The 72,089-nt window shown below is 39.2% G+C and overlaps 1 protein-coding gene and 1 pseudogene across 4 annotated transcripts; one reads left to right on the top strand and one right to left on the bottom strand.

Moving 5' to 3' along the window:
• Positions 1-12,717: 12,717 nt before the first annotated feature.
• On the top strand, positions 12,718-36,285 carry LOC128804521 (centromere protein J-like; annotated as a pseudogene).
• A 4,293-nt stretch (positions 36,286-40,578) lies between these two features.
• Positions 40,579-58,986, bottom strand: UNC93A (unc-93 homolog A). Of its 4 annotated transcripts, none has more exons than XM_053973508.1 (9): positions 58,709-58,986; positions 56,672-56,853; positions 55,651-55,880; positions 52,485-52,610; positions 49,937-50,154; positions 48,670-48,805; positions 46,956-47,087; positions 42,324-42,613; positions 40,579-41,628 (listed from the first exon to the last, which is right to left on the bottom strand). In XM_053973508.1, exons 1-8 carry the CDS (start codon positions 58,793-58,795, stop codon positions 42,348-42,350), a joined length of 1,377 nt encoding a protein of 458 aa, XP_053829483.1. In that variant the 5' UTR covers positions 58,796-58,986; the 3' UTR covers positions 40,579-41,628; positions 42,324-42,347. The 4 variants fall into 4 exon arrangements, with proteins under 4 accessions (XP_053829483.1, XP_053829482.1, XP_053829481.1 ...); XM_053973507.1 differs by lacking the exon at positions 40,579-41,628 and adding an exon at positions 41,635-41,707; XM_053973506.1 differs by lacking the exon at positions 40,579-41,628 and having other exon boundaries at positions 42,096-42,613.
• Positions 58,987-72,089: the final 13,103 nt, after the last annotated feature.

Genomic DNA, 72,089 nt, shown 5'->3' with positions numbered 1-72,089 from the left:
GCAATATTTCAAAGCTTACTATGCATACTGCATTTTATTATGATTTTCTTCTTGTCATAGCTGTGTATGACAAACATATGGTAAGATTTTCTTTTTCATTGCAGGTATTCCATCTGGGATTTTTGGAAATATAAGACTTAGTTTTGCACAGGTCCTTTTTTCCCACCACATTTAAAGAGAGGGAGAAGGACATATGCAGTGTTGCATCATGTCTTGGACAGAGAAGATGTGGCTGATAAGCTTAGAGAAGCTGATTCATATCTTCCTCCAGCTGGGGACTGGGGCTGACTTGTGGTATTGGCTGGACCTACAAGGTCTCTCTTGTTGGCAGGTTCCGTTCTGCTTTAGGTGGGTACACGGTGGCCCTGCTTGATGCTTCCTGTTCTAGCAGTTCAGAAGGACATAGTTCATCAGTGCTCACTGCTAAATAAAGTCAGTGCAGACAGTCTAAAGCTAAATCTCTTTTCTGATATCTATGATCATAACAATTGACCTCATTTATTATTCTTCTCCCCACAATAAATGACAGCTTTCTTCACAAGGTGAAATTTAAAATTCATGTGGTGTCTCTTCTATTTATGTATTACATTTCTTAGAAGAGTGATCACTATACATTGGTGAGCCTGCAAGAGATTCAAAGTGGACAGAATAAGTTCAGAGCCATCTGTGCCTTGCTTCTAGCAAGGAGTGGCAAAAGAAAGAAAATTAAAATTACACACCAAGGTAGATAGCATTTGCTGATGATTAGTGGAAACTGAAGGGAAACTTGAAAAAACAGTCTAGAGAAGAACATCTTGCTATGGAAAGTTATTAACGATGGTTAAGTACATAACAGATATAACTCTGCTTTGGATCTTTGTAGGGCAAACTTGTTATTTATAATTGTGGAAATTCTGGGGAAATTTTCTTACTACAGAGTAGCAAGTGATGGTATTTGAAGCTTTAAAAATTTGGACAAAATTAAAAAAAAAAGTTTCAGATTAAGTGAAAATGATAACAATTTCAAATCATCAAAACAGTTTGTCTCATGAAGCATCTACAATATTTTGACATTTCTGGTTAAATTTCAGAAACTATAACAAATGCCAAGGAAATAATTTCACAAAACCACTGAAAGTGGTTCCTAACCTACTTTTTTATGCTGCTGCCAAGTAATCAGGTTATTCCCTCCAACCACCTCTTAAGGCAGAGGGTACCAAACCTCTGTTACCCCTCATGAGTTAAGGGCTCATAGCATCTTTGAAAAATCTATGCGAAGTACAGCTAAAAAAGGGTGAAAATTTTGCCATCAAATTCTCCTACACCAGTAGATCTTATTTCTCTTCTGCATGTCCTTCAGGCTAAAGAGGAAATTAAATTACACCTCCTCTAGTGTGGATGAATGACACAAGACGTGGTGGTAATGTTGTGACCGCTGAGCAGTGTTGTTCTCTTCACTACTTGGAGCATAGATCAGTTCCTTTTATGATGAGTTCCTTAAAACAATTTCTTCATTTTTGATTGAATGAACTCCATTGCCTAACCTGAGTCAAAAGGCATCTAAGTTTTATTTACTTTAGAAAACAAAATCTAGTAATAAAAAAGCTATTTTGAAGGTAAAAATTCTTACCCACCAAATCAAGGCTGCTTTCCCTACAAACTGAAAAACCCATTGGCTGTGCAAATATCTAGCTGATATTCATAGTCAGTTTTCTTTGATTATATCATGTAACCCTACTGTAAATACTGATGCGCCTTTCATATTTCTAATGAAATCTTCATCTTTCATTTACATTTACTCCCTTTCTGTTGGAAATATGTATTGAATTATTATCAATTATATTATCAATTTGGCCTATATATATAGGCTTAGCTAAACAAGTCAAATTAATATTCTTCTACCAAAAGTCTTTGAAGCTCTTATTTCATTTTACTGTAGCTTCATCATTCCCAGATATTTATTAAAGTTAATACAAATTGTTATAATAATACATATAATATGTATTTAATGTATTTAGTCTATAACAACTGGAATTAATTTATGAATTTGTGATTCACTCAGGATTAGAGGAAGTAGAGAACAACCGCTTCTTCGACAAGAAGCAGTGGCTGAACACAGAAATTAAAGTGTTTTTTTCAAAATAGAAACTATGTGATCTGGATTCATGCCAACCACAGACAGTTGCGATGCTTCAGGACAAAACATGGTGGTATTATTTCTGAAATATTTGTACTTAGTCCTTTCTAGTGGTTAGGAATGATAAAGTAAAAACCTATCTAATTACCAGAAAATTGGTCATTTTTTCTTTTTTTTTTTTCTTATTCAGGATTAGATCATCCAGGTACTGTTTTTATTGTCATTTGTGGTTCCATTTTTGAAAAACTTTTACAAAAATATGGAGCCATTAAAGTAATTACTATTGGAACTCTAATTGCTGTTCTTGATTTTCTTTGCTCATCTTTTTGCTATTCAGATTTAAACCTATGAATTTCTTGCAGGTATCAGACCAAGTTTTGCTTCTAGTCCATGTAACTTTTTTTTTTTTTTGCTAGATCAAGAATATTTTTATAAAAGCAATTTCTAGGTACTGTATTCAATTATAAAAATACAGAATGGAAAAAATAATACTAAGATACAGAAAATGTACTGTTGGGAAGAATGCATGAATTATGTGTATTTATGGTTGATAGTTTGATTTCTAAGAGAAGCTTATTTATGAAAAGTAAAATCATCTTATTAATCTATTTCAGGTGAATTATAATATATTTTAACAATCTTTCTCATAAGATTATAATAGAAAATTATAATAGCTTTGTATTTTTTTTTTCTGATTCAAATTCAAACTGGATTCAGCTCATAACAACAGTGGTAAAAATACTGCTGTGTTCAGAAGCTTTTTGCAATCTATGTTATTTTCAGGCCAGTGGATAGATATGTTTGGTTTACATTTCAAAAACAACTTCTTATAAGAAAGAACAATATCAGCAGACATACTAATAGTGAAAGCAGAGATCGAAGAACCTGATGTGCTTTTTACATTGGAGTTAATTTGGCATGAGCACAGTGTTTGTTATTGAAAGTATTGTGTGCTCTGGGATTTTCATAAAAACAGGGTTTTTTTTTAACAGACTTGTCAATGCAGGAAACATTTTCTACTTTGTTTTCATTAACCTCTTGTTCTTGTCTTGGGCTGCATGAGGCAGCATTCATTAAAAATAATTTCTAATTGCTGTTGTTCTCTAAACAATTTTCATCCCTCTCAAGTTTTCTATAATTATCTGTTGATTTGTAATTTGACTTTAAAACATGATACTGAAGAAAGACATAGAAATCATGGTTTTAAGATGGCTTTATTGCTCAAACTAGAGGATTTAACTCCTGTTCACTTTTTTTGTTCTTTCTTTTTATTTTCATAAAGGTACACCTTTTTTTTTTGTTGTTGTAATGATACAACTCCACAAAAACTCATTAAACTTATGCAGATAAACATAAGCATTGTGTGAAAAGTATGTTAGGGTGAGATTCTAAAATATCTTTACCTAATTAAGAACCAAGGATCTAGCTGTCAAAGTAGTACTGCTCATGGAAATCCATGTTGCAAAGGAAGTAGGGGTTAGTGATAAGTGGCAGAAAGTCAGTTTTGTTGCTGTGAGCTGTACCCACATTATTACTGTTGTTGTCTGCTACGGCCAGTGTAGGTGCAAAGGCAAAGAATTCATCTTGGGAACTTCACTTGAGGTGAGCTTCACTCAAGATGGAAAAGCAGAGGCCATGGTATAAAACAACTGAGTCAATTACGTGGTATCACCTAGATCAGAAACAGAAAAGTGCTCCACTTTAAAAACTGTCTACAAATCTTTGTTGCTGTCTTCTTGACGCAAGTGTGGATGCTTGGATGTATTCGGAAACCATTTGGGTTTTTAGCCCCAAACTCATCCCAAACTCAGGATTCATTTTGAGTTTAGAAGGTAATGTTCCTTGAGTACAAACTCATTGAACTCAATGTTCCTCGAGTACAAACTTTTGAAATTTCACATCTAATATTATAACTTGTTGTGAGACACTGCTACTTTCTTAAGAATCCTTTCAGATTTGTTCAGAGAGTACACCTTTCTTTTAGGCCTAAAATTATTTTAATTGCTTCATTTTAAAAAAGCCTATGTGTGTTTCCAGCTTAATTTATTTGCACACTCAGAGTGGTGCAAGATTTCCCTCTGGTGGTTACAACATGCACAAAGTGTCGTATCTGTACTATCTTAGAGTTTCGTCATTTTACACCAGAAGGATGCACACATCAGACCTTAAATAGATGTTAGTACTTTGTAGATGTAATCGAAGTTTCTGGCAGCTTATATAAGAGAATCATATCACAGAGCACAATGTAGTCATGTATTTTACTTTTGCCCCAAGTCAGATCTTTTTTCATTGTGGGCTGGCGTTGTCTTTGTCTAACAGAGGATCTGAACCCAGTTATATCAGCACACATTAGCAGTTACTTCAGCTTTCTCCATCAGATGTGAGAGTATTGTCCAGTAAGCATAAATAATTTTTCTTCCTCATAGTAGATAGTAGTGTCTCCAGAGAATTAAATCTCTGCCTCTTTGTCACTTTACCTATACATTTCTGTTATTCTAAGACTCAGCAACATATAACAAAAGGGACAAAACATCACAGGTCCATTTCAGGCTCATTTGCTGGCAGGTCTTTGGTGAAGTCCTCTTTTGTTTAGGATTAATTTATAGAAATTAACAATAAGGGAGGAAGTTTGAAATCCATTCTCAAGCTGCTTTTAATTACTATTCTCTTTTGGGGTTAAATTATTACAGAGTCATAGAATGGGTAAAGATGGAAGGGACCACAGTGGGTCAGGGTCCAACCTCCCTGCTTGTACTCAGTTAACAATGCCTATTTGTTTTGTCTTAGAGAGTTACGGGTTTTACTACACTGGCCAACATGTAAATTGATCCTCATTCCACCCAGAAAATTGCACATAAACTTTATTGCCAGGGATTAAGCAGAACCATTGGAAAGAATTGCACTCACCTTGTGGCAATCCACTGCAGAGGCAAGTGTCTCTATACGTAGAGCTTTCTCTCCAGATTTATTTCTACATGGTACTGATGGCTTCTTCATGAACTCTGTGTAACCAAGAAGTGTATTTATGTATATATTTATATATGTATTTATATATTAGGTATATATTTGTAGACTTGTGTATTGCTTCCTTATTTGTGAACTTCCAGGTCTCATTTTCATCCAGCTTTTATCTTCCTTAAATTTCTTTGTCAGAGGTCTTAAGCATCCTGCTGTTTCTGCTTTGCAGATCACTTCAGGATCACTTCCACTGCTAGACAGCCCCTGACTAACTGTACAGCAGGGTAGACTTCATGTGGCTTGTGACTGAGTTTTACTCCCATTATATTAGCACTCATTATATTTTCTTCTTGAATATGAATGTATTTGGATACCAGAGGATTGCTAACATCTCACCATGTTAGTCTCATGGATACTAAGGATGTGACAGCTCAGCCACTGCTCTACTCTGGGGCAAAAAGTTGATATCAGAAGCTTGGATAAGAAATGGGCAGTGAGAGAAATGTAGCACATATATCTGACAGGAGACTATAGGAAAAAAATGTAGGGTGCTTTTTCATTTCCGGAGAAACCTTTACTAAGATATGCTGACTGATCTGCTTTAGCTTCATGCAATCTGGGACATTTTCAGAATGTTGATCATATTTAACTTTAACAGGTAGCTAAACCATCCTACAATTAATGGAGGCATGGTATAGAAATGAGGAAAAAAGAAGTTCCAAACCAAACTGATTTGGAAGTTTGCCACTGTTACAATAACTCTGCTGTGGTGAAACTTGAATGGGCAGCATGCAAAACAACAAAAATCTCTCCATGGGAGCTTTTACAGAGGCCAAGATAAATTACATGTAATTCAAGCACCCTGGAGTATTCTAAATGGTAGACAGTAAATGAGCCATGCTTAAATGAGAGTAGCTCATGTCAACTGAATTATTATACTGCATTGTGGATACTCAGTTGTTAGCAGTGTACATTCAAAACTAGTAAACAAATCACAGTAACAAGTACTAATGCAGGAAGAGCAAGACCTCAAGCTGTGCTGTTGCTGACAGAGGAAGTCGTGAGCTCAGTCTGAAACTGCTTATCCAAAAATCCAGAAGGAAGTACTGGATAAACTACCGAGTACTTTACTCAGGATATAGCTGAGTTTGGAGGTCACACCACTGTTACATGCTTGAGCAGGCTGTTTGGGGCAGACAGCTGTCCATGCTACCAGCACCTGGGTGAAAAAGAGGGATTTAAAAAAAATAAAGAAAAAAAACTAGTCTGTGCTCTACTTTGTGGCTGCTTCTAAAGACTCCAGCTTGCTAGTTAAGCAGCTGGCAGCATCCTGCCACGAGGGGACCTGCCATCCACTTGGAGAAAGAATAAAAAATGTTAGGAACATCAATGTTAAGGTGCTCACACTTTGCAGAAAAATGTTGCAGCAGGCCAAGTCCAGCCAAGCTGCTCTCAGCTCGGAGTGAGGAACAGTGTCACTCCACCACACAGGAAGGGCTCCAGTGCTGCTCCTCTTTACTCCAGTGGCATGATGGATATTCTAGTAGCAAATACTGAGACAAATAACACATGCAGAACTGGGCATACATTAGAAATAATTTGCCACTCTTTGATATCAGTGGTCACAGTATCACAGTAATGAATTTTATCAGTTATCAAAGGCACGAGCCACTGTGGTCACATGAATCAAATAACAACTTTATACAAATAAATGGCTGTTTTCCTCACCTTAAATAAATTTGTAATTTCCTATTATGTAATCAAAAAATTACATATTGTATAATAAAACTGAATCCCAAAGTATAAAAAGTATCTTTAGTATCTTTAGTATCAAAGTATCCCAAAGATGAAAAAATGGCAAATATAAACACATCACAAACCCATTAAAAACTTTAAAAAGCACGATCAATCTATACACTTTCTAAATGCATTTGTCAGTCCATCTCTTATGACAAAAGACTTGAAGATTATAATTAAATCCTAAATTTAATTAATTCTAGGAACCATCTGGAACTCCCTTTTGCTTAGTTGATACCAGTCTTGCTTTTCACTAAAATCACTGTGAGGTGTGAAATGTTAGATATTGCTCCGATATTACTGATAGTTCTGTTTTTCTCTATAAAAGCAGTTGGCTAGCTAAGTATTTTTGGGAATTATTCAGTATTATCAAAAGAAAATATTTAATGGGATTTTTGTGTTTGTGAATGGTATTTTTCATTGTGTCAGTTTAGACACGTTCCACGGCATACATAAGTTAATGCAAATTAATGCCAGATTTCATCCGTTTCATGTTATTGTTGGGATTTATATTGTATGGAATCATAGAATGGGTTGGGCTGGAAGGGACCTTAAAGTTCTAAACATCCTGCCATGGGCTGGGATGCCAGCCACCAGACCAAGTTTTTCAAATTTGCATCCAACCTGGCCCTGAACACTTCCAGGGATGGGGCATCCATAGCTTCTCTGGGCAACCTGTCCCAGTGCCTCACCAAACATAAAAGTAAACTATTTCTTAATAATATATGATCTAAACCTTTCAAACTTTTTTATCTTAAGACAAATTCCCCTTCTCTTATCACTATGTGCCCTTGTCCTTCTCCAGCTCCCATGCAGGCTCCTTTAAGGTACTGGAAGGCTGCTGTAAGGCCTCCCCTGGGAGCCTTCTCCAGGCTGAACAGCCCCATCCCTGTCAGTCTGCCTTCACAGCAGAGGTGCTCCAGCCCTGTAATCATCTTTGTGACCCTTCTCTGGACTTGCTCCAAAAGTCCATGTTTGTCCATGTTTACAGAAGGGCAATATAACACATAAAGCATACTTATTTGCTTAAGTAGATAAAATAAAGTGTAATTTTGTTTTGGGGTTCTCTGATTTTCAACACAGAAGGATCAAGATCTGTACCTGGATTGTTAGGTATCAGAGCAGTGAAGATGAAGAACGATGAATCATTCATCAGATTTTGGAGAATGCAATGAGTGCAGGATAAGTCCAGCACTTCAGTGCTTGTTGAATATTTTATATTCTGTGCTACTTACAAGAAAATTGCCACCACTGATTTATGTCTCTTTTTTTTCTGTTTATCTATATGCCTTAAGTTTACTGCTACTTCACTGTTAATAATATGATTTTAAAAAGCAAAAGAGCAATTTACAAATTATAACTTCTCATTGCTATCTCCAGTAGGGAGAAACTTGTGCAACTGCTTCAGGGTTTAGGAAAATTCTTCTCCCCTAAGTCCTTCAGAGAGTGGGCTGGGGAGGGGATTCCCCTGGGTGCCCCTGTCACTGGCAGTTCTTTTGCAGGGCTACGAGTCTGGCTGTGAGGCTTCTGCTGAGGTCTGCAAGCCTTGGTTCATGGGGTTAACTTCCTAATGCTGTTTTGGGGACCTGATTAAAAATGTTAGGGCATTCAATTCGGTTTATGCTTTTTTTTTTTTTTCCAGGGGAATTTGTGAGGTTTCAGCAGTATTAAAAGATCAGGCATTCATAGACATACTGACTTGGTTAACACTTCCAGTTAACACATCAAATGTTTTAAAATTACCAGGGTGGAAGACCTGTGAAAGTGTAAAGTATTTTTCTTATTTACTTTGTCTAATATTTATTAGGCAACTGCCTGAGATAAAACATGTTGCTCTTTATGATAGTTTTTAAATGAAAAAAAAAGTCTGTTAAAGCAGAGATTCCCCACAAGCACTTCACAAGCCAATCATCAACTTGTACCACCATTCCTTGCTTGTTCCTGCTGGCTGCCAAGGTAGTGGTGCCAAGTACCACTTCAGTGCCATGCAGAAGTGATACTTCTGCCTCACAGGGAGCAGTTGGACTTATTTGGCCATATTTGCTGAAGAACTACTCTGTTGCCAGGAGCACGAGTGGCTTCATGTGGTTTTGACTGAGAGGTGCAGATCAGGAAGAACTGCAGGGGTCAGGGCTTTAGAGAACTTCTGTTTATTCAATAATTCCCTGACAACCAGCAACAATGAGAAAGCAAACATTGAAAAGGTTCATCATAGAGCCAGCTTTCCTGTTCAGTTTCTTATACAGACTGAAGTCAGCTACCAGCCTAGGCAGTTTCCAGCATAAACAATTCCTTAGGTATGAAACCTTGTGTGTTAAGAATATATCCCCTGCTGTCCTGAACTTAAAATACATTAAACGGATGAAGAAGGTAAATTATGATGGACAGTTACTGGAATTTCTTTTATTTTTGCTGGAATAAAAGCTGAGAGTGTCACATTTGCCACTCAGACACCTCCCTATCAATGTCAAGTTTTCCTTGACGATCATGTCAAGAAAGCTGCCTCACAAAATCCAGTTCTTCATAATGCCTTACTTGAGGTACCTAAAGAGAAGTATTTGTTGAGAGAGACACTTGGCAAATGTTCCCTCTTTCCAGATTGCACCATTCCCAGTCTTAAGACTGTATTTCCTTCATTTATACTTTGGAGAAAGCATGACCAGGACATGGAGTCTCCATGCAGCTGGTACAAGATGTGATGTCCGTGTGACAAGCCACGAACATGTTTTTTATTTGTACCTTATTGCAGACCATAACCTTTATGCTGGCAGCTGACAGCTCGCCATTTGAACTTGGAGCCTGTGAACAGTTTAGTGGCTTTTTTTTTTTTTTTTTTTTTTGTGGGCAAGTGTTGTTTTCTATTCTTTAAAAAAAGTAAAAATACCCAAAACAAAACAAACACCAAAAATTCCACAGTATTTGCTACACCAGTATGACACATTTGTTCATGGTGATTTTTGTCACACTTCCCTAGAATGGATTTTGGAAATGAGGGCATGGAAGCAGACACTATTAAGGAGGAAGACCATCCATCACAGCAGACTGCCAGTGATCTGACAAGCAGGGCACCATTTTCCAGTATGAGAAGATTGTATCTTCTTTACACCAAGGTTGGGTTGAAAATATGAGTGAGTCCTCCAGCAAGAGCTTTTTAGAATTGAAAATCTACATTTTTTTCAAACTTTTTTCCCGTGTTCTAATCATAAAGGGTGTGACTAAGTCATCTTGGACAGCCATATCTTTTGTTGTTCCCCCATGCACATATAAAAATACTTCATAGAACATCTAGTTTGACCAGTTTGGATTGAATAATTTATAATCAAAATTCTATTTATTTCAGTTGACATATGAGGAATATCTTCTAACAAAGGTTCACTCAAGACAATAGGCATAACTTTAGGCACAGTTAAAGATAACAATAAAAACTAAGACTGTACGGCCATCCCCTTGTCCCCTATCCTGGAAACTCCTGGAGCTGGCACTGTTTTAGGGAAATATGACCTTACATTATTGCGTTCATAAAGGAAAATTAAATTTTAGCAAGTTTCATCTACATCACTCATGAGTATAATACCTGTTGTTAGCTAGCAAAATAAAAGGGACTTTGCTTCATTCCTTCTGAGCTTCATGGGTTCAGAGAACCTTCTGTAGGAATGACAAAATATTGGGCTGGATAAACAATGGACAAGCAGATCATTGCACCATTGGGGTGCAGCAGGTGCTGTCACTGAACATGTTCCCAGCAGCTGGAAAAGCTGTGTGTCTGTCAGAGCTGTGGAGCACGTGTGCAGGCAGGAGGTGTATGCTGGGGTAGGTGCACCAGGTGGGAAGCAAGGGCCAACTACCACCCCAACAGAGACCACCAAAACCCAGGCTTTCTGCAGCTTGGGTTTTCTGCTTGCATTGTGGGGCCCTTTCTGAGCTTCCTGATGATGCCAGCAGTGCAAAGAAGTATGAGACTGAAGGGAACGAGAAACTTGAGGAAGAACACAGCGTCAGATCTGTTTGGAGGTCTTGTTTTCAAATGAGATGGTGTGTGACAATCAGAGTTTTTGGGGTGGGATAAGCAGGATTTCAGCCATTGACACCACAGGCAGAAGCTAAGCCACAGCAGCAGTGGGACAAACAGGCCTGGCTGTTATTGTACCAGATTTCCTGATGTGATGCCACTGTGAATTAGCTGTCAAGAGCCACTGCTGTCCACTAGGGAGACAGCCTGAGAAAGAGAGAGGATGGAGACTATGGCTGACTAAATGAAACCTTCATCATCCTGTTCTTTTTACCTGAGAGAAAAGTCTGGTTGAAAGGGCAGGCAAAAGCCATTTATTTGTCTGGGGTGACCAGGTGGAACAAGTACACAGTCTGTGGCTTCCAAGTTTTCTATTCAAAGCAGAACCTCCAAGGAGTAATTATGTTGCTCATTAATCTCTGCCCAAATGCCACAATTAGCAAGGTGTTTGTTGTTACTGCCAGCAGTTCATTGGGAGCAGAACTGTTCTGTGGCTGTGCCACTTTTTTTGGGTTCTCAGGAAAGGCTGAAGCATGAGAAGGAAAGTGTCTTAAGTCTGCTATGCTTCAACATACAAATTTCTCTTCCCCTGCCCCAGTGCTGTGAATCCTTTAATGCTTTTCTGAAGAAAGCAAGTACAGTTAGTACTATGAACTCAGGACAAAGCTCATACAGTGAGAAATATATTTATAGGATTCTCTTTGGGTGTATTTACATAGCTTTAGCTAACACATAAGGCCACAGACAGAATGCTGACTTGAATTAAAAGGAGGAAAAGCCTGCACTCAAAGTCCTCTTTTGTTACTGGAGGCCAGTATCCTAAATCAGTGTAGGTTTAGGATAGCAAAGGACATTGCATTAATTTGGTCCCATTAAGCTTTAAAGACATAAAATATGAAGAACTAGTGGGGCTATGATGTATCTTATTATGGTAAAGGTAGTTGCTTTAATATTGCCATACGTTTAAAGAAGTAACACAGCATTCAGGAGTAATGAGCTGGGATCTTCCTGAGGTTTCAAATCCACAGGTCAGCCTTCTTCCAAAAAATGCCTTAACTGAGGGGTGAGGCATTTTCAGTCTCAGCCATTCTCTTTCTACTTGTTGAAGTTAGCTCACAGAGCAGAGAGGATTCATGGCATAAAGAAAGAAAATAAAAAGCCAGCCTAATTTATAAAGGGCTTTTTTTTTTTTTTCCTGGAAGGAGTAAATGTGGACTTTGGTCACCATGCAGAACTGCTTATGTTTTTTCCACTGGTAAGTCTTCTAATAGAATGTGTAACCATCCAGAGGTAAAAGGACAACCTTCCCCACTTCTGCATTAATGTGTGCCTCAGAAATATTTTGAGATACCTAACTTTTACCTACTAGTGGACTTGAGGAGTCCCAGGGTAAATGGGGTTTTTTTGCATGCTCAGGAGTACTTTGTAAATTCTCTTTAATTCAATATCCCTGTATCATATAATAACTTTTGTTACAACTTATGATTGTGGCAAGAAGTTTTTGCAATTTAAATAAAATAACAAAAGCAAATTTTGATTATTTCATTCTGAACACGCAAACCACCAGGAAACATGAAAGCAACATTGTTGTCATGTCTTAACAGTTTAGCAAGAGATTTCCAGTTCAATGCAAAAGTACTTGTCTTAAGCTTCTCTAGTTTTTCTTCCCTGGTGATTTTTTTTAGGCTTTTCTGTTTCTCCTGGGATTCCTTCTCACCTGGCAGCCACGATGCCAACCCTTTCATGCTTTCCAGCTACTTTCATTCCTGTCCAGTTCCCATCACAAACTTGTTCCCAAGTTGGGAGCCTGGAATTCTCACAGACGTCTCCCTTAGCAATGTGCTCTGCTTGGCGAAGCAGATCCCCGGAGTTCACGCCAAAAAAGAGCAGTTCAGAAATCTCAGGACAACACGTGCAGCTTTCAGATTCAGGTGGGCAAAAGGTGCTGGAAAGGAAATCTGAACCTAAGTCTATTGTGCAACTCCTGTGAATTTTTGCCTTGGATAGTGATTCTAACTGATTTTATTGCAGGTCAGGGGAAGGTGCTTGGGTTTTATGGTGGCTTGTAATAAAAGCTTTTAAAGTATTGTAAACTTGATTTTTTTTTTTTTTTTTACTTCTCGAATCATAGTCATCCTGCCTCTCATACTGAGAGAAGTTCCACCTTGTAGATAAAAATGAAGAAGTCATTAAGTTAGGGAAGCTAAGTTATAGGAAGCAAGGGAATATGTTATATTTAGGGGGAAAAACATAAGTAAGATATAACACAAGTGGCTATAGCTTCCCAAGGTGTGAGAACATGTTTCTGTAGCTAAGAAGGCCTGCTCTCTGTCAGCAGTCTTGGTTTTTCTCACACTGATATATAGTTGCATCACTGAGAGTTAAAACAATGTAAGCTGCTACTTGGCATCTTCTCTTGGCTATACTTGGCCAGCCTTGTCTTCTGTGGGAAAACACCAAAGGGTAAGAAAGAATAAAAGAGCAATTTGCAAGAAATCAAAAGTTGATTTCCAAATGGGGGAGAGGAGCAAAAAGAAGTGGGAATAAACAGTTTTAAAGGGAAGAGAATATAAATGTCATCCAGACATGCATCCTGGATTCCTTTGAACTTCTATAGTGAGACCTGACTGTGATACTGTGAGCCACTCCCATAGTACAATTGAAATTCTAATCTCATATTCTTCAAGCTAGGTCAGGGCAGGTACTCTCACTGAAAGAGTGTGGTCTCCTTCTTGTCCCTGGAACTCTTATTTTCTTGCTGGTTTACACTGGAAACTGTACTGCCCAGTGAAGAGTACAGTAGAGCTTCAGAAATACTTCTGACAGTACAAATGAGGGGAATTGTGAGGCAGCCTGTGGGTGGACAAATCACTGAATCACAGAATGACAGATCCACAAAACATTTAGGGTTGAACCCCCTGCCAAGGCAGGGTCATTTTAAGCAGGTGACACAGAAACTCATCCAGGTGTCTTTTGAATGTCTCTAGAGAGGGAGACCTCACGACCTCCCTGGGCAGCCTGTTCCAGTGTTCTGCCATACTTAGTCGAAAGAAGTGTTAAGGTGGAACTTTTTGTGTTTATGTCCATTACTCCCTGTCCTGACTCTGGGCATCATGGAAAAGAGTCTGGCACCTTCCTCTCAGCACTCGCCCCTGAGATACCTGTATGCGTTGGTGAGGCTCCTCCCAGTCTTCTCCAGACTAAACAGGCCCAGCTCCTGCAGTCTCTCCTCGTAAGAGAGATGCTCCAGACCCCTCATCACCTTGGTGACCCCCCTGCTGCACCCTCACCAGTTAATCCTTGTTTTCCTTAAACTGTGGAGACCAGAATTGAACACAATACCCCAGATGGTGCCTCACAAGGGCTAAAGCTGCTGACACTGTTCCCGATGCACTCCAGGATCTCATTGGCTCTCCTGACTGCAAGGGCACTTCTGACTCATGGTCAGCTTGCCATCCACCAATGTCTTGTCATCCACCTGTCCTCCCAGGTCCTCCTCAGCAGAGCTGCTCTCTAGGTCAGTCCCCAGCCTGTGCTGGTTCTTGGAGTCATTCCTCCTGAGGTGCAGGACCCTGCACTTGTCCTTGTTGAACCTCATTAGGTTTTTCTCTGTCCAACTTTCCAGCCTATCCAGGTCCCACTGAATGGTAGCACAGCCTTCAGGTGGATCAGCCATTCCCCCCAGTTTTGGGTCATCAGCAAACTTGCTTAGGGTGATTTCTATCCCTTCATCCAGGTTGCTGACAAACAAGTTGAATGAGACTGGACAGCAGGAATCTGACAGCAAGAGCACACTAGGACAGGGGCAGGTATGACTGCTTTTTATTGAAAGCAGTGCTGACTTCAACCTGCCTCGTGTGTAAAACTAAGGCTTGAAAGTGCAGAGGCACTATAATATCAGGGTAATTTCCAGCTGGATCTGGTCAGTACACTGTCTTTGAAATATACTTCAGTTGAATTTGCACTAGAGGACTGGGCTAGCTGACACATCTCTGACTGTTGTGATGAGTCTGGATTTTTATTGCTGGAAACACAAACATGAACATATCATCAGTTTGCTTAACATTTCACATTCTTATTTAAAGGGATAAACACTGAGCCATTGCTTCAGTATACAGAGAGCCCCACAAAAAACCTTTCCAGACAAGATGCTCAAGAAGAAGAGAAGAGAAGAGAAGAGAAGAGAAGAGAAGAGAAGAGAAGAGAAGAGAAGAGAAGAGAAGAGAAAAGAAAAGAAAAGAAAAGAAAAGAAAAGAAAAGAAAAGAAAAGAAAAGAAAAGAAAAGAAAAGAAAAGAAAAGAAAAGAAAAGAAAAGAAAAGAAAAGAAAAGAAAAGAAAAGAAAAGAAAAGAAAAGAAAAGAGGAAAGGAAGAGGAAAGGGAAAAGGGAAAAGAGAAAAGGGAAAAGGGAAACGGGAAGCTGCCTTCTACTAGCCTGTAAGCTTAAATATGAAGGTACACACATTTCCAATTTTGTGAAATAGAACAGAAAATGCCTTGTTAGAAATTCTCATGTGTACGAATACTGCTTATTAAACTGTTTAATGAACTGGCTCACAAGTCATATAATTATGAACACACAAGTTGTTCAGAGCTGTCTAGCAGTGCCTTCACTGCCACGTTCTGTAGTGAACAAATTAAGCAAGCACTACAAATCTCTATAGGCAGGGAACATGCATCTTACCATTTATCCTTTCCATGATTCCAGCACTAGATTTGAGGAACAAACCCCTATTTTTTCCCACAGATTGCATCCTCCCACCTACTTAATTCAATTGTATGTTGTAAAATGTTTTCAAAAATCAAAACCTTGTGTATATTGTTGAAAACAAACATTTATAATTATTTTAGGTTGTTTGTTTTTCATTTATTCATTCTGTAAAGGCTTTGTTTACATTGCCCTTTTTCCTGCTGCTTAGAGAGCAGTCAATTAAAAGAAAGGGGCTTCTCTGAAACTTTTCTTGCTGCTAAAGAAGAAGAAGAAAAAACCAAAGGAGGAGATGTTGCCATTGAGCAGGACGGGACCAAGGAGATTCCTTCATCTCACTTTGGCATAGAGGGGAAGATGAAGACTGGAAATATAGAAGCCAGGTGAGAAATTATCTTAGTCAGTCAGTCAAACTGCAAATACATGTTTTCCATTGATAGTATACATACTCTTTGTGTTATATATGCAACACAACAGCTCTTTCCTTTGCTTGACAGTGGCAAGTGTGCATGGGCAAAAAATGGGCAGGTCTATGGCCTGGCAGCTGATGTACTTCTGTATAATGGAATGCTGATCTAACCATATGGATGAACTGGTTTTGTTCAAGCATAGAAGTAAGGCAAAAGTTGGCAGGGAGAGGTAAAATCTACTGATATGCCATCACTTCTGCAGTGGCCATCAGTTTATGATGGCAGCTCATTCATCCCTGTCTTTCTTCTTCCTCTTCAGCTGTGCCAAGGCCAATTTTTATATGCCTATATATTGAACAGGGCAGTGAAGTAACCCTTGTTAAAATTATCTGGAGAGAAGTGTAACATTTAACTTGGATCACTTTTCTGATCTGGTTCATCACTATACTGCAAAAGGACACTGTGGGGCTCCTCACAATGGGCAAGAAAGGCTGGGCTGGCACTGGTGATGGAAAAAATGCTCAAAGTTGTTCTCTTTCCTCAACTGATGCAGACAGAAGCAGCAGGTGTTTGGCATGCTGAACCTTTCATCAAGTATAAAAAAGAAGCAGCAAACTTGTAGAAAAGCACAGACTGAGAGCAAATGTCATGAGAATTTTCGTGTGTTAACCATATGGGAGTTGGACAGAGAAGGAAGATAGGGACCTCCAGAGCAGAAGGCTGGGAAGATGTGGCAGGACCATATGCATGTCTGGGCAAGTGGCCCTGTCCATGAATGCATTTTTGGATCAGCAGTGAGCTTCTGAAATCTGTCTCCCAGTCACCCCTACTTGGTGTGCTTTGGTTCACATTGTGATGTTACCATGAGCCAGATGAAACTAAAGAACAGAATGTTCTCCAGCTCTTCATGACATTTTCACTATGGCACCAGGCTATATTTGGTTTGAAGCAATCCTCTCTGAAATGAGTATTGCCTAATGTTGAGTCCTCTTTAGCAAGAGTTTTCCCTACAAATCTAATACTATTAGCTCATGGTGTGGTAACAGACATAGACTGACAAATCAAAAGGTTTCCACGGTAACACAATGCTGCTGGGTTGAGATGGAGTGTAGGAAGGACAGTGCTGCACAACCAGCACTTCTATTAACCCTAGATTTTTTTTAATATTTAGTAGAAATTGTGAATAAGTGACTAAATCAAGGCTCAAGCACATTTCCTTTGAAAAATGTATGCTGTACTATGCTTCATTTTGAGCCAGCTTTCATTTTGGCCCTCTACAACATTATAGGCATTACTTTTTTCTACTCTATCACTCTTCACCATCTAATTCAAGCCACTCTATCAGAAAGATAGTGAATTCTTTGTGATTATTATCAACTGTATTCTGAAGAAAATGACTGAAATGTTTTTCCTTTTGAATATTTTTTACCTATTTCTAAGGACCAACTGATACCAGCCAAAAAATGTTGCTTGCTGAAAGTATAATTAATGCTTGGTCTGGACAGGATGTTTTAAAGTGAGAGTTGGATTCACACAATAGGGACATTTTACTAACAAGCTTCACATTTTAAAAGAATTTCAGGGACCGCTTACAGTTCTAAACTCCGTGTCACCTCCACACAAATTATCAAAAGAAAACTAACTAGAATGTTACAAATAAGTACCTTCTTGTTCCTTGCCTAGGCAAGTCACACCAGCAATTGGTATTAGACAGAAGACTTCTGGAAAATTTGTTGAACTGTTGAAGAGCAACTTAAAACTTTTATCATATAAAAACGACAGAAGGAGCAACAGGTACTGTTGCCATCGGTGTATTCACTTTGTTTTTTAACAAATTCTCATGCACAGAGATATTGTGTGGGCTCTGATTTGGTTCATTACATAGTAGCACATTTTTCCACTGATCTTTGATGTCATAATGGAAGACTTTTCCCCAAAGTAAAAAGAGAAGGGCTATATTATTAACTCATGATCCATTCATCCATGATTTCCCACTGGATTCCTCTGTTTCCACCTGTTTTCTGGGTCATAGTTTGTGCCCAGGTCTTGAGACACTTAGTTAAATGAGACATCAAGGTCGACTCCGTTTGCTCCATAATAACTGGTCTCTCGTGTGCCACTGCTGTGAGAATGGGGGCATTTCCAAATACAGGTCTTGTACAAAGGTCAAGTATAGTGAGAGTGTTCTGCTTTTTGCCATGGGTACAGTTTGAGATGAACTTATGCCTGACACCTCTAGGTGTCAGACTCAGCATTTGGTTCGGTTTGGTGACTCGGAAGTTTCATCACTTGTGTGTTTCATCACTCAGAAATTTTCTCTATATCTCCCTGGCCAAATAACATTTCAAAATGACGTATTTCTGTAAAAACTATTATAAAAAACTACTGGAAAAACTACTGTAAAAATTGTTGTAAAAACTACTGGAACTTCCTCTGAAAACAAAGAAGGACAGAACTTTTCTTATCTTCTATCATAGAGATATTTAGCAACCTTTGACTCTACAGAGTGAATGGAGGCATCACATAGCGACAGCTTCTAAAAAGGTGCTTCTCACACCTTCCCTGGAATGTCAGGGCTGCTTCTTATGTACTCAGTTATCCATACCATACCCAGGGTCTTTCAGACTTCTGGTGTCTCATTTTTTTCAGTTATTGCATCCTAAATCCATTGGCTTTCTCTTTATGTAAGATCAGTCAGAATAAGTTTTCCTGTCTGCAATAATCACCAGGGCAGAAATATTCACTTCTGATGCCTCTCAAATGCTCTGTCACAATCCACTGAGCACACTATCCTCTGTGTCAGACTGCTGTTAAGAAAGGGGTCCTGAGGCCTCTTTGAAAGTTACATTCGTAATAAAGTTGAATCATCATGTGGCATTCACATTCCTAAAAAGGAGTTCAGCTACTGACACTGATATACCCCCAAATCTGTTTCACTTGCTGAATTTGTAGGGCTTGGATTGCACTACTAAGACCTATGGGAATGGAATACTTGCATAAACAGGCAAAATATATTAATTCTTTTTGATAGATTAAGCAATAAAGCTTACTGCACTTATGAAGTCTGTGGTTTTAAAAGCATAGCAAGGGTTCATAAATATTCACAAGGTTCTGTGTATTATCATAGATAGCTGTCCAGAAGAAACCTGGAACATCCTTAGCAGAGGATTAGTGACTGATATATACCACAGAAGAACCCCTTCACTGACCATGGTGAGAGAAAAACATGAGGAAGCAACACATTTTTGCAGGTAAATCTGTATACACAAGAAACTGATTTGTGTGTGCAGTGAGAAAAAGATTTCTTTTAGAATCCTTAAAATCGGGTTGCTAAATTCTTACTTATCAGCTAGCTTCTTTCCAGGGGTATCTGTGTTGTTTTTGAACTGAAACACTTATTTAGCCATCTAGATTAAAAGTAAAGCACCTCACTGAAGGAGGCCAGCTCTCAAAACACTTCTGCAGTTAGGGTCTTAAACTGAGTAATGCCAAATGCTTCCCATAATTTTCTGAATATCTTTGGATTACAGTGAAAGCAGTAAGAACTCATGTTAATTTTTTTTTTTTTTAATAAGGTCAGGCTGCTGATAGAGTAAAGAATATACTCCTCACATTCACATCAGGGTAGCACATATTTCTGAAGTTAACAAAAAGTGTAGAGGACACATCAATGCCAACAGCATTCTTATTTCAGGAATACTAATCTTTAGATCAGACTGAGGATGTGTTTGATGCCATATAAATTTAAGAAGTTGGAAATTCAAGAGAGTAAGAGAGTTGTTTTTGTTATTTGTAATTACTAAATGTTGTAAAAGTTTTAGTTTAGTTTGTTTTTTGTTTATATCTTCACAGAAGAAAAATAATTTCTTAACACAAAATCCCTGCAATTAATAATTTTGGAACAATGGGGTTTGTAATGGAACTAACTAATTGTAGGCTATGCAAATGCCTCTAATAAAAATTGAGCTTGTTTTCAATCAAATCAAATAAGAATCTTTAATGTGATGAAATCTGTTAGAATTAGTAGGTGCCATCTACTATAAACACAGGAGAGATTATTTTCCTCTTTGCATTTCAAAACTAGTTCTTAATTGATACAAAATTAGCATAATTTATTGATTTTTATTTTTTGGTATATTATGCAAAGTAAAAAAATTATTTTTCAGATCTACTTGTCCATTCTTCTTCATTTCAAAGATGATGGTAATAGTGCAAAAAGCTATTTTGTATTTATTAGTTTGTATAATTTTCTCCTACACCTTCCTTTCAGCAAAGCGCTTTCACTGTCTTAAAAATTAATGTTTTCATTAAAGATCCTTCTTTGATCTCTAGTTGACCGTGATACATGTTCCAGATGTGAGTGTTTGTGGGATTTGGCAGTTCATGAAACTACTAATGAAATTAAGTGCTGCTTTTACCTTTACTGCTGTAAATTTTGACTGTGGGGTGACGTGCTGGTGCAGAATTACTGCAGTGCCAAATTCTGCCGGCACTGTATTCTCTGCCTGCTGACCGTGCTGCCTTACCGAGGCAATTACTTTGACTTTTTCATAATAATGCATATTTTTAAAAGAACTTGCATGGATTTGTTAATGTCATTAGCCATAGTAGCCCCTAGCATTTCCACACAGATGTTTATCCAAAAATGCCTGCCCAGTATAATGTGTGCATCTTTTCACTCAGTTTTTCTAATTTATGAGCTAAAACTAATTGCAAAAGGCAGATTGTCCTCCCTGGCTATGTTGGCCCTGTGCTGATTTATGCAATCCAAGAATCTGCTTTGCATTTTAAAATCAGCAACCCTGTTAGGAACACAAGATGACTGCCCACTGATAACAGTTCACTTGTGCTGCGTGACAACTTGCGCTCGCTGGAAGCAATGAAAGTCCTTTTCAGAGCAGCATGACATGCCCAAACCTGCCCAAACCTATCCATTCCTTTGTTTCCAAGCACTTTGTTTTCACACCTTTCCAGGCACAAATCTTATAAGCAAGAGGGTAAAACCAATTGGGATGTAGTGTGCTGTGTGTATCTGGTGCCTAAGAGAGCCTGGACAGTGCTCAAGGCGTCAGCCTGTGGCTCCACCCCCGCAGCACTGAGGTTGTTCTGCTGGCACTTGGTGTCAGCCAGAGGATTCTGTGATGGTTATTTGTTTGTTCCTTCAAAAAGTGCAGCTTGTTTGCCATTTTTAATGCACAATTTCCTTATAGGATAGAATTTGCACACTTTCTGGACCAATGGCAGCAGCCAACGTGTTGGTGGCTGGTTTATTTTTTTCCTACCTGCATCTTGCTGAAAAACCTTGTCTTGGAAAAAAGACTCTTGCTTCATGCATGTTCTTACCTCACAGGCAGCCCTGCCTCAATTTGCCTCATGCAGAGGTGTGGCTGGCACGCAAGCAAGAGTTTCAGTTTGTGCAAAGTGCTTAGCCATTTCTAATGTATTTCCTATCTGTGTTCTGCATCTAACTCCTATTTGTAATTTACAGCTGGGTTATGAACTGTTTGGCAGCAGCTCCAAAGAAGTGTCGCAGGTGCCCCTGGTATCCTTGGATATTGCATTTCCTCAGGGCAGGACCTGTTTTCTAGCCTTGACTTAACACAGTACTGTTCAGTCTGCAGTGGAAAATGCTATACATAGATCTTGCATCTTACTTTTGTTCTAGTGCATTTTATTTCAGAGTAACTGGTCTGGATATGGAGGGGTGGTAGGCTGGACATAACCACACAGGGGCTCTATTTGCTCATTCAATTTGATTATTTTGAGAAGAATTAATACTTATATTGACTGTTGCTGAGCCTTTCTCCATCATGCTTTTAACCAGAATATTAGTCAAGCTTATTTAGAATAGAAAACAGCAACAGCAACAACATTAGGTAATTAATTACAAAGAGCAGCAGGATATAGGGAGTTTGTTTTTCTCTTAGTATTTGTGAGAACTTTCACATTTTAGTCCTGAGGTGCTAAACTCTGTTACTGAGAGGGAAACATGAGGTCACGGCTGCCTCATGGCTGAGGTTATATGCCTGTAATTCATGTTTCTTTTCGAGTAATAGCAAAGGACAGATGGTGGCTGTACGTCATGAAGGGAACTGGAAGCTCAGTTTTTATTTGTTAGGCAGGAAGCTCACAAATAATTTCATGTCAGATTAAAAATTAACCAAAAGTTAGATCACAGTCATATAAATAAGCTCTGCTTGAGGATATGTAAAGTTTTGTATTCTTCCCATATTTCTGAGTGCTAAGTGCATTTCCAGATCAGTCATGTCTTGAGCCATTGAGTTCACAGGCAAAATCTCTTCTGAAAACCCACATTTAACCCTTGGAGCATATTTACCTGTGGAAAGTAAGTACTTTATCCCATTTCTTTCAGGTCCATGGCTAATCTGACTTGTAGTAATGACTGGGCAGATGAAAATACAGCCCAGTCCTCAGCTTTGCATGATTGCAGGGCTTCAAAGATACATTGGCAGGTAACAAGCTGTGCCTTCTACAGGTCTGCCCTAATTTAGCTCTCTAAATACAAAACATGTTTTAAAGCCTCTAAATTAATGGTCATTACATTGTCAAAAATTTCAATTGGAATTCTTTCAAGCTGCTAAATAGAACAAATTTTGCAGGTGAACGGATGCATGAGTGTTCCCAGGGAGGAAGAACCTTAATTTTGACAAGTGCTGATAACTGCTTGCCAATCCCAGCAGTATCAGCATATGAGGGACATGCCCAAGCCCTCCAAAGATCATGCCCAAAGAAGATACATTTGAAGACAGTCCTTCATTGCAGTCTCGTATGCCAATTTCATACTCTTTGTTTATCTTGTGAACAGAACATGAATAGACCAGCCCGAGACTGTCAGGAGCCAAGAGTTGACTCACCCTTTGGAATACAATAGACATCAAGCTCACTTACTGCAGAAAGAAAAAATTGCCCAGAGCAACTTCAAAGGAGCAGCTAGAGTCACTGGAGAACATGTGAAATCAGCAGAAATGCAAGTAAGCTGTCTTCTGTAGAATAAATATGTAGTTCTTATCAATTAATATTCTTCCATAAAAACATCCTGTGTTTTTACCTGTATCTTTCAATTTTCTACACAAGGCAAATTATTCATGCCACTTCTTTAGGATGGTTAGATATACGGTGAAGATTTTAATTTTAATAAGATACTGCTTTGGTTTGTGTTTTAAATGCACATAAAAAAGAAAGTGTTCTTTTGTATAAGAAAAAAAAAATTAGGTTGTGCCTACCATTTTTTAAGGTTGTTAAAATGTTCCCATATTCCTCATACTTCTTTGTACTCATTTGCTCAGCTGAGCTGACTCTAGAAAAATTTCCAACTCCTGTGTAGTGAACTTTCCTGCTTGTAAATATTAGGGCTCATTGTGCCACATACAACACAGTTAATGGCCATCATTCTCATTCCTGTGCTATTTGTTATTATTTTTTCTTTAAACTATCCTGATCTTTGGCTTTGAGGTATTTTTATGATATCTAGCCCTGTGTCTAACAATCTAACCTGCCTAATAACATCCCCAAGTCATTTATTATGGTTTCTTCTAAATTCCTTCTAATTCCTATTATGGTTTCTTCAAAAGGGATTCTATCTTTTCAAAGATTTTATTTCAGACTTCTTTGTGATAAAATCATCTCTGATTATCTGTGGCTATTATCCCTATTAAAAACAGCTGGACATAATATGACTTAAGGGGCAATTTTCTAAAAGAATTGTTGATAATCAGAGAGAAAAATGGTATGCCATGAAAAACCAATAACAGAGATGAGGCAGCTGAAAGATATATTTTTACAAAATAAAAGAACGGGCAATGGTAAAGCTCAGAAATGTCTGGAACAATGTTCTGCTGCAAAAGGATGTCTAAACCAAACTGATATATTTGACAGCAAACTGACAATTTAAATTACTCATGATCAAAGAAGTTTCAGAACCATTAAAACTGGCAACATAGTACTTTTGTTCAAAATTTCTATACTTTATTTTTCATTTGTACATTTTTGAGATACATATTTTTGGACTATACATATAGGGAATGTTTTTTCTCCTTATGTTGCATATTTGTCTACAAGTATCATTTTCAGTAGGAAGTGTTTCAGTGAGGCCATTTTAATATTTTGATTAAAAATATTTTGAATGTGCTCTCTGCACGCTATTTTAAAATATCAGTTTTCATTCCACCTGGGTTTAGAAAAAAAAATTTAGAATTTTTGCCAGGGAATAGTTGTGTTTCTTGACTATGCCTAGATCTAGAGATGGAATTTGATAGAATTGATTTAATTTTATGTTCCCACCTGAAATACCTAATGAGTGCAGATTCAAAAATTCCATTTTCCACAAAACAAAACCAAAATACTTTTGGGGTTATTTATCTCTATAATTCCCAACTTCAGAAGTCTGCTGCTTCTAGAAAATGGTTGGATGTGCCAAATTCAGAGCAGGCAGCTCACAGCTAAGAAAGGAATGTGATCAGGAAACAAATGGGCAGACACACAAATGAAGGGAAAGTGAGAAAGGGTTGCATTTGACAGTTGGTTGACTACAGAGCAAAGTGCACATTTCTAGCTCAACTCCACCAGTATTCTCTTTGCACTATCCAGCATTAGTGCCCTGAAGGAAAAGGACTCAGTGTTTGCATCAGCATGGGTGAAGGAAGAAGGCAAAAATAATGGAGATGGATGCATATGGAAATGTTGTCTCCAAATTTCATTACTTTCATTTTCTTTTCATTTGAAAATTATGTCTTTGCAATCCCCTGCTCTTTGTAAGAAACATCTAACTATTCCTGTGCCCTTTTAGCCACATGAAGATCTGATTACTTGACATTCTTGTAATTAAAATCTACCTTGTATTCTAGCCTTTTCTTAAAGACATTGACATTTAATGCTGATTATTTGCATGATTAGCTGAATTTCATTATTTTCATCAGCATGGACTTGTCTCTGCTCATTTTGTAACAATTGGTTCATTTTAAATATAAGAGTTCGCAAAGTAATATTTTTTATTGTTTAGGGGAGGTTTTTTTCTTTGTTGAAAAAAATTCAAATGTGATTTCTTTTTTTTTTTAATTGCATACCTTAATACTGTAAACCTTTAAGCAGAACAAAAGGCTCCATGCTTGCTTCTGGATATGTAAGGTGGGCTATGCCTAGCTCAGAGCAGGCAATGGCACAGCACACTTCTATTTTTTCACTGATAGATATTAAAACAGCAGATTGCTGGACTGCAGGAGGAGCTCAAAAGAACTGAGCCCTGCTGGCGTGCTGCCTGCAGCAAACTGAGAGACCAGGTTGAGTTGCTGACAAGGCAGAACATGGAGCTTCAAGATGAGCTCAGAGTTTCAGAACATCAGAGACGGGAAGCAGAAAAAACCCTAACTAGGAAGGAAGTCTAGGTAACTAATTTACTTTCAGTGCCTAAATTAAAGCCTCCTAAAAAGCCTGCTAAAAATAATTCTACTCTTCATATATATAATGCCATTTAGCTTTTTGATAAAACATCTCTTCAACATGGAAAAAATATAGTTGGACCTTCTATTAAATCTTAGATCTTATTTTATGCTGTAAACTTTCTGGAAAGAAACACCATCAGTGGCCTGCCTTACAGAGGCACAAGTTGGATTCTTGAATAGGAGTTATACTGGCATGAAGCAGGAGGGATAAACAGGGTGGAAAATATAGCTGGCTAATGTAAATGTCTTTGCTAAGCTCTGGAAATCAAAATGACTTAATCATATGTTTACAGAGTGTCTTGTAATTTTTTAATTCAATATTCCACTTGTTTAATGTACTTGTAGGATTTTACTTGCTTCATTAGTATATAACTGAGTAACTTCTTGTAAGAGAGTTAAAGGAAATTAAAGTTACTCTTTACACAGGAGAGAACAAGTCTTGATGAAATTAAATGATTCAGACTAGAATTCAAAAAAACCCTGAAATGTGGGTTGAGTGGATAATTTCTTTTCCTTGTGTGTATTCAAGGGAGAAAAATACATGCTTTGAGGGATCAGTTTCATCCTATGTTTGTCAAGGAAACTAGAAAAAATAATTATCTCCTAAATGGTATAGGCTGATGAGATGAACCCTACACTTCCCTAGAATGGCTGAACCTAGAAGAAAATGAAATTGAGCCATTTTCTCTTAGGCATTTCTCTAATTTTAAAATCTAATTTCTAGTAAGGTATCTTTTAAAAATGATAGAACCACCAATGAACTTGTCCTTTGCTTTATTGGAGTAAGGAAGTTCTGTGTCTCTTTTTTTATTTGATTGTAATGTACTTGTTAATGAAAATTTTCACCTAACACTTAAATTTCATTGAAAATGTAATTTGAAGTTAAATTTCACTCTATTTTTACCTTTCCCAAATTGAATTGCTCTTATGACTCATCCTTTTATAGATTGTGAAGGTCAGAAAAAAATATCTATATTAGTCACAGGTACAAAATTAAAATACATATAAATTCCAAAACAAGCAAGGATAAGAAAGAGCTAATTGACTTCTGCTGTTGGCCAGATTTCTGTTTGATTTGTACCACTTTGCTGATGTAAAACTACTACTCAAGACACTGAATATTTTTGTTGTGTGAAAGTAATACTAGGATAGTGTATATGGAGATGCTAGGACAGTACCTATAAAGTTTTTGTCTAATACTGGGGACTTTCAGACCCTAGCAGAAAAACATGTGGAATGTCATTCATTGCGTTTAAATATCTTAATCTTTATGAAAAGAAAATGGCTTAAAATTTGTATCAGATGGCTTTGAAGGCTGTTTGATTCTACTAGGTGTGACTTGAACTTAAAATTACATATTTATAACAAATTCTCCACTAGGTTTCAGAAGTTATTCTGCGAGGGACAGCATCTTCATCCAAACCAGAAGAAAGTTCATGGAGAGATAATCACAAGAGCCACAGCATCTCTCATGTGGTGCTGAAGATATCTTTGCTAAAACACTTCCTTAGAGATGTGAATAATAAGGTATGTATCTCTCCTGCCAGTAGTCACTTTTCCAGAGTTTCAAATATGTATTTAAGAGGATGTTCTTTGGAATCAAAATTTCCACAAATGAAAGTGTATATAAGCATGATCATGTTTTCTTGCTTCTGCATAATTCTACATGAATTGTTGATTTTCTTCTGGTTTTGCAGTAGCAGGAGAAAAAACTTCTTTTCCCCCTCTTTTCTAGACCTAACTGAATTGTGTGTTGCTCTCAATGAGTTTTCCAAACTTGTTGCACCTGCTACTCCACAGGCTGACTTTACAGAGAATCTCCTTGCCTTGGCAAACCATAAATCTAGTATTTTGCCATTCTAGGCTTTACTTGCCAATATGTAATAGTGTCCTTCTCCCAGGTCATCTCAGTGGGAAAACCACTCCGATTTTTACAAGTTGTGACAAGTTAGCTCAGTATGTCAAGTGAGATGCTGATTTCTGCCTGGTGTGCTGATGACTGCTCCTCCACAGCCATCTTATCACATTTCTAACACATCTCAATGTTTAGAATTTAGATATCTAACTATCTCTTTATGCTTTTCTTTCTCTTTGCTTTGTATTTCTTGCTTCCTATTACGGACACCTTGGATATTACAAGTCCCTTTTCTCACTTTTGGTCAGATTTGGTTGAAATCTATGCTTTGTACAAGTGTACAATCTCTCTGAAATTCATCTTCTCTACTGGAAACTATCCCTTTGGCTAAAGGAAAACTTAGATTAGCCAACACACTCTGCTCTCTGCCTGTTTAGGGACTGAAATAAAATGTAAAAGATATCAGATGAGAAGGGAGGCAACTGTTCCACTATAGTGAGCGTGACAGCGTGTGTTTGAAAGTCACTAGACAGTAAATTCAGCAAACTCTATACAGTTCCAGATATGAAAAGAGATATTGATAATTTCCTCCTATGGCACACAGCCACGGGCAATAGATATTGTGACTTCAGTGACAGTTTTGAGAAGGGGGAAGTTGAGGACAGCAGACTTTTGGGCTCACTGCTCTCTAGGCTTTCACCATCCAGCCAGGACTGGATCCAGTCCAACTGGAATCCAGCACAAGCATGAGTTAGACTGGTGGGCATAGTGCCCAGATGTCCTGAGTGAACTCTAAAATGCTTGACAGAGACAGATGCTCTTTATCTGATCTGATGGCACAGAAAGGCTTTACAGTGAATAGAGTGGCTGCCAATTATTTGACTCTAGAATTGAATTCTCAGGTAAATGGAACGTTAAACAGAAGCCCAAAATCCATGTCATAGTAGTAGATCTGCATACGGTGACTCACTTGTATTTTCTTTGCATTTGAGCTCTTTTGATAGCAGGTAGATGCTTTCCCTCACAGATCCTGTGAATCTGGATAATTCAGAATTTTGGATACAGATAAAACAAACTATTTCTATCCAAAATTGAGAAACAACACATCAAAGTGAATGGATAAGCAGCTGAAGAGTTGTCAGGCATTGGAATGGGCTGAACAGGGAAGTGGTGGAATCACTTGGCACTGTTCAAAAAATGTGTGGATGTGGCACTTTGGGACATGGTTTAGTGGTGGACTTGACAGCTCTGTGTCAGTGGTTGGAACTGAAGATCTGAGAGCCTTTTGCAATGTAAAATGTTTTATGGTTCTAGGATTGGAAGAAGACATGCATGTCTTCTATAACATATGTAAAACTAGCTTGGACTGATGAGTTTAGTCAGCTGTAACCAAGAACAAATTGCCATCTGACTTTTTTTTGTCAAATCTAATAGAATTTGAGGATATGCACAAAAAGAGTTGGCGAGCAAATCTGAGTAACGATCAACACAAGTTAAAGATACAAATTTTTTGTAGACGTGATTTTATGAAGTAAAAAAAACCCAAAAAAACATAACCAAGACATGATCCACATCTCTGGAAAAGATGTATTCTGGTTGTCTATAATACTTTAATACTTTTAAGGATGATCTCTATTTGTGCTGTAACATGACCTAGTTAGTGAGGAATGGTCCAGTTCAAGTTGTGCTTTAGTGAGACAAGAAAAATGTCCATTTTAACTGCACATCATTAGTGATTCTTTCAGACTATGAAAGAATGAACAGATGAGCCAGAATAGTTATTATTTATTAGTTATTAATATTTACTAACATGGATCCTCTGAAAACAATTTGATTTCTGAATGCAGCTCATTAGCTAGAACACGTTGCCAGTTTCCTGCCCAACGTGCACCTATGAATAGATATTCATTACTTCTATGAATAAAGATGAATTCATTTGCCTGGCAGGGTTGGAAATGGGAGGAGGGGAGGGGAATTCCACTGAAAGGTATACTGATAGCATTTCTTAATGTTTCAGCCAAGGTCAAATATGCTTACTTCCAATCTTGATGACCTTTTGGGCATGTTTTTGGGAAATCCCAAACCTTTTGGGATTTTGATGACCTTTGAGCATGTTATTTCTTTACCTATGAATGTTCTTCCTGACAAATTACTATCTCTGAAGCAGGGAAGGTCTGTGACTATGTGAACAGACTTTCATAGCATTTGAACTTCATTGCTTTATCCATGAGTCCTTGTTGCTTTTTCTCGACTTTTTGATTTGTTAGGGGGAATATGTACCCTACATGACACAAACTGTGGTATTTGAAGGTAATATTTATTATTTATGGGAATTGACAAATGAGAGATTTCTGGGAGAATTTGATGAAGAACTGAAGGTATTAACAACTGGGAGGCAAAAGCTCATTAGAAAATATAGCTGATTCTTGTTGAGCATGACGATCTAGGAGAACGTATTTTTAGAATTCCTGTGGTCTAGGTGGACACTCAGTAACAATATCTCCTCCCGTTCTCCACTGCCTTCCTGATAGCATAGATCTGTAGGACTAGAGGAATTTCAAGAGGTCCCTGCTTTTGCCAAGAGCAGGATCAGTGTCACTGATGGCGATTCAAACTGCATTTCATTAGCTCCCACGACAAAGATACAGAATGAACTGCCTACATGTTCTTTTATGAAGTCGAGTTTCATAACTAAACTACACCTCTTTAGTTGTCACCAGCTGATCTGGTGATTAAATGTTTATGTTTTCAGTGAAGACTGGAAAAAAATTATCTACCTTGTGCATGTTGGGACGCTGCTTCTTCCTCTAATCCTGTAGCCCCTTTGCACCAAGGGTCTGCATTTACTGATCATCCACATATTTCCAATGAAGAAAATTGAGATAATTTGATGGCTTTGTTTATGAAAGTGATAGAATTGAGAGACTCTTTATCAAGAACCCAGTCAGGTGTGATTAGTCCAAATGCTTAGCATTTGAGTGTCTTAAAAAATGTCAGAGTGTCTAAAAAATGCAGAGCAAAGTTGTAGTGGTTGCCTGGGATACACTGATGGCTCTGAATTTTCAAATGATCTCTTAGAATGACATTCCTCTGAATGAAAACAGAGACTGCATGTGATTCATGTAAGCTTGTCTGGTTTCCTTTGACATTATTGCTTTAAAAATAGGCATGCTAGTGTAAGCAATGCGTATAAAATGAAATCTGGCTTTTACAATGGCATGTGTAACAAGCTGGAGTACTAGCACTGCTCTTCATGGATTGAAGCTGAATTGGCTGATACTTCTCATCATGTTCATGGAAACAGAGCTACTTTCTCTGACTCCATCTTGCCATAAAATATCTTCTATTTACAAGTCTTATGTAAAGTTTTTAAAAGCTTGAATTGCAACATTATTTCAGGAAAACAAATGCTGCCACATGCTTGTGTCTCACTGAAGCTGATGAATATTTGAGCTGCTGTGGCCCTATTGGCACTTTCTGAAGATGGTGAGCCAGCTGGCTCAAAACTAACCAGGCAGCAAGAAAATAGTTCATCTCTGCCTGATTCTACTCAGTGAACAAGGTTAATTCCCCTCTGTAGCTGCTGATGGGAGGGACTGGAAACATGTGGCTGCGTTCAGAAGACAAGGAGTGAGAGTCCAGCAGTCTGGGCTGAAATTGGTTTGAGCTGCTGTGAAACTGATCCAATGGCTTTTCAAGTTCTTTTAAATTATTTGGCAGTTTCAGTCTTGAGATATTTAGCAATGAAATTATGGATTGCGTGCTCTTTCCTTCTATCTCTCTGCAATATCTTAGCTAATATCTCTTCATCAGAAATAGTCTTAAAGGTCCTTAGGTCTATACCATTTATCTCAAGCTGAAGTCCCAGGCATGTTTTGACAGTTTGCCCATCCATTTTTATTTGAAAACCTGATTATGTTTGAAGAACTCAGGCATATCCATGGACTCTCCCTGCAGAAAATATCACCAAATGTAAAATATATTCCTTTTAATAATAAATTCTATTAATTTATGTACTTTTTAGCAACCTTGACTGAAAGAGCTAATCAGTTGACTTTCTCCTGCTGAGAACTGTTTTATGCTTGAAGGAAAAATTTAGCCTTTTAAAATCCTGCAGTTTTCTGGTGTTGCAATAGGATTGCTTTCTTAGCTCCTTCCTTGTAAGCATACATTAAATTATAATGTCATTTATTAATATGAATAAGGCATCACCAACCACAGCAGCAGCAGATACCCTAAATTTCACTGATCACATGGAGAAAATTTTACAGCTGTCAAACATTGACCATGGCTATCAGAGAAGGAGCAGTGTAGTCTTCCTGTCTGTGCTTTGCTAGTCCCATGTTCACTGAGCAATAGCTCATGGACTTGAGTAAATTAAGCTGATGGCAAATATATTCTTTTCATTAATAGCTTACACACATCTTCTCAAGCAGCCACTCTTCAGTGTGTGAGGCATTTCAAAATGAGAGTTATTGGTGCCATTTCCAACTTTTTTTGGATTGTTTCTTTGTTTCTTACCATCATGTACCTGGGAGCTGTAAACACCTGAGAGTCTTTGTGTAAATCCTGTAAATCCCAAGTATCTCATGGTGGTCATGCAGGAATATTTTATGTTTTCTCTGTGCTCTGCTCTAAGATCTGCATTAAAAATTGGGGTAGTGTTTTTGAGTTTCCTTGATCTTTCCAGTCTAAATAATTTCTATAGTTTGGTTGAGAATTTTTGCATCTCATTTCCCTTCTGTGGCTCACACATCCCTCAGGGTCCTACAAGTCTTGTGTCAGCCTTGATTGATGGAGATGTATGAGATCAAAACATAGAAAGGCTGGACATCCAGCAAGTAAAAATGAACTGTCATAGAATATATTTTACTGGACTCAGCTCAGTTGTGATAACCTAGAGAGAGCTGGCAAGGTGGTGGGACTGAGGGGTGAGAGCCTTTCAGCAGCTGCTGGCCTCACCTCTGCCTCTTGGATTAGCCTTGGCTTACATTGTTCCAAGCACAGAGAAATGTGGGAAGCAAAATCAGACTCCAAATGTATAAAATGTGTGTGCGTGCTTGAGTGTGTCTTTTGGATATGCCCACACACACAATTAAACATCTTCCTAAAGTTTTATCCACTTAATGATGCACCCGTTGTAGGAGGATTTTTTAACGCTATTTGAAGATATTTATATTAACTTAATACAAATGTATTTACACTTTTTAGGACACAAATAGCTCTGTGCAAAAAGCTGATCCTTTGAGATTAGTGACCAAGGAACATCAAGAAGAAGAAACATCTGACTGTTCCAGAAGCACAACACCAGCTGGCAGGAGGACCCTTCATCAGGGAAGACTGACACCTTTTGAACTAGACAAAGTAAGCCAGCAGCAAGGTCTATTTAAACTGACTTTATTTTATTTTTATGATATTGTTCAGAATCTGTATTGGGATCCTGATCCCCACTGCTTGGCCTTTTTTCCCTGGAACTGCAGATTTTTTTTGTCATTAATTATCTAAGAGGCTGTTCATACATGCTCTGCAACAGTCTGAACCAAGCTTAGACACCTGTACAGTATCCACACAGAGACAGCTAAACTCCTAGGAAGGAGAAGTGTATGGCACACTCTTGCCATATCACTGATAGCTCCCATACTGAAGTGAAGCATGACTGTAAGCCAGGGCCTCTCCATTTTCCTTCAGGTTGTACATCAGCCCTCTCCTACTGGAAGAAGGTATAATGGTAGGAAGTCACCTGGAGCTGTCTCACATCAAGTGGTTGTTTTAAGGAGCCCAGCTCACCCTCCTGTGTAAAAGGTAAGTTCTGTGGAAACCTCCTGCCTGCTTAAAGTGGTCTGCAAATGCCTTGGAGAAACTGGTCCCCACCTCTTGATTAATAAAAAATGCGAGTCACTAAAACACATCTATGATTCTTAGAAGTATTGTCAAGTTCATATTTTACAAGAGAGGGAAAGCATATTGTGCTGCCACCTACTTACTCACTGAGTTTGTTGTCCCAGAGGTTCAGGAGGTGGGAGAATGGATGTGGACTGCATTTCATTTTGGTGCAGGACAAAGCACCTTTGGGAGGATGGACAAGCTGTTAGCAAACATTATCAGTGTAAGAAGCAATGTACTGCAAGACTCTGAGAGCTAGCATCTTCAAAAAGCCTGAGATAGGTATGGAAATGTTATTCAGCAATTTTCATGTGCTTTCAATGATCCCTTTTTCTTTAATTTTTCTTACAGGGACCCTTTTGCCCATTTCATATAGCTCAGAAGACACTTTCCTCTCACATAACTACAGGAAAGACACTTGCAGCTTTGCACCCTGCAAGAACAATGAAGAAGCAGAGGTATTTTGCCATATAACTCTATAAAATATAGTTACAGTGAGTCTGTGGTCTTAGTTTTCATAAACAGCGTGCTAACTCCCATTCATTTGACAACAATACTCTCCTGGCTTTATTATTTTTCCTTTACTCCTTATATAAGTGCAGTCTTTAAAACAATATTGCAATGGCTTCAAATAATAGGCTAGATTCCTTTGTCAATGTAATTCTGCACAGCTGTTGAACATTTATGTTGTTAGTTAGCATTTTAATTTTGTCTCAGGAAGAAGAAGCTCTTAAAAAGACAGGAAAATTGTTAAGAGCTCAGAATAAAGTGGCTTTTGTGACCACACACAAGAGAAATGGCATAACTGCATATGACAACAAAGTACCTACAGACAGTTCTCCTGCTTTTCTGGATGATGAAGTAAAGGTTTGAGCTACTTAAAATTCCAGTTCTTACACGAGCAGCAACTGTGTTCTTTCCATCTGTGAGGAGAAATAAAACACACTAAGAAAAAGAAAGTATTCTGTTCCCACTTCCTATGCTATGCAGTAGACACAGCTTTAGAGATGGATCTAGCAACTTTAAGCATGGTGTTTATAGTTATTTAGTGAAGCATATCATTGCCCTGTGGGGAGCAGTTCTTCCTATTCCTTCAGATCCCATAATTCAAAATTCACCACATCTTCAAACTGTAATTAACATCAGCTCATAACTGCCCTGGACGCTGTGTGCCAGATGTCTCTTGACTTAAGGCTCCTTTACACTCTGCCAGATGGCAAAGAGCATTTATGATAATGGTAAACTGGAATTGTAATGTCAGAATAGCCCTTAGTTACATAGATAGCACCACCTAACAGCTAAGAGCTGTGTAATTTGTTTAGGAAGAGTGACTCTAGCTAATACAAATACCTTTCTTTGTAAATCAGTAACTCGACACTCAGAGATAGTTCTGCTCTCTGTTCCTGTGCTTATTCTCTCCATTTTGCACAGCATAATTTTGCCAGAATGCACTTTTATCACCTCATTTTTGGACTTCCATTTTGCTATCTTTTGCTCTGCAAATGGAAGAAAACTGGAATTAATGTGCAACATTTCTAGTTACAAATAAAATAGGAAAATTCATTGCAAATACAAGGCAATACCAGAAAGAAGGGAATCTTTCCTCTGTGTGTGAAAGTAATTAAATTTTTTGCACCATTGTTTTAAGTTAGGGAATATATTTTAAAAACATTTCTGTTTATATAACACTACTTTGAGGTTTTTATAATATAACCTCCATAATCAATATTATCTAGAAGGTCAAAGTTACATCAAGAAAGGAGAAAGCAAGGGCAAGAGGTGCAGGAGAAAATAGAGTATCATGATGGAAAGGTAAAAGAAAATAGCTTTTTTTTTTTTTTTTTTTTTTTTGGTTGGGAGATATTCCATTTTTGTGAAAATTCTGATAAGATTAGAACAATATGACAAAGATGTAGTGCATCTTCTGGTTAGTGTAGTGCCTTCTTCTTTAATGTTACCAAAAGAATTATACCATGGTATTTGATATATCCTGAGCAGAAACAACTGCTACAGTAACACCAGGCAAAATTATTAACCAGAGGCTGTGCTGGGTATGAAGTCTTCTCTGACTAGTGCCCTTTCTGTAGAAGAGCATATTAATGACATTATTGTCTGCTCTCAATAAGAAGTCTCAAGCAAATTTTTAGGTCTGTGCATGCAGCCAAAATGAATTCTGTAGTACTGAAGGTCCACACAGAGTTACTTGGAAAGAAATGGTTCTTTACCTACCACATCAGCAATCTGTGTTAATACATCAAGTTCAATCATTTGATTCACACAGTCCAGAACCAGGCATCTCTCAATTGGCCTGCACAGAAGATGTGTAAGCATATATGAAATGAATCTGGTCAATAATTCACTAAAGTTGGTCAAGAAGAAACCTGACTGTCTTCCCTACTGCTGCAGGGATGTGCACCTTATTTTGCTTAACATTAAAACAAAGTGGTGGGGTGAGAACTTGGAACATGTGCTACAAGTAAATTCATCTTGTGAAAAGAAAATTTCTTTTGTCCTCTTTTACACACAAATGAGGCAAAAATAATGCCTGTGCTGCAGAGATATCTTTTGAAATAGAAAGATGTAGCATGACTTCCTTCAAGATCCAATTGAATTGGAAGGCAGTGAAGTGCTGCTCATCTCCTTTGACTTCATCTGCATTGGATGCTCTGTGTGTTTGAAGGTAGAAGAGGTGCTTTCTGATGGACTCTAAATCCTCACTTTCCACAATGGTACTAAAAAGGAGATTGGTGCTGATGAAAGGATGACACTGATCAGCTTTTCCAATGGAGATGTAAAGGAGATCATGCCACATCAGAGGGTGGTGGGTAACTTTTCGTTTTGTTTAAGGAAAATAAAATTATTAACTGATTATAGCAGGGTTCTATAATTTATATTTAGGTATCAATTCTGAGAGAAACTGATGAGGAAGGGTGTTGGTTTAACAACCCTGAGCAATGAAAGTTCAGGAGGGGGGAGTACCTGGATAGCACCGTGAAAACTGTGTTCTGGAACGGCAGACAGGAAACCAAGTGCTCCACTGGACAACTCCAAATCAAGGATGAGGAGGGAAATCTCATCCTAGGTAAAAGGTGATTCCTCCCTGCAGAAGGCTGCACTGTACGTATGTAGCTCAAAACATTTTTTTGGCAGGTCAGAATTGTTAGGAATATCTAACTTGTGAAAGTGAATGGAGGGATCTGTAGGGCTGAAATCACTTTGGCGCAGCAACTGGTGCTTAGATTGGAATAACATTACCTGAATGAAATGAAGACTGAAGGAGATGCATTTTCTGTATTCAACATTAAAACAAATACCCACTGTACTTCTCACCAAAGTGTTTCTTTCATGGTACTGATCACACTTTCTCTAGTTTTTCTGCAATTTGTTGTGAAAATGACTACAATTAATAACTATAAGAACCCCAAATATACAGTTCAGTGCTGCCTTATGCTGGCTAAAATAAATGTACATGGGCATTTATTTTCTGAGTTAATCATCAAAAAATTTGTGGAAGTGATTAATGTTTTCACTTTTTTTGGATTTTTTTGGAGCAGAATTTCCCAGCATGTATCAAGACTTATCATGAGCTGGATATTAGACCAAAACCTGAGCAGGAGTGAAAAGAACAGTCACAGCTCTGGATGTTCCTTCTGACCAAAGTTATTCAAAATTTATATGATCATAATTTAAAAACTCTGCCTTATGCATTTGAAAATAAAATGCAATGTTTATTCCATCCTAGTGATTATTCTGGATCACAGATCTGGATCTTCTGAATCTTTCTTCTTCCTCCAACAGTCTTTCCTCTGTGTTGCTTTGTCTTTGAAATAACCTTTCCCACTATTGCTTTTATTGCTCCAGTAGTGCAAAAATATTTATGGTCAGTGAATCTCTCCATCTGTAAGGTTCTTTGGATGACACTTGATACTTAGAGGGATTAATAATTTATCAGATGTTGCTTTCAGCTGTCTTCCCCATAGACTGCCTGTCAGAAAACCATAGAATACTTTGGGTTGGAAAGGACCTTAAAGATCATCCAGTTCCAACTCCCCCTGCCATGGGCAGGGACACTTTCCACTAGACCAGGTTGCTCAAAGCCCCATCCAACCTGGCCTTGAACACTTCCAGTGAATTTTTCCAAATCACTGAAACTCTTCTCTTGTAGAGCTCAGCTCATTACCTGCCCACTGACTGAGATACCCAATTATCTCCTTTTGCCCTTCAAATTCCTGTAGTAACAAATACACTCTCATAGCATGCTGCTTGAGCCTTTTCTCACACCTAAGTCCAAAAATTGCAGCATTTTGGAATTGCTCCCTCTTCTCTTCTGTTTCCAGGGGCTCAGACAAACAGCAAATCACCACTCAAATTGCAGAGCATCCTTCAAAGAAAGGGCAAGATGCACTGCTGGTATTGATCATACACATACTTCAGTTTATCAATTTAATTATGAAGATGTGATCAGTTAGATATCAGCTGTGTAATGATAAAATTGTATTGTTTTCCCTTTACTGCTTCATAACACTCCTGCTTTCAACTACAGAAATGGTTAATATATTTTATTTGTTTTTTAAAAGAAAACTCTAACTAAAATAAAATCAAGATATCATTCTTTTCCATGTGTTTCAGTAGGAATTTCAGTCTGTGCTACCTTATGCTGACCAAAATAGATCTATGTTGATTTTTTTTCCTCAATTAAGCATCATAAATAAAGTGAATGTTGCTAGTGTTTTGAGTTTGGCTGAGAAATTAGATATGATACCAATGTTTTATAAAGAACCATTGTTTTTATTCCCAAGAATTCCTCTAACAAAAGGTCCCTGTTCTCCAGTTAAAATGCTGATATTCTTTTTGTTTCTGTAGTTAATCAGAAAACAGGCTTTGCTCACAGCTTTTAGCCTTAAATCACTGTTTACTATTCAATAACCTGTCACTGAATCACAGAATCCTGTGGATAAGTAATCCCTCCTAATTATAAGCTAAATAAGCAACAATTTTGTTATCATGCTGCTTGCTCCTTGCTTCATTCATTAAGCACTCTTGACTCTAATTTCAGGAAACATTTTGGAATAATTTGGCCCTGCACAATGTGTGGCACATGGGGAATATGTGCAAGGCAGTCCCTAGAGCTGTGCACAAGGGTGACCCTACTGAAGATTTTGTAGCACTTTTGCCAGCCTGTGTCTGACCATTGTTTTACCAAGACTCATTTTTTTCAGGTGATATTTTATAGTATAATAATAAATGCATTTTTGACATAAAGGACACACATTGGATTTGGAAACAAGGAGTCAGGAAATTCACCCACATGAATGACAGTCTCTGTCAGGTGTGCTATAACTGAGAGTCCTTCATAGATGAGCTCTGACACATCCCACTTTGTTTTTCACAGGCTGATTCTCACACCCTCTCCTCCACCTTCCATTTGCCTCAGTTAACCAGAAGCATGGCTCTATCATTTATAGTTCATAGCTGTAGGAACAAAAATAACCCAAAAATAATCCAAATTAAGTGTGACTGCATATTGTGCTTAAACTGTAGCAAGACACATAGCTGCTTTTTGATGTTTTTTGCCCTGGAGGATTTACAATGAAATTTTAATTAATCCTTCAGGGAGATGGAACACATTTGGGAATTACCACTTTTGTATTTTCACAGGTTTTCCTAATATTAGCAAAAACATGCTACAGCCAGGATTTGGCCTCAGTTTTTTTTCACATTTAGGATATGCTGTGACTTGGGAACAGAGCTAGTTCCATTCAGACAGCCAGGGGTGTGGGCCTCTGGTCTTTGTCAGAGGAAATATATGTGTGGTTAGCTCATAGCTGCAGAAGTCAGGTGTAGGTAACCACCAACTGAGTTGGGCAGACTTGTGTGGAGAATACCCAGCCTCCTGGGATTTGTTTATTTTTAGCTTCACCTTTTGCTTGGAAGGGTATTTTGGGCACGCTACGTTTTCCTGCATCTGGGAAGTCAGTGTTTTTCTTGGAAGTGCTCTGGCAGTTTTCTTAGTTAGGACAGCCACCTTAGGAATCGATCCTCTTGCAGCCTGCAGGGCAGGTTGTGGAGAAGAAGCAGAAGTACATTTGGCCACTTTTTCATAAGCAAGTAAGCCAGGCACGCTCACCAGCTTCGCTCCAGGGCACACGTCTTCTGCCAGCCTTCATCCCAGCTACTTGGTTTGGCCTGGAAGTGTCAATCTGCTTGTAGTTCAGCAGTTCAGCAGTACTGTGGAAAAGTTTTCTTCCCACAGTGTCATCCATGGAATAGCCTAAACACAAGGCTGGATTTTGGTTGAGTTCTAAAAGCCAAGCTTTGAATTTGTCATAAACATTCTCATGGAGATGGAGCTCCCACAGCTTCAAGATATCTCTTGTATCATAGTCACCTGCGTTCACTTCCATCTTACTTTAAGAAGTGGCTACACCTGCTCTTGTTAACCTCACGCAGTCAGAGTCAGACTGATAAAAGTTACTGTTTCACTGCAAAATTAACACTGTTTTTGGGGGTGAGGTAAAAGCTTGTCTGGTAGTGAAATGTGGTGAAGCAGGGTGAGTCTGCCTGCACCCTGCAGCACAGACAGACCTGTGCTATTTGCTGCCTGCTAGACTGAAGCAGGGCTCGTGGAGTCTTTCTTGGCCATGAGAGAGCAGATGTCTCATGCCACAGCAACCTCAACTATCATTTATTTTCATGCATTTCAGTGAATATATGTTGCTAGCTGCCTAAATATTTTTTATATATCCTATGCAGCAAAATCCCTACGGCCTTTCCAATAAACAAAACCATATAAGTTTTATAACTGTGTATTGGCCATGCATAACAATGTAAGTAGCAATTTTCGTTTAAGTCATATCCAAGACTGATGGCACCTTTATATTCATCCTGTCCCAGGCAAAAGCACGTTCATTGCATTGCTGCCTGGAGCTGTGGCTTTCATTCCCAAGGTAACAGAGTTTTTCCTCATGGTCCCTGTGCAATGGAAGAGTTGTCATTCAGGAAATGACTACATAAAGTCCTGTGAAAAATCAAGAGTGAAAACCAGCTCTTTAAACCACAGGCCATAATGTCCTATCTCCTGTGCTTATTCAATGTCAGTGATACTGAGGTCCTCAACAAGGTCAGAACACCTTTTCCTGCTCCTTTGCCCCAAACTTTTATTGCTGAGTATGGCTTCATGTGGCATGGGATATCCCTGTCATCACTCTGTCTCAGCTGTCCTGGATTTGCCACCTCCCAATTTCTTGGGCACCTGCAACCTACTCACTGAGGGGGAAGAGTGGAGAAATAAAGAAAACCTGGATGTTATGCAAACACTACTCAGCAATAGCCAAAACACTGGTGTGTTATCAACACTGTTTTAGTTATAAAAATCTGAAACACAGCACCATATGGGCTGCTACAAAGAAAATTAACTCCATCCCAGCCAGACTCAGTACAGAAGTAAAAAGAGAAACTACATTTTAAAAAAGCTATATAGTGTCTAGGTAGGGGTCATCTTTTTGTTCTGAGGTTGTAGAGCATCTCATGTAGCAGGATCCTGACTTCTTTGTTGTTACAAATAAAAAGTTATTAAATTCACACAGATGAGTTTTCCATCATGATGTTGACCTCAGAAATCCTCTTTGCTTCACTTGCCATTGAACATCACTTTGTAACAGAGAATCAGAGGAGGATTCAGAGATGCAATGAAACACGATGCTCTGTTTCTTTACGAGAGGGAAGCAGTGTGGGGTGAAAATCAGCAGCAGCCTAGAATATCCATCTGTGCATGCTGGGCAGAAAGGAGGCTGTCAGGATCCTTCAGCCGCAATAGTTTTGCCATTTGTATTTCCAACAGAGAGATCAACAGCATGTCTTTGAGCTGACAAGGCAAAGGTGTAAGAGAAAGCTACACACGTGAGGCAGCCCACCTGTCACCTTCTTTTCTGTAGGATGTAATGAATTTTACTTTATTGTATGAGACCTGGAAAAAAGCTCATCATGTGAAAAGCCATGAATCAACACCAGTGAAGTCTGAAGGGGAGTCCAGATGGCTGGGAACAGAAATATAAAAAAGACAGCAAAGTAGCATGAAGTTTGTTGCTGTTCAAAAGACATAACAATTTGGGGATTTTTTGTCACACAAATTGTGTTATTGTTGTCACATCGTGTGGTGTCTCATCCTCCTGCTGTGGTGAGTAACTGAGAGGAAGTAGTTTCAAGTTATCTCCATGGCAGGCAACAACTTAGCTAGCTATATGTAGTTTATTTCCAGAGGCAGCACTAGTCTTGGACATGAAGAGCATTTGTCTGCAATTCCTTTGGTGCTGTCTGCCTCACACAGAGAATCTGAATGTGCTATCACCAGTAATGAGGTCTGTACATTGTACCTGCACTCTTCTCATGGTGAGCTTCCCCATGGTCTGGCTGCTCCTCTTGAAAACAGCTCTTTCCCTGGATGGGAAAGTGGGGCAAGGTCATAATCACTGAAGTATTTTGTCTTGTAGAAGGCATCTCTTTTAGGATGAAGTTGCTGTAAGTGGTGACAGAAATTTTTGAGACAGGAAAATCAAAAGAGAAAGAGTTAGAGGAATGACATGGGCAGATTCACAGCTTAGGTCTTAGGTCTGCTGACCTAAGACAGGTTGGTGGACTTGGTGGTTAATTGATTCTGTGGTGTGCAGGTATGAACTGCAGATATAGCCAGTCTATAGGCTGACATAATTTACAGCAGGTGTTAAAGAATGCAGCATAAAAACAACATAAATTTTTATAATTAATAGTTCCACAAAATTATGTGTGTTAATTGCAATCAACTGAGCAACCCCAGTTGCTTCTTTCATTCTGCATGTGATTTGACTGTAAAGCTAGCTGACTACCAGGTCTTATCTACAGAAACAAAAAGGTGAGGACTTAAGGAATCTTGTTTACATTTATTAAAACTTTATTAATTAGTTGGTCATCTGCATGAAAGGGTAAAGTCAGATAATCTTCCCTTATAAAGGTGAGATGTCAAAGGAGGTTTTTACTCTTGAGACATTTGCATTATAATGGCCTTGAAATCTGTTCCTTTACCATCTTTCTGGATACAGTACTCACTGGAACACCCTCGGACACATGCCTGTAAGGAGCTGGCCAATTTGCTTTACCTCCATCACTCTGACCCTGTTGGATCACATGTGTGTTTCCTGGGAGTGGGGTCCTCCGTTTTCCTTCTTTGTAGCAGCAGGTGTCCCAGGGGAGCTCTTAGCCTCGAGGTATTCCACCGCTCCGTAGGTCACCATGGACAGCACAAGCACAGACAGGACAATGTACGTTTTGACGTAGACTCGCAATTTGGTGCTGTAAGCAAAGGCGATGACAAATCCAACTGATTCCCAGAGACGGTAATTTGCAAAGGCAGCCTCCTTGTTTTTCTCAAATAAAATGCCATAAAGTGCTGGAAGGAAGGAAGGAAGAAAGGAAGCAAAAACATGCCTTGTGAAGATTAAATCTGAAACCACATATTTTCTGCAAAGGGAATAAATAGAGCACAATGGGGAAGACAGACACTCCCTCATAAATGTCAGAGAAAGGAAAATACAAGCATTGTCTTGAAAAAATTGTTGTGCTTCTGTGCATTGTAACAAGCGAAATAACAAAACAAACATGACAAAATATCAAACATGGAAGAAAAGGGGAATAAAATGTGAGGAAGAAAGGATGTGATCTATTGAAGTAAGATGGCAGGACTTCTTTTTCAAACTTTCAGCTACAAAAGTCAAGGGTTTTGCACACATGAACAAGTAAGTAAGGAGAAAAAGGAGGCCTTGACATTGTAGAGTCTCTATGTATAACTATTGATAAGCTCATACCAAATCCTTACAGGTTTTCACAACATGGGCCCAGATGAAGTATGCAGGTAAGACATGTCTCTCTTAATCAACCATGTTTTCAAATTTTCAGCTCATGGATGGGTTAGCAAAGAAAATATCTTTGATGCATACAGGCAGCAACTGGAAAACTTATTTGACATAGAGACTCACTTCAGCTGATCATCCTAATGCAGTTGTGTTCACTGGGAAGCTCCCAATGAGCTCAGTCAGTTGCCCACCCACCACTGGGATCCAGGGAGGGGTTCCAGCCTCCAGGTCTGACTAGTGAAGCACACAGGGAAGGGGAGAGAGCTTGCTTTCCTCTGGGTGATGAGCTAGCACCAGCAGTGATAAAGAACAGGGCATTGACTCAGATGTAGTGTGGACAGAGGGAAGCAGAAGAATATAATAAACTTTGACTCTTTTCATCCACTTGTCTAACAACACATCTGTTTGAAATATTTACATTCAGCCAAAAGGCAAAGAGGAATGCAAAGTTCTCTGGAAATCTGAGTAGACTCAACTACCCCTTCAGTTTTGTTAAGCAGGGGGAGACTTCATCTGTATGAAAAAGCTTATGTGTCCTGATGACTGCAAGAGGACATTTACTGAATTGTTTCAATTTAGGCATGATGGAAAATCTGGACAAGTGCAGAACAAGATGTACTTAGTTCATTAAACTGGCTGAGTGGAGTGTAGATATGATAGTCCTTCATAGTTTTACATAATAAATGAAAAAGTAAATGTTGTTCATACTAATTCCCTGATATGCCCAGTGTTATCTTCTGGAAAGATATTAGGAAGGTTTCTGATGCCATGGCAGTTCCGTGTATAAAGGGGTTCTCTGGTTTTCAGCTAACACATGTTTGGTATTTTGAAACAAATTTCCTGGATGAGCTTCAGCAGGATCTGCTGGGCTGAGTGAGTGGAGAGGCTGCTAGTTCTGAAATTTCACAGTTCACTTCCATGGAAATTATCCTGGATTTTGCCAATGCCTGTTTTCCTACTCATTCCCCTGGTACTAGTAGGCATGGGTATATAACAGGACTGCTGGAAATTATTTGAGTCTGGGTTTATTCACTCTTTAGACTCATATACTTTCTAAATACACAAATCAGCCTGGAAAGAACTTGCTTTTACTGTAGTCCACCTGATAGTTCCGTGCTACACAATTGTTAGGTTCCAGGTACAATTTTTGTCAGTGGGTAATATCACCATCTGTGCTCAAGTTAGGTAAGAAAGAGCACCACACGCTCTGAAATGAAGTAGCTTTCATTGGAAATAAGTGACAACATCCACACATGAACACAAACATGTCAGGAAAACTTTATAAGATGAAGTGACTCATCCACCGTGAGCCTACATATCCTCTAGGGGGTACTCGAGTATTAAGTATCCACAGGAGCACAAAAACCAAAGAATGCCTTAAGTATGTGGCACTGTGCCATTTATGTATTCACTGGTTAATCTACTGGAGCCCAAGCAGCACTCGTGGGAGCTTAGCAAAGGAAGGACCACAGACCTTGTAAACCAAGGTTATTTTGGAGGTCTTATCTCACCTCATAGTCTTTGATGCTGGGAATTTCTTATGTGATGTACATCTGTATAAAATTTTTGAAGGAGATAAGACAATTAGTCCTACGTGGGTAGGTCAAACTTAAGATCCTATTCTGGGATGCAGCATTGTGGGGTAATGTCCCTGCACCTCTCTGTTAAGGTTTCATGTCATCACTTGATATTTCACTGTGACAATGTGACAAAGTGAACTTTGTGTAATTTTATAAATGGGAGCTGTGAAACAGCTGAGTAAGGTACAGACCAAAAAAAAGACACTATGCAAGGAAAAAGAACATTTGGGTGTTTTCCTAAAGTGAAAAATTTCACACAAATGTGAAATTTTCACAAGTATCTTGCAGGAATTTGGGAATGGCGATGAACTGAAAGAGTGCTGTAAATAGAGATTAATCCTGTCACATAGTTGCAGAGCTCATTCACCATCAAGCAAGCATGAAGCATTGTCCACTGTCTTTGCCTCATCTGGGGGGTTTGGAAACTACAGTCACTTCTCAGCCACCCTCTCCAACACTTAAGTCCTCTGTACTTAACCCTTTTTTGCCTAATGTGGGCGTCAGGTACATTTTTGTCAGTTGTGCAGGGACCTTACTGAGGAAACATGCTCCTCAAGGATATCTCAAAAGTATGTAAATCCTAGAAGAGAGGGTACAAAGCCCAGCTCTTTTCAGTGGTGTTCAAGAAAAGTGGGCAAGAGGTGATGGGCATAAGTTGAAATACATGTGGTTTCCTCTGAACATCAGGAAAGTTTTTTCTACTATGACAGTGACTGAGTACTGTCCCAGGTTGCCCAGAGAGGGTGTGTAGTGTCCTTCTCTGGAAAATATCAAAGTCTCCCTGGACATGGTCCTGAGTAAGTGGCTGTGCCTGTGCCTTGTTCGAGCAAGGGAGTTGAAGTTCAGAGGTCCTTTCCAGCCCTAACCCCACTGTGATGCTGAAAGAAGCACAGTATCCAGGGACAAGACTTTCTGGATAAGATAGAAGCAGGATGAAGGACAGGTCCTTTATCCCAGTGGAAGCCTAAGACAAGTTCTCAAAAGTGTTAGGAAGAAGCTTGCAGAGCAGTTAGAAAGACTGTGACTGAAGAAGCAGGTAAAGAATGAACAGCTTTACTTAAGAGAGAGCAAATCCTCCCTGATATTGTCCTTCCATGACCTTGAATATTATCAAGAGCACTGATTTAAAAATTTTACCTAAGGCATAAGCCTCTGGTAAGGATGCGAGATGGTGAGAGGGTGTCCCTTGATGTATGTACTAGCTCTCCTCTAGGGGATATGAGCTAGAGCTGCTGGAGGGGCAGAGAAGGATGCTGGCCCTTGTGTGTAGAGGCAGGGACATGTGCTTGCAAGGAGATCACTGTCAGTGCCAGGCAATGGACTGCCATGTTTTCCATCTGGCTCTCCAGGAGAAATATGACACTTTATCTAGTGGGTGAAATCTTCTAAGGCCCTGAAACAACCAAAGGGATCAGAGGAAGGAAGGCCAAGACACATATACTGATGTGTGCCCAGAGGAGCACTTGCCCCTGAAGTGATTTAGTAATGATGTGATGTAATTCCAGCTTAAATTTTTGGCAATGAATTCCATACTTTGCTTATGCATTGTGTGAGAAATGCTATTCATTTTGATTTATATAAAGGCTTCTGCCTGATAACTTTGTCTGGTGCCACTAGTCCTGTAATTATGGAGATACAGTGAATTTCAAGTCACCTTTTCCATACAATCAATTATCTTACTGACTGCTTTCCATACTTGACTCTTGTTCAGGCTAAAGATTTCTAGCTTTTTAGTCTTTCTTAAAGGAGAAGTGCCCCATGGCCTTGCTCCTTTTTATTGCCTACTTATGCATTATCACATTGGATTATGAGTTTTGAAATAGAGTAAATCAGAGCTGTATGAAGTTACTTGGCTGCATAATATTGCTTTCTGTGGTTTTCTCCTAAATTTTTTTTCAATATCTCATAACAGACAATTTTCTTCTTCTTTTGTTGCTGAGCTTTGAGTTAATTTTTATCCAGAGTGCTCTCCTTTATTGCAAAAGACAGACTAAATGTATAATTCTTCTTAGTTTCTAAATTACTTTGAAATACTTATACTCCTCCAGAATATTTATTCTGAATACCCGTTACCATCTTCTGCAGTATTCTTCTCTCTTCATCTTGGAAAAATTGGTTCAATGAGTATTTTGCGTTCATACTCCCACCTTGTTCTATTTCTTCTGGTTTCCAATGAGTTAACATTTTTTTGGATGCTGTCTTAAAGCCACTATCGTTGTTATGCAGCATTATTTCATAGATTCAAATCTGCAGACTCTTATATCTCAAGAGAATACATTTCATTGTCACTGGGACTTACCATTAGTTTGTGTTTGCCAAACAGCATCAGATACGCCCCAAAGACCAGGGATTACAAAAAACACAGCAAGCTGCTTGGGATCAGGTTTCCAGAGCAGTACTGTTATTATACAGCCTGTGTTCAGAACTGCAGCTGTTGATTTAGAAGGAAATAAAGAAGAGAAATATAGATGCAATTATAATCAGGACGGATTATGGTAGATAACACTTTTTTATTCTACCCCCAACGAAACCACAAGGCTGTCTTAAAATCTTTCTGGTTCATTGAACTTTGTGCTGACAGAGTTGATATCACATGAAATACAAGACAATGCAAGCCTTTGACAGTGTCTAATTCATAATTCTGAGCAGTGTCCTGAGCTGAGAGATCCTCAGTGCTGATATGGTTGTAGCCCAAAGGACACGAACCACTGAGCAGGAGAAGGAGCCTCTGAAAGGCTTGCAGTCACCATGTGAGGCATGTGGGAAGGGGGAGCAAACACCCTTATGCTCTCCTTGTCTTAAATGAAGTTTTCATTTAGGGCCAGAAGGGACAATTAAGGATTTCTAAAGGGTGGCTTTGGGTATTTCTTTTGAAAAGTAGTTTGTAAATGAGTCACAGATTTTCCTCCACGCCCCCCCACCCCCCACAGGTGCACATTCACAGGCTGAGTAAAATGACCACTAAACAGAATTGAGAGTTTCAGAGGTCTTCCATTTCTAACACTACAGTTCTGGGGGAGATTTAATTGTTTATTGCTACTATTAGGTGTTTTTGGTTTTTTGTTTTTTGTTTTTTTTTATATCTGAGTTTTATAGACTGAGACACACACCTAGAACAGACAGAAGAATCTTTGAGCTAGTGACTATAACAGAAAGTGCTTTAAATTTCTTCTTCCTTGACCAGGTCTAAAATTTCCTGTGGAGAATATGCCTAGAATGTCTTGATGCATATTGATCTATTCAGTGATGTTTCTAATAATACAAATTATTGCATAGTGGAAATAAGGTATTAGTCCACTTCAATATGCATAATGCATACAGAGGCACAAAAGAAATATTTCTTGGTATTTTTTTATGCCTCCATTACTCATTGGAACAATGTTCTCTGGAGGGGGAGATGTTCTTAAATATGCAAATCTTTTCTCAAGGCAACATGAAAATTACTGTCCCACACAGAAGCCCTTAAATTATTCTAGCCTGATACATGTCTTTCTTCTACTTTTCTCCCTATAGAACAAGTAGTAAAAAAGACAGCAGGCCAACCTTTAAAATGCTTCCTGAAATTTCACTCAAATTTCCAAGTTTGTAATTTCCTGAGTCTCAGGTCAACAGTAACTTGCTTTCACGCCATAAGGGTGAGGAGGTTTCAGCCCAGTGGAGAAATCCTACTTATGATAGTGCAAGTCTCAGCATCTGCATTGTAAGATCATTTGTCATTGGCTGCATCACAGCTATAAAGCATCAAAGCTATAGGGCACTTTCTGCATAGACAGAGCCCTCAAAAGCAGGCTGAACTTACATCACCAGCAAAGTGATGCAAAGACAGCAATACAGTGCTTAACTGTGAGCTGAGCTGCCTCTCTTCTCATGAATAAAGTTTGTGAAGTCTGCCTCTAGACTGACTTTGGTTTTAATTGAAAGCTGACAGTAAGCTATCCCTTTGTACATGCAAAGGAGGGAGTAGTGGATGTGATTACATGTGGTGATCAGTCATTCAAGAAATCTTTACATACCTAATGCAAATAGAAGTTTTCTACCCGTGAACTGGGAGATCTTTCCAAAGAGCAGAGAGCAGAGGGAATTTATGCCTGCAAAGCAGATCATCATATAGCCAACGTAGTGTATCCCCAGGGCACAGGTCATAAAACTCTGGGAGAGAAGGGATAGTGGTGTCACATTTTCTTTGATAAAAATAAACAGCTAAAGTTCAAAGATCTTAGCCTGAGTGTTTGGTAAATAGACAGAGTGGACAAGATAAAAAGAGCACAGATAGAGAGTTTACTGACAAGTCCCTGGTGCATTCACATAGCTGGCCTTCAGCAGCAACTTTGCTACCCCAGTTCCCAATCAGACTGATGCCATGCAAACAGGGGAATAACAAGCAGAACAAATCTGAGCACCTCTTGCTGTACAAATAAAACTCCTGGAAGTAGCATTAGGAATTTTCTGCCCTTCCCATCTTAGCCCAGGAGATGAAAATTGACAATTGACACTCTGGTCATGACAGAGCAGCTCCCAAAAAATAAGAGGACCTCTTCTATAAGAGCATATAACCAGTGGAGGTTGCCATGGAGTGCCCCTTTCAATCTGTTCCAACACAGCAACAAGTGCACCTTTCCATCTGATTTATATGCAAGGTTTGAAAGCCTTAAGCATGAAAGAAGCAGCTCAGGAAGGTTGCCCTCTTTCTTTTGGGGCTTTCTCAACAAATGCCAGGAGAACACACCTGCTGCATGTCTAGGTTTGTCGAGAAATTGGAGGAGCAGAGGTTGTTTCAATCACTTCAATCTGTCAGGCTCTGGACCTGTTGCAGTAGTGGCTGGTGAGGGCTTTCAGCCAGCCATGTTGAGGACTGGCCTTCTTACCGTAAAGGTTGTCAAAATAAAATATGTGGAATGTGGCTGACTTGCATTCATACAAGCTCTAGGGAAACCAGAAGAGGAAGGAAGATATGAAAGCTTTGCTGGCTTCTGGCTTTTCTCCCAGTTTGCTATTTACAACAAGGTGAAGAGTTTGAACCTGTAGCTCTCTGCTGTGGCCTCCACTGGTGAATTAAACTCTCTACTGCATTCATTTTGAGGCTGTTCCAAGAGACATATTTACTGCTGTTTGAAGATGTCACTCAGAGGTCATTCACGTGGAAGTAAGCGGTAATTTTGCAATCCACAAATCATCATTAAAAGCATCTTTATTTGACAAGTAAATATTGATCAGACATAATAGTAAGACGCAACAGCACAAAAAAATCAGACAGAAATATATTTTCATTTACATCCATACCTTTGAGTAGTCACCAGCAAGAAATGCCTGTTCAAACCCACTGTACATTGTCAGAGGTATTAGAAGACACTGTCTTTTATCTTTAAGATGCCGGAAAGTTGCTAGGAACGTAGACCAAAAGGATGACGCCTCTAGTTTTTTGTTCTCAGTCTCTTCTTGGTCAGATTTGATCTGGTCCAGAAATATAATAACCAGCAACACAGCTAGCACACCACTAGCTGCAAAAAAAAAAAAAAAAAAACCAAAAAAAAAAAACAACCAAAAAAACAAAAACAACAAACCCACAAAAAAAAAAATTCATGAAAACCTGAGGAATGCTGAAAGAATGATGGAAAGTTGCTTGCTGCTGTTACTGTTCTGACTTGGTGTTTAGCTCTCTGTGGGATATTTTGGCAGCTGCCTCAGATTCCGCTTCAGTGTAAAGGCCATTTCTGTATAAACAAGAAGGCCTGATCTACATTCACATCTTCTGCATACAGCTGTGCACTCACAAATCCCCTCAGCTTAGCTGTGGTTGGCCTGTTGTGACAGCCACCAGGCCAGCTGCACAGCCACAGAGGGTGATGGCTCACCCTTCCAGGGCTCTCCAGGGGCACGGGGATGGGAGCTGGCCAGAAACAGCTCCCTCAGGAGCTATCAGAAGGCTTTAAATCAACAAGAGAGAGGAGTATTCACTTCCAGTGCCAAGGTTTTCATGGCTAGCGGGGCTCTTCTTTCAAATACATGGAAAGAAAAATAAATGCTGCCTTGAAACCCAGTATATGTTGTGCCTTTTTTTTTTTTTTTTTTGGCTCAGAACCATGCTTTGAGTATGGAATATATGCTGTTTTGAAGACGATAGTGAGCAGCTCTAGTTAACTTGAAAAGATGGAAGTTACAGCTTTAAACCCATAATTTCCGAGCAGAAGCAGCATATAAAAGAGTATATAGAGTAGTTAATCAGAAAATGATCATGCATCTATCAGTCCAGATTTGTTGCTTGTGTAGAGAATCAAAACAATTTTTTTTGTGCTATTAAGAAGATAACCATGCTTCATAATATACATGAGACAACCATCGGTTCACAACTGATTGCTTCATTATGGATGCAGGGCATGATAATGTTTCCTCACTTATGCTGACTAGAATTCCATCCATGGAAAGAACTACAGTTCAGAGTAAGATGAGAACCAGGCACCTCTTTCCACCCACTTTGCTTTTTTAATGTACCCCTATGTTATGTGTATGGACATTGTCTCTACTATGAACTTTTAATATCCAAATACATCAGCACATTTACAATAAATTGCCTCATTTTTTTAATTGCCTATTATTTTTCATCCGTGTCTCCTAGAATTTCTCCAGCATCCTGGTTCTCCACTGTGGCTGAGCTGTAAATCCTTCATGTTTCAAGTCATTATTGGTTCTGCCAGAATGTTTATTAACACTTATGGACTAATTGCTGGACTTAAATGGGTGAGAGCAGGACATCCACATTTTCAGAAAAATATATATAACAAATATGTTAAATGAATCAAGAGCAATTATAAGATATAATGGCATGGCTTAATAGTGGTTGGTATGATCATAAATAGGAATATTCACAGTCCTTGAGAAAGAAAAACAGCAGAAGAGTTATCCATTACTGTCTCCACCCAAGCTGGGCAAAATAAGTATTCAGCCACCAAACTGAGGACACATTTTAAAAATGTCTGTGAATGAAATATTTAGCCAGTTACTTTCCCTTGAGGTAAGAAAAGACATTTCTTTTATTAAGAGCTTAAAAGAAAAACAAAACCCCACTGATGCAGGGTCAGGATGAAGCAGGGTTGCATTCACTTTGCATGCACAAAGCCTAAGGGAGTGCTGTATATGTTAGTCATCAAATTTAAATTTAAACTTTACAGACAAACATGCCTTTAGCAGAAAGTCATAGGCTCCAGTACATTCTGGGAGCAGATTGGGGGCATATTTTTTACACTTTCCCACCAATAATGAATGGAGGATGGGGACAGAGGAAGAATTTTCTGCAATGCCCTTGTACACTGAGACCTGGCCCTGCCTGGATCACACACACTGTTGGAGTGTGTGGCAAATTCTATGCTTCTGTCTCACCACAGAGACTACATCTATGTTCAGAGGCTGTGAAAATATTTTGACAGAGCCAAGGTGCACATTGCCTTACCAGATACTTTCCTCTATCCTTTCCTGTATTTAATTTTTTTCTAGCCTTGTGCAAGGAAGGTCTATAGCAGCTGTAGTTACTAAATGGGAGATATGCCAATTTGCCTGGCTGAATTGGGGTTACCACACTGGGCTTAAGCTTTATTCCAGGTGAAAAAATGGTAAAGAATATCTTTCTCCTTTATATAAAAATTATACAGCTCTGGCAAAAAGCATTAGAACTATTTAGGAAGGAGTTGTTTATAGCTCTCACGTATCTCATTTTCCTTTAGCAAATTGGATTGAAGGAGAAAGTCAGAAATGTAATCTGCAAAGCCATGCTAGATTTCACCAGTACTAGGCTCTCCATCAGTGATACTGATTAAAGACTGTGTGGGCTACTCACCAGTATAGACCCCCACCAGTGTATAGATTAAGGAGTCAGAGGGTCTTTCTGACCCAGTGCTGTTAGTGGCATCAGTCAGGCAGTCGTATGCTCCACAGCATTCCAGGTCTTCTTCTGAGATCTCCCCTAATTAAGAACCAAAAGAAAGGCAGGTCAGTGAAGAGATAAGGTAAGTGCACACTATGTGTAAGGATATGAGGATATAAAGAATCCAATGCTTAGTGATTGGTCCTGGTTTCAAGTTTTTTCTGACTAGAGATATTTAACTTCAGAATCCCAATTTAACACGCAACAATTTAGTTTAAGAGAAACAAAGGAGACACTGAATTAATGGTTACATGAGGACAGGGTCTAATGTTAGAGGCTGAAATCTGAATCCAAGCTCATTTTCCAGTATTCAAAGTTTGGGTATATATTTTTACCTCTTAATCATAATACCTCACGAGATAGGTCTCTAAGTTTACACCAGCAAGGGACTGATGGACTTCAGTTCTTACAGCCACCCCACATTTTCCCTCTCCAGATAATTTCTGTATATGTTATAGGGACAGAAACCACCTCAAGACATCTTTTTTTTTTTTTAATATATAAATTCAAATTATGATTACTCAGTATTGCAGTCTTCCAAATAGTCTGCTTTTCCTGACTTTATTATTTTACTACTGCCTTTATAATTTTCTGAGAGCACTCTTGAAACTAACAGGTCAGCAGGGTTTGGAGTAAGACCTTTGCTTTGTGCAGTCCTATCCGTTTTTGTGCAGGGCATATGTCAAAGCTACAAACACACATGTACTCACACACACTCTCACCAGCACACTGTGCCCACTTCCTCCAGTACCCTATTGGTAAAGAATAAAGATAACCCAAAGTGTAAGCCTGAATAAACTGTCTACAGGAGGAGGATGATCCAAACCCCACACAATAATTTTAGTGCTTTCACTGCAGAATTTGTCTCTGGTCCAAGCACAATAAAGGGCAATACAGCTGTACCTTGGCTGATTCCTTAAGGAAGAGCTGATCCATAATTTTTCAATTAAGCTTATTGTGTAACTACTTTTAGTGTATTTTTCTTCATTGCTTCCCATCAAAGCTGCTGTGATGTGAATCAGCTGCCTAACCAGCTTCATAAACAACTTTAGGTTCAACATAAAATAAAATGTAGTAATACAAAGAAAATTATTACCTTATTATAGTCACTACTACTACAGACCTTCCGCAGAAGGTCTACTACAGACTTTCAGCAAAATTGCCATATGCAAAGGGTGAGTCACATGAGTGAAGTGTGGAAGTATGTAAAACAAAATTTTTATTGGCTCCTGCATCATCTGAAGATGAAGCTGCACATGTAATTAGTCATATGCAAGCTTCAAGGCAGGATTTGCACTGTTTCTCTTGAATTAAAACTATAATACTGTTGAGTGAGGAAGGATGACTCTTGTAATTTACACTGATTACTGTCTTCAGTTCTGGTCTTACCATAAGGTGTAACTTTGCTTTGCTGTGTCTGGATGCAGTGATGCAGGCAATACGTCAAGAGTAGGTACGTGTCTGAATTTTATGCATTTTGATTCTCCAGATGCATGCTTTATCTTTCCTACTGCTCAGCGAAATGATACATTTTAAGTACATGAAAATATGAATGGATGCCTTTGCACAAGTCTCAGAGGAGAGAAAAAGAATTGCATGACTGGAGAGTCTTACGCCCTCGCCCCAGCAAAGAAGTTCCCTCTAGATTAAAGCTGTGTCTCACTGAGAAGGCACATCAGTGAAACTCATGTTATAACTGCTCATCACTGTCGTGAAGATGTGCAAGGCCTTTGGCTTTGAGAGCTGTTCACAGGAACACAGCATTTTTTGAAATTCTATGTAATAGACAAAAAAATAAGTGTCTTTAGAGTTTGGAGGAACATCCTCAAAGTATAACTAGGAAGGGATTTACCAGACCAAAAAACAGTGTTTTATTCCTCTTGTTAAACTTATGTGTGCTGTGAGGCAGAGGAGAGTCAAATGGCTGCAGTCTGTACAGGCCCCACAGCTGCACCACTGCCTCTACCCTGCAAGTGAAATCAGAACACAGTCCCTCCTGAGACATCATGTGGCTCTGGGATCAGGTCAGCAGAGCTCCACTGCACTTGAAAAAGTCTGCCAGCATTCTGCTTCAATGGTGCTTCTATAGTTACTTAGGTTTAAAGGAAGCATGATTCTATGTAAGTAGCACACCTTGTGACAACTACTTTGACATAAATCCAAAGATACAAAGATTAAAACCTGATGCCAGCTTCCTGACATTTAGCTTTAACCTAGTAGCTATTTGAGAATTCTTCAGAGGACATACTGCTTAACTGAGATGGGAAAGAGCTAACTTCTTGCTACTCATAGTGGCAGTGCATATGGAAAGCTCTCTCCATGTCTGGAGAAAGACCCTGTTTTGATTTTGAGAGGATGAGGAACATACAGAAGACTGCAAAGATAAGACACCACAGCATTTTGAATCTTTAAGGTGGCATCCAAATATTAATTTATCTTCACAACTACCCTTTTAAAATTGATGCCAATTACATGCATGGGAAATGAGGGCACTGCTGCTGAGTGATTTCTTCAAGCTACATTGGCATCTGCTGTCTGAGCCTGAAATACGGCATAGGAGCCCTGGCACGCAGGCTCCTGCCAACAGCTACTGCTATTTCTTCTTGACAGCTCTGTAGAGCACTCATTTTCAGCAAGCCCAGCAACCAGTCTGACCAATTTTGAATGCATAACAGCAAACTAACCCAATATTACAAGCTTTGCAAAAAGGTTGGGTCAGTATTTTGTCTTTTGTTTTAAACCACTTTTAATAGAAGCCAGATGTGAAGGACTGTCACTGCCTGCAGCCTATCTATGCCTTGCAATACAGGGGAAGAATTCAAAGACAATTCAATAGTGTTCTATTTTTTAGCTATTTGTCTGAACTCTCTTTATGGCTGATTTTTGATAGAAAATAGACACTTTCAGAGAGAAATTTATCTCATCTATTTCAGACATCTATCCTCAGATGGGCTAACTCTCATCTGAAGTGCCTGTTTCCACTGACTATGAAAGCTCAGCTGCAGAAATCTACCTCTCATCTATCCAGAACTAGTTGATGTTTATAGAAAGAAGTGCCAAAATTTTAATTACATTTTACCTTGGTTGGAAGATTGGCTAAGGATCAAGGATGAGATAAGATTTCCCCAGACGCCGGAAGTCTGAAACACCAGAAAGAAGATCCCAAAATATTGGTTGATAATGTCTTTTGCATTTTTTCCTGCTTTCTCAGCATACGAAGTGCCAGCAATAGTGAGGTATGTGCATTTGGCAGACCAGAGTGGTGCTCCTCCTAAGCCCAGGATCACAGAGGTAGGGATTAGTGTGTACCTGCCAAAGAACACTTTATTTAGCATAGTTGTTACCATTAGCATAATAATCATTTGCCCAAAGATCCAGCAGCAAAAATAGACATCAAATAAATAGGTTCATCCTTTTTATGATACAATAAATGTGCTACATGCAATCAAGAAAAGGCCAGAGCCTTGTGAAGTTGAGGCTGTGCAAGCATATGCAGGTCTGTGCAGGGACTAGGCCTAGGCCAGGCTGGCTAGGTCTGTGTTCACGTGCCTTAACTTCTCATAACTGAGAACTAAATTGCAGATGCACTTCAGAAGATGGATATTGACAACTTTCCTCTACAGAGTTGCAACCCTTGTCTGGGTTGCAGAAGTTGGAGACCAGAAGTCGTTCATCCACTTTTAGAAAGAGCTAGGCAGGATTTAGCCTTCACCTGTGGTCCGCTTCTCCCAGAGCTACTGGCTGGAAGATAGTCTTCCCTTCAACCTTTTCAAAAACAACCCTAAAAGTCTTTTGACTTTTAAATGAAACTTCTGTGTTTTTTTTTTCCCCCAAAGCTGAATCTCTGCTACAAATATGAGTTAGAGAAGCAGCTTCAGGTGGGTGGATGGATGTATTCATCTTTGCACATTTTCACCTCTCTGGTCCACCTAAAACTGGATTTATTTATCTCGATTTGTTCCAAGTAGTGCCTTTTGCATCCAACTTTCCACTCTGAAACACAGAGCTAGAGTAGGAATGGAGAAGAAAAAGAAGAAAGAACTTTGCCCCTACTTATTTTGTTTGAACACAACAGAGAGATTAAAGTATTTAAATTGTACCAGCTAGCATAGAAGTTCCCTAAGGAGTAGGTGACATAGCAGCACATAGAGGCTGCAATGGTCCACTTGCAGCCCAGCTTCTTGATAATGACTGGAGGAAGGAACATGGACGATAAGGTGAGCGCAGCAAACAGAACGCTTAGGGAAGCAACGCCCAGGCCTTCTTCTGCATTGAGACTGCTCTGCAGGGACAAAAACAGTGATTGAGACAAATTTTATCACAGGTACATATTTCTGTGGTGTACAGAGAGTGGCTTTGGACAGAAATAAAGATACACAGCATCTGGGGCTGGGTATTACTGTCTCATCTCCCCAAAACAGCCTGATTATGGACTAGTTCTATAACTAGGTCTATGACTAGTTCTGACTATGGACTAGTTCTCCTCTTGTCTTGAGCTCTGGAAGTTGAAATGAGAAGATTAATTTGGGAGACCTGGGCAAGCTTGAAAAATGGGTCCATGCGAACCTAATGAGGTTCAGTCATACAGCATGCTTGGAGACAGCCAGGTACCAGCACAGTGAGGTCAGGACAGTCCCTGTTAGAGCAGGGCCAAGGCGTTTGAGAATTGGAATGGTTGTTGTGTAAACAGTCACATGATTTTTACTGTCCGGGTTTTTTTTTGTTTTGGTTTTGTTGTGGTTTTGTTTGTTTGTTTGTTTTTTTGTTTGGTTGTTTTGTTTTGTTTTGTTTTGTTTGGGGGGGGGGAAGGGTCTGGGTAGTGGACTATTGAAATGAATGATGAAAATTTTTAATATTCCAGTACTTATAGGTTCACAGATTCACAGAATATTCTGAGTTGGAAAGGACCCACAGGAGCATCAAGCTCTACTCTGAAGTAAATGGCCTGTATGGGCATTGAACCCACAATCTTGTTGTTATTAGCACCAAGCTCTAACCAACTATTTCAAATGGTGGGACTGACTTGCAGCTCCTAGGGTTTATCTTCCCCTGCCTCATCAGTCTTCCTAACTCATAATACCTCCTAATAATTGAGTTTTGGGACTGTTTTTGCAGAACAGCCCTGAGTTCCGAATCTGACAATGCCAGCAAAGAAAATCTGTTCAAGGAGAGAAGAGAGATGTACAGAACAAGGAAGAAGAACCTCTTCCTGAAATGAGGTCAAGCCATCGTTACTGCAAACAAGTTCATCATGTTATGTACCAAGTTCCACCTTTAAGGCATACAGATTCCTACTCCCGTTGGAAAATTCAATACAGTTGATCATGATCATATGTTAATACATATGCTAATATCCTGCTTGAAGTTACTTGTCAATGTCTTCTATTCATTTATCAGCCATTAGACAAGCAGAGCCTTTAAGGCTGAGAAGTTTCTACTTTTGTTTATCTACTTAGAAGCATTCGTAGACAGCAACAAAAACCCTCAGTCTTTTCTTTAGGATGAGCAAGTGAGCTCTAATGGTAACCTGAAGATTCAAGTCATTCTAGAAACCCATCTCTGCTACTATGTTTTAGGATGTTAATGCCAGTAAAGCCACATAAATGCCTTATTTAAAAAATAATATTTTTTACTATTATTTTATATCATGAGCCTAGAAATTACTGTATTATTTTATACTTAAACTATTTAATTGTTTGGGCATAATTTTTAATTATTTCACATTACTGTACAGTAATAATTATTATAAAATCTTAGCAATTTAGAAATATTCAAAACAAATCCTTTCCAGAAACCAAATTGTTTTCCATTTGGCAATATCTTCTTTTGAGAAAAGTCATCTCAGGTTAATTTTGTTTTCTGCTTCCATTGAAACAGATTTTGTGGATCTAGAGTAGTAGCATGACACAAATATGTGAGCTATTTGAGAAATACTAGAATAAAATATTTAGTAAATGCTGCGGATCTGGGTGAGGAATTATTAACCCACCGCAAGTTAATGTCCTAACCCACCTCATAAAAAATACTGTGCACGCCTTCCTCACAGACACCATGGAAAGACTGATGTGTTTCACACACAGGCCTGATGCCCTTCCAGACCAGCTGTCCTGACAGCCAATGGGAGATGCCCCTCTTACCTGTAGACTCTGGAGTCCTGAGTAAGCAGTAAAGAGAAGTAAAAATCCGAAAGAAATGACCAAAACATTCTTAAGATTCCTTTCCATGTTGATTCATAGAAGACAAAAGGTCTGCCGGTGGGCAAAGCTGATCCAATTATTCCAGGGGATGATTTGAGTTGGAGAAAAACAGCTTATGCCTTGTTGGAAAAGGTCACTTTTTTCTGTGTTTGTAGAGAAGAGAGTTGCTAATTATTTGAAGATTGACCAGTGAACTTTAGTTTTAAATAGTACTGAAAACTTCTTATGGAGCTGTTACTCATTCACTTGTTACTCAGCAATAGCCAGCAGTCCCAAGGGCACCTATCATGTTTTTGTACAGAGGTATATGTGTCTTGCAACACCTGCACCTATTTGAGTACTGAAGTAATATATTATATGGCTCTCCACAGAAGAAAAAAATTGCAAGCTGTGAAATCACTTTCTGTAAGATACACAAGTCCATAAGGGACAAAGATTAAATGCTGTACTGAAATCTATGTCAAACCTCTTGCTTAACTGTGGTTACAAAAGCATGGCTACTTGGTAAGTGGGACAGCCTTCATTCAAGGGGAACCTTGGGGCTTTGGCCCCTCAAGTTTACCAAGTCATACTCATGAAAATTATTTTTCCCAATCTTTCTCATCAATGCAGAAGCCAATAGAAAGAAAGGTGGATTGAGCTGATAACTGAAAAAGCAAGTTCCCCTCCCCTTCTCTGGCCCTAAGACTGGCAGGGTGAATGGACCCTTCCTGCATCTGTGGCAGAGGAGGGATTTGAACGTGGGAGCAAAGTGGAATCCAAAAACGTCCATGCTATGATGTAAACAGGTCTGTAGGATGTCCACAGCGTCCATTGAGAATGCACAGCTAAGACTTAGTCTAAATCCCACTAGATGGCACAATTTTGCTTCCCACGGGGACATTCATGGATAAGGGGAGGAAACTTTAATGCATAAATTCATTTAAAACATTTAAGAGGTCACAGCCAGTTTCTGCTTTGGAGAACATTGCAGTATGTGCCTTTTCATTTTCTTCTTTTGCCTTATAATCGTCTCAAATGAAATAATGCAGAAAACATAATCTTTTAATTCTCTATTGTTACTGGTACTTCTATGTTGCAAGTCTAGATAATGGCTTTTTATTTTACAGGCTACTATGCTCAGCATGCAAACTCCTTGAATGAGATCACAATGCTGCTCTTGTTTGGCAGTGTTTGTAAGCCTCTGCAAGGAGCTTAGACCAAACTGGTGGTACTTTCCCCCATCTTTTCAGGTTTATGGATCCCTGCAATTTTCATGTGACAATATTTCAGAAGAAATTTACACCTAGTGATAACATGCTTGTTTATGTTTTGGACCCCTTAGAAAAAGTTTGCAACATTCTAGGAATTTGCAGTCACAAGTCTAAAACAATTGAAAAAATTATTGAGAATATGTAAGAATAATACTTATCCTAAACAAAAGCACAATTATCACCCACTCTGGCACAGGCAAGAACCAGGAATAGTGCAAAGAGCACTCTTTATTTTAGTTCTCTTTCTTGACATTAGCAGTAATAATAAGAAAGCTTTAAAAAATCATAATTAACTGGACAGTATTTTTAAAATGCAGTGTTGGACAGGTTATCTGATCAGCACTTCTGCTCTGGAGGAATTCCTGACTCCTAATTCATCACATCTTCTTAGCAGCATAATATTGGAGTGCATATGGGGGATAGTGGTAATTTGTGTGTGTAGGTTTTTTTTTTTTTCCTCTTCTTTCCACTGATCAAAGGCATTCAGCCTGTTCCACATCCCTTGCCCAGAGCTTTGGGTTATCCAGCTGACTGGTCCCAAGCCCCTCCTCAGGAATGTGCAGAGTCTCTACCAAAGGGATCTGATAAGGCCAAGGATCTTTTCCTTTGGTACCAGGCAGCTAAAGCTCCAGCAGGCCTGCTGTGTATCACCCTTGACACTTCTTTCATTCTTTCTGCCAGTCCAAGATTAAGGGAGCCTCAGGAGCTGTGTGCCGTATTTGGGGATTAGGTTTCACACAGAAGACTGCAGCCACCAAATGAAAACTACTTGCAGAGCACAATCATTAACACAGGAGATGAAAGAGGTTGGTTAGATTCATTACTCCATCCCACAGGTGATTACATTTGTTTTCACCTGTTTATTTTCTCAGGGTAAATGAGGGGAGTCTTTGCTCAAAAGATTATAGCATGAGAGACTAATCTTTGGAGGCTTTTGTGCTTCATAATTACCATTTCCCTATTTACTCTAGTCTAATTTATTGTTTAGGCAATTGTTTACTATTGTTTAGTAATTTTAACAATAACAGAAGAAAGCCCCACAACACCCAGGATACTCATCATAGGATTTTCTGTCTTTTAACTGGTTATTTCCTTGGTGGTACACAGTATCCCTAGCATCTATCTAGAGAAAAGATGACTGCTTACACAGCATTTCCTCTCTTGCTGTGAAAGCCTGGCCATGTTACTTCCTTATTCTCCTCCTCCTTCACCAGTGTCTGTGCCCTGCTCATTTTGGATTTGGAGCAGGAAAAGCAAAGCCCAGCCATTTCTGACAGGGGCGTTGGAAAATACTACCTGTTACATGTTGACAGAAGGTCACAATCTGAAAGTGAGGTAACAGTGAACTGAACAGATCAAGCAAGAAAAACTGTTTTCTTCCAGGAAGGGGGTTGTAAGGGAGCTGCCAGTCAGTGAACACATTTTACCCACAAAGTTGGAGCAAAACAATTTTTGTAGTGTCAAAGGCTCAGGAATTGTAACTTGCTCCTTTTTGTCTATGAAGGTTTGAACACCTCACCCTTCTTCAGCATTTCAGGTCTCATTTCCAAATTTCCTGTATTTCCCATCTCTCCTTTCAAATACTTCTCTCCTACCGTGCAAAGCATCCACAGATACTGTCCTTTCATGTCTTCTCCCAGGACTCCCTCTGCATGCATAGCTGTATAGACATGAGTATGCCACTTCTGTCTGAACCCTATCTGCTGATGTCCTCTGTCTTTCTTCGGAGGAACCAAACTGTCTGTCTCAGACTTCCTTTATGCCCTTGATGTATGCCATTTTTCCTTAATTCCTGCTTTGCTGTTCCCTAGCCATCACCCTGCCTCTGTCTCGCTGCTTCTCCCTTCTTACCTCATCTTCTGAGTGCCAGTAGACTTTTTGATTCTTAAGGGAGTGGCTTGAAAACTGCAGGTGGTGTTCTTGTTTCACAGGTTATTACACTACTCTTAGCCTCACTGGCTGTAAGGCCTCTGTCTCTCCTCCTTTAACACCACTCTTAATTTCTCATGAGGTCCATTTTCTCCAGCTCCACTCCCTATTACTTAGGGAAGAGGAGAAGAGACACTTTTTCTTCTGGGTTGGGAGAAAGGTCATGGTAGAAAGGGAAAAAGATCCTAGAACGTACAGGATTGAATGAAATTGACTTTTTTTTCCTTAGGGCCATGTAGGAGACTTTCCCTGCAGGACACTTGTCTGCTCTGTTGAATGCAGCTCTTCAAATAACCAATATTGTCTTTATAATAATGACAGAACTCAGTATAGGATAGGATAATGTGATGCCACTCCAGACTCCAGAAATTTTGATGACCTGGAGAAACAGTTCTTTAATTGTTGGACTTCTTATAGCTGTTACTCACCTCCTGAGATTTGCATCACTTTTGGCTGGAGTTTTCAATGCATGAACCTGTGTATGAAAGTGTTCACAGACACTAATTCTAGCCTAGGGAGAAGTTCAAGCATTTTGAAGGTAACACACTGCCCTGTAGAGCAGCCAGCCTCTCCACAGAGGACAGCCAAAGAGGTTGGACTCACCAGGTTGACAGCTGCCTGTGAACAAGCCCCTGCTTCTCCACCAGAGTGGTCTTGCATTCATTCTCTTATAATAAAATGCTTTTATCTGGTTCAAACTCAGCCCAGTAACATTCTACTTTCTTTAAAGTGTTGCCTGAGCACTGACATAGTACTTGGGCCTTGTCCTACATTTTAGATGTTTCAGAATAGCTGCAGTAATCCCATTTCTAAGCCTAAAGCAGCGACTGTGACTCAGTTGGTTAGACTTAACACCCTGCTAAGATAAACATGCCACTGTTGTGATCTGTGCTTTTATAATGAATGGGTAGGGAGGCAGATCCTGCATATGAACAATGGACTTTTGTAGGGCAGTGGCTCTGAAGTCTTTAGAGCCATTTACTGGAAACTGCCTGACTGCATACTGGTTGTACACATGAGCATGCATGAGAAATTCCTTGCACACACCCATTATGTGTGCTGGGAGGATGGGACTCAGCAACCCAAATGATACACATTTTCACCTTTTCTCTTTTGTTCAGAGGTGGCAGCTCATGTTATTAATGACCTTTGTGAAGCTAGCTCAAAAAAAAGGTCTATAGTGATCAGTCAGGATGCCCCTATTGTTGAAAGGCTATCACTAAGATTTGTGATGAATTTATCAGCCAATGGAAATAAAAAGAAGAGAAAAGAATGGGGCTTGATCCCAGAGAGCAGGGCTGCTTAAAGGCATGTTGGTGTATATGTCCTGGAATGTGGAGGTTCTCACCCCTGGTGCCTTCCACCTTTCTTTTGTATATTGGTTACACCCATGACTGGACACTGCCATAAGGGGAATATTTACAGCCTATTTACCACCCACCTGCCATTAGTGTAAATATCTATATAAAGATATCTAAGATAAAAGGGAAAGTAGCCTGAGTCTCTTCTTCTGAAAGCCTCACTTTTGCTTTCTTTCTCTGAATGTACTACAACTACCTCTAAAGGCAAGAGCTACAAAGCAGAAGTGCAAGCAGGAGCTCTTGAGAGTGAAATATTAGAAAAAGCATTTGTACAGGCTGGTATGAGAGAAAGGTGTTGTTATGGACAAAATAGAATATCTATTAATCAGAACAGGCAATCCTGCAGAAAATTTTGATGATAAATTTTCCTCCCTATTCCAGTAGATATGATCAGGTGCTTGGGGCTGGTGATTACCAGTTTTACACGGCCTTTTCTCTGACACAAAACATGGGGAAACTACATAAGCTTCCCCTAGGGTGACAGGGAGTCTCTCCCAGGTCTGAAAAATAGACACTTTCCCTTGCCAGTGTCAGTAAATCATGCAGCCATCCAGGACATTGTTTATCTACCAGCTGTCCCTGACCCCTTTCCCCTCATCTGCAGCCCTGCCTTCTCCCTCCAATCACTGGCCCATTAGTCTGCATATCCTTGCATTCAAACAAATCAAATTACCTTTTTCCAGTGGCTTCCTGTGCTTTGAAATTATGAAGCTATGATAGACCTCCCTGGAAACAGGTACCAGGGTCCAGCTGGAAACATCTTGATGGTTGCTGCTCTGAACAAGCTGTGTGCTTCTAAACTTGCACTGATCTTTACAGAAACTGCCCCAATATGCTCAAGAGAGTTGCAAAACACCTATACCATCCTTGTTTTGAAATTCTTCATCAGTTTTGTCAGTCCTCATGTGAAACTTGAACCAAGAAGCAAAGAGTATGTAGGAAGACAGGTCATATACAACTCCACCTCTGACTTATCATCTGATAAAAGAGTAATTACTATTTTATTTGCACTCTTGCTTGCATAATCACTCACTGCAAAATGTTTTTTTTTCCACCAAACTGCTCCCACTTCCAGAGAAGTACTAAGATTCCTAATCAGTTGCTCCATCCATTTCACAGAAGCTAAGTTCCATAACTTCAGGATGGTGGGGACTATCAGTCACCCACACCACAGTATGATGGGCACACTGTGAGGGCTTGAAGGTGAAAAGTGATAGCCAATTACCATCAGTTCCTTTGTCATTTAGCAGTACCACAGGAATAGTCACTGCATACAGAGAGTTTCAGCCTTCATTGTATCCGGAAAGTCATTCTGCTTGGGATTTTTCCTATAAAAGTCACTCATGGAGCATGTTCCAGTATCCACTGCAATCACTGGAAGACTTCTTACTTTGACAGCAGTTGCTTCATCTCTTCATACTCCCATTGATGGATGCCCTTGGCTTTCCCACATAGGAGAGTTAAAGTTTGATGAAGTCAGTTTAAGCAGGAGGCTAAAGAGTTCTGAGCATTTTAGGACAGCTCTAAAGAAATGTGGAGGAAAAACTTTGAGAGCAGTGTGCAGGAAATCTAGGTGCAGCATCTAGTTCCTAACAGACTGCTGACTTCAGTAGGCTGTTTGTGAGAAAAGACATTTCTATTCTGTTTGCTGGATTCCCCAAGGCCAACAGAAAGTGGACTGATTATGTCTGTAGCTACTTTTTAAAAAAATCAATATGATTAACTTTCAGAAATTACAAAAATTATGCGAAACATAGATTCCTCCATGCCAGACCTCTGGAGGCACAGTAGTTTTAATTATTCAGCATTAAAGTTGGGCTTAATTAAGTTTTATCTGAAGCATTCTCTTCCAGAGATAGCTTTTTAAGTGACTATAAGTGTTTTTCGTAAACAGACAAATAGAAAGAAATCCAGAGTATACTACAGAAAATCCCAGTGTCTTTTTATTGTGAGATCTCTTCTCTGCAAGGGAGGAGGAGATTAGGGAGTAAAACCTTATGGAGAAGAAGCACCAGGGAGTTTACTGAAGCAGTTAGAGAAAAGCAAATAAACTAGTGGCCTGCTGTTCTGATTACCAAATACTTCACTATCAAAATCTTAATATCCTCTTTAAATCTTCTGAGGAAGATACACTTTCACACTTCTCTATTAAAAGAGCAGAATGCACATGGAGAGGCTTTCAGTAAGTGCACAAAATCCATGCTACAAAAACGTGCAATGAATGGCAATTAATTTTGACTTTCATAATTAGTTACTTTTGCTTTGTTTGTAAATATGCCCAATTCCCCCTGCTACTGTCACTTTCTTAAAGCTGAACTTTGTTGATCCTTGAAACTATTTTAAGCTATTGCCCCTGGGACAGCTGTGGTGCCCTTGATTAGCAGGGAATTTAGACAGTGCAGGGTGCATGGGCCATTTCTCCAGAAGGCATTCCTATAGTGGGGAGAAATGATAAAAACAAGTGAGTCTTTCATATGAATCCAGCTGTTCATTGTGGCTTTTGCAGGAACTGGAGCTGTAATGAGACATGGTTTGGTAGGTAATGGTGCAGACTATAACCTAGTTGTCTGTTGTGCAGAATCCCTCTGCAGAGATGAAAACCCAGCCAGGAGAAGTCATCTGTTTCTTGTCCTTGGCATTGCTATTGGAGAATCACCAGGACCTTAATCCCAGGGGCTTGGTTTTGCAACAAGAAGAGCTCAAACCTATCTTTTGGTTGCAAGCATTCTTTTACCCTTTAGAAGTCAAGGTCCTGATATGGGTTTTTGATTAATTATACTTTTAAATCTTTCTCCTTTCTATTTACGTTTTGAGTGTAGGTGCAGAATTTCAATGGAGATTGGCTTCTGCTAAGAGCTCTTTGGCAGCATAAGTAATGCAAACCTCAGAGAAATAGATTAAATATTGCAGCCTAAAGAGTTTGCTGAAATTACAATTCAAAATAAGTAAAAGTCCTTTAATTTCAGCTTTTAAACAAGTAGGGGTCTCCAAAGCCCTAATATATGAGGCATGTCAAAGGTTTTTGACATTTGAAATTATAGCTCCAGTACTGAAAAGAGGCTGCCAGTTTGTAGCTTTGTACAGGGAAAAAAAATATTAGTTATTTCTTTTATTCCTCAATACATCTCCGGTATATTGTTTGTGGAGCTGCTTGACTTTAGTAGATAAGAATCAATAAATGAACCATTTACTGACTGTGAAATTGACTTTTATAATTGAGAGACTGCTGGAAATATATGTATATCTGAGGGAAGCAAAAAATCAAACTGCATTGTATTGTTCATTCACAGCAGATCCAAAAGCAGTTCTTTAGGGTAAAAGTTATAGAATCACATGAATCTTGGAAGAATGTACCACTAGACATCAGCTAGTCCTGCCTCCTGCTCCAAGCTGTGCTGCCACCAGCACTAAGTCAGATCAGCCATGTGGCCTGGTATAACAGAGCCTGGACTGAAGCTGGTGTTCCTGTTCCAAGGACTACCACAACACTTCTCTCCAATGACAAAACACAGGACAGTGGGAGTTTCCCTTGGACAGTTCTGCTGATGAAATTTATTCCTAAGGTAGGAATAACCCTGCTGCTGAGACATTTCCTAGAGACACAAGTGACCATCTTGCTCAGACACAAGATGCTTACAGAGAGAGCCTGCTGTTTCACAGACTCCATGGGTACCCTTTGCAGCCTTACACAGTAGGCATTGCAGTGTCCTCTACTTGTTAGAATTAACTGTAGTGCAAAATTCAGCTTATAGCCACAAACTGTGCCTTAGTCTTCATTTGAGTTCATACCTTCAATCATTTTGCAAGTAATGGGCTAGTGAAAATTACTATGTTAAAATAACTTGTTCTTTGGAGGACTGAGAATTCTGATCTAGATTGAGATTTAGAAAACCGATTGTTAGTTTTTGTGGGGTTTATATTCTTTTTTAATACAGTTGACAACAGAGCCTTTTCTCTTGAGTGGAGCAGTCTGATGTTCCAAACACTACAGGAGTTTATGACTCCTTTAAGAATTCAGAGGCTGTGTTTGACTTGCTACTCAGGTGTGCTCCTTCTGTCTGGTTGAACTCCTTCCACCAGATCAAATCTCGGGTATCAAACTTATTTGACACCTTGTCTCAGTAACTTCTCTGGACTTGCTCAGTGTACTAATTTTCCTCAGTGATTGTTTCCATATTTATTCAGAGGTTGACAGTCTCACCTCTGTCATGGCTGATCTCTCTTTTACCCTGCTTATTTTATCATCTTTGCCCCTCCAGTCTCTGAGCCATGAGATGATAAAGAGAAAAGCTGAACATAGCAATGCAGTTGACCTGTCAGCCTGAACCTGGAAACCTGATTCTTCAGCATCTGACTCTGTTTAACAAAATTCAGGCATTGCAAATTACCAAAGAGAGCTCTGCCTATGACTGACTTTCTGCTTTCACTAAGAACTTTCTCTGAGGATTTATTTAGTATCACAAAGCATATAAAATGAGAGGTAAAAAAAAAAAAAGGCTGCCTTCTAAAGGCTCAAAGTCTCCCTTAGAAGTTCATTGGTAGATACTTTGTGAAAAAGGAAACCAGAGATCATGTCAAAAACTGCAAAGTCAGCACGAGTATCCAAGAGGGCCAATACAGCTTTTAAAGGATGGGGGGTGTGGGTGGCTAATATGTGGGTACTGTGTCACAACATTCTGAGTTTGTATGCATTTACTACTTCTTTGGCACCTAATAAGAAAACCCTTTATAAACTGATGCCAGGGCAACCAAGTGACCTATTTTTTATCTAATGTGGATTAGTAATTGAGTTTAAAAACCAGGTAGATATTTGGCAATTTGGTAACATGAAAAACTACTTTGTGCTAAAATTGCACTGTATTTAGAAAATACCTATTTTACCTAATAGGTGATCAAACAGCATTTTTGAGTCTGTTTTTCCACAGGAGAGAGAATGTGGGTACCAAGGAAAAGAGTGGAAAGAGAAAAAGAAATGTGACCTGTGACTTAAAGAGCTCCTCTAGTTCATCTGTCTATCCCATAGCAGTAACATTTTTACCAAAGTAATTTTTTAAACATTTGTCTAATTTCTCCCTAAAGATGACCAAGTAGGAAGCTGGTATGGACCTCCCTTGGCAAGCTATTTCAGACCTTTTACTCTTACAACCTTCTTTTAATAGATAATTTTTGTCATTCTTCCTTCTGTAGGAATCAATTACTGGGGCCTCAAAAATGCCAGGCAGAACTGAGAGGTCATTTTGTACAACCTGCAGATGACACTCCTGTCTATAAAGTCTTGCATAACACTTGTAAAATCATCTCAGATTCTGATCCTGTCTTACTTGTGGTCTCTTCCAGTTTCTTCTGAAGATGTAGTCAGCTCCTTCTGTGTTCAGACCTCTAGATGCTGTGTGAAACCAGCACACAGGAGGAGGAGGTCCAGGATAGATACCAACAACACCTCACTCAGTTTGTCTTTCCACTCCAGTTGTGAACCAGGATATGTGGTCACTGAGCGTAGCTGTGAGCTTGCACACAACCTGCACTTGTTTCATCAACACGTCACCTGGCTTATGAAAATATCATGTGAACCAGGGACAGGAACATAACAAAATGACGATAAGTGACTCCTATTTTTTCTCCTCTAGGTACTAGAGGCCCGTTACGCACTATAGGAAGGAAATTCTACCAGTGGGACATACTGTTTTGTTCTTAACAAATCCATTCTGGCTGTTACTCTTTTCCATTTTCCCTTCAACAAATATTTGGTAATAAATAGATCTACTTTTTCTTTCTTTTTTTTTTTTTCCCTTGAAAATTGAAGTCTTGGTGAGAGACAATTGTACAAATTTTTTTCATTTTTTCCCATCATTTTCTGAGGACAAATGCGATCTTTACTCTTCTGTCTCCAGGAAAAACTGGAAAGAGAGATGGTAATATGCAAAATTTAAGGACACATAACTAAATGCACTGGTGGAAAGAACTGTCTTAGTAGAACAAACTATGTGAAATAAGGTTTATGGAAAATCACTTAACAGACCTGCATATTGAAGCATGAAAAGAAGTACTAAAAGCATTTCTTGTCATGAAATGTCAGTGCTAAATTAGGAATATAGAAGTGACTGTTCTTGATGTTGTATAGAAGTTACTGCTATTGACGTTGGCCAACACAACTTCATCTAGAAAAACAGGTTTTATTTTTGCTTGTTTAAACATAATTTCTCTCTTCTTATCAGGACAGCCAAACTTCTGAATGAAAGTATGCAGAAAATGCAGTTTAGTCTGTCAGTTTTCAAATGAACCTTTGAAAAGCAGTTTAGTCTGCATTGAAAAGATACACAGGATGCCCATAATCCAACCTTCAACAAGATCCATGTGTTTCCCCTATAAACATATCCTCTTTTCCTCCATGGCAGGTTGAAGTTTTCCATTTGTTTCCTAGTTTTCTGCACCATGTACTGTCTCATGTGTTATCATGCATTTGCATCACATGGCCACTCTCCAGGAGAGCTGCAGGGAGCAGGTGCAGAGGAATTCCCAAGACTCAGTGCTGGGTAGAAAGGAGCTACAATGCTGCCCTGTTTTGCAGTACTGACCATTTCTAGGCACTGAACTTCCCTATGCAGAGAAGGACACTTTGGGCCAGAGGGAATCTGATGGGGTCTGAACCCTGAAGCTGGGCAACAATGGCACAGCATCAATATTGTCTCAAACACATCCTCACACAAACTTATCCTCTCTAGGAACAGGCACTTACCTATGTATCTCTTGCATTGGGCAGCCCTGCCTATCCAGGCAGCATTGGGCCTTCAGTGGTTCACAAGAAAGTCACTGCTCAACAAAGTCAGCAAATTTGTTTGTCTTCTCCAAATAGAGATCTTCAACTATCAAAGGAGTGTTTAACACCCAGTGCTAAATGCAGAAATTGTTGTATGACTTCTGCTTATCCTTGGCTTCTGACAAAACAGTGGGGAAAGCTCTACAAGTAATTGTGTTCATCAATACTCAAGGTCTACTTTACCCAAATTTCCTGCTGTCAGACATCTAAGATTGCTTTATAAGCAAATAAAATACAAATGATTTCTTCGTCCTACATATATTAAATCCTTCTGGGAATTACACACTGTAATCTTTCTCATATGTTTACTCAGATGCTCCCCAATGTCAATTTTTACTGATTGCCCAAAACACCCATTTGCACAGACCTGCACACACATTTTGGGTGTTTGTGCTGTGCAACCCAGTAGATCCAGCGAGTTTAAATTAAGTGGGTTGTACACCACCAAGTGCACAAGGTCATACCTGGTGCTTCCTCTCTGTTACTCTGGAAAGTTAACAGATGGATGGGAATCTGTGTTGCTTACTGATGAGCTGTTACTGTCCATGGAGAGGCACTGCTTTCAGAGGGAAATCTAGGTGATTCCAGTAAGTTTGTAATAAGAGGAAAGTAATCTCGGATTTTTTCAGTCTCTACGTTCACATCTGTACCCATGTGAACTATTGTACTTTCACTGAAGTCAATGAGTCCAGGCTGATTTACCATAGCTGAGCACTGCCTGGATGTAATTAATCTGTGGGGTTTGGGGTTTTTTCTGCCTAATCTGGAATCCATTGCAAGCCAAAGCACATTAATGAGACTGTATGAATTGCCTGCAAAAGCAGGCATTTCTTCTTGCCTTGTTGATGAGTGCATTGGGGTGCTGTATTCTTAGTCTAGCCAAAATACTTCAAAGGGTAAACCGTTCTCTCTTTTTATATTTGACAGGAAAACATAGGGCAGGTGAAACAGCATATTACAAACCATCTTTTAAAAATTTCTGATAACTTAGAAGCAGATCCACAGAACAGCAAAAGGCTTTGCAAGTCTCTGGAAACACTCTTACAGTGCTTGGCAGAGAAAACATAGAGGTGGTCCCTGTTCCATGTTTTGCTTTTTCATATTAACCACCACACATCATAAAACACAGGATCCAGTACCCAGTCTGCCTCTTTCCTCCTTCCCCAAGAAGTGAATATCTTCATGACTGGTTTACAAAACTATCCACATGTTTGCTGCTTTTCCCCTGTGTAATGCATGGCAGGGGTGGATCACAGGGGTCATGAACTGGCAGGCTGGGCATCCTTCTAGCAGGAGGTGAGTGATAAGGGCTTGAGTCTGCAGAAAGACGAGCAAATGGAATGTGTTTCTCACAGACAGTCCTACAGAGGTGTATTAGGCACATCTCAGCATACCTGGGTAAACTCCCTGTGAGGAGACAGCCCTATGGGAAGCATTCCCTAGCCTCTTACTGCTAATTATAGGTGTAATCTACTAAATGCAGCCATCTGGGAAGTCAGGCTATTTAAAGTACTTTAAGACTCTCTAGCTCTGTAAGGTACTGTGTAAAATCAGGTGCTATCCTGGTTGACAAAGACTGTGCTATGTTATCCATACATTTCATTGACTGTTGGGTGGGACAGGTTTTAAAAATTCTTGGGCTCCTTTTACAGATGGATGATTTGGAATCTGAAACTATTGCTTCTTCTCTTCTACCTTGCTTCACTACACTGCTGAACTATCAAATATCTGAGTGTTGTCAACTGGGATTACTTTTTTTCCCCATCCTAAAACCTCCAGAATTCCAATGTGCTGAATTTGAGGAATGTTGATTGCCAGCAGAAGAAAAAAACCTAAGCCCCTCTTTTGGAGACATCACATGCAATTCCAGCCAACCACGCTGAAGAAAAAGGCAAGATGATGAGGTGGGGAGGGAAGAGAGGGTTAGATGGGAAGATACACAGAGACAGCAAAATAAATAT

This window comes from Vidua macroura, chromosome 3 (assembly GCF_024509145.1).
Source record: "Vidua macroura isolate BioBank_ID:100142 chromosome 3, ASM2450914v1, whole genome shotgun sequence".
Classification (NCBI taxonomy): Eukaryota; Metazoa; Chordata; class Aves; order Passeriformes; family Viduidae; genus Vidua; species Vidua macroura.
This window is presented reverse-complemented; position numbering and strand designations above follow the sequence as displayed.

Bases quoted from the DNA above. Each gene is read 5' to 3' on its own strand.
- UNC93A (XM_053973508.1), bottom strand. From the start codon at position 58,795: ATGGAAAGGAATCTTAAGAATGTTTTGGTCATTTCTTTCGGATTTTTA. The intron at 56,854-58,708 runs GTAAGAGGGGCA...TTGTCCCTGCAG, and splicing joins CAGGACTCCAGAGTCTACAG to AGCAGTCTCAATGCAGAAGA. The intron at 52,611-55,650 runs GTAAAATGTAAT...GTTCTTAATTAG, and splicing joins TAGCCAATCTTCCAACCAAG to GGGAGATCTCAGAAGAAGAC.